Raw genomic sequence first — 72,089 nt, forward strand, 5'->3', positions numbered from 1 at the left:
GAATAATCTTTCACTTATCATTCATACTTACCTTGAAAACTAGTTTTTTCCTTTGTTTTGTTTTTTTTTTTTTTTTTTCTTTTTACAAATTCATGTGTCTTGCACACAAGTATACCAACAAATAAAATCCAATGACGATGAATGAAATAAACGACTGGACCCAACATGTCCACATACATTACAGAATCAAATGGTAGAGAACAGAAGTCAAGGATTTGTTTGTGTACTGTAAGTTTGACTGAACAACCACTAATTGGAAACCTATGCACTTTCTAAGCCCATCTTTCAACTGCCAGAAATAGTGAACGAAGTACCATGTTATCGATACTACCTGTAGAAACAGAATCTAGTCACGGGATTATGATCAAGAGCTTGAAACTCGTACAAGCAGTTAAGAGCTATCATAATTAATCAAGACAATACATGTTTTTTGAAAATCCTGTGCGATTAGGAGATAGCACTGCACGATCTAATGGTTAGATCTTAGTTGCTCACTTCCAATTCTTCCCGTCCTCAAAACCAGAATTTACGACGCGGACGGTTTCACATACCCATATTACAGCGAGCTGGCTAGAGTGTGCAACACCAAGGCACCAAATACCACGCCTCCATCCCCACAGCCTCAATTTTTACAGGTCAATGCCAAGAACTTTTTCACAAGATGAGAGAAAAAAAAATCAAATGCTGAAACTGAGCTGTTTTGGTGAAATCAAGATCCGTCTTAGTTCAGCTTGTGTACATGCGAGGGTTTTGGGAACATGTCATGTGTGCAAAATTTACACCGACATTTCATCTTCTTCATCACTATAATCATCTTGACGCCCTCTTCGCTTCGTGCTCACTGGAATGTCATCCTCTGGCGACCGTGATCTCTTTCGTCTGTACGTATCTCCTCCCTGATGAACACAACAGATCATTGTTATGAAACTAGGATTGATATAAGTGGTGGAGAATTACAAACGATTGGAGACCCTTCAATGAGCTCAGAAACAAATGCAGCAAATTGGTGCTGATCCCAAGATACAGGAACCACACCAACACAGTTTCTACCTCTAGCAACCAGCAGACCTAATAAAAGTTCGAATTTACCAAAAACACTCACCTCCATGAATTTTTCTCTAGCATCTTCTCTTATATCCTCTTCGTCCTGAGTGGGGTCTCTCCTAATAACAGTCACACTCGCAGGTACTGGGAAATCTCTATCTTCAGTGTCATATTTTGACTTTCCATCTTTTGCCTTTTTCTTTTGAAGCACCAACTTTGTGCCTAAGGGCTGCAAGAGGAAACAGAAAGTGGTTCAGAATCATCATACGCTACCTCTCTAAATTATCATTTCATTTAAAAGAATAGATCAATGAAACGGCATCCATCCAACAATAAACTGCCAATGTCATTTGAGTGCAATCAGTAATGAAAAAACAGGCTTTCATTGTGTTACTATAAAATTTAGAATAAAATAGCGAAAAATGGATGAGATAATTCACCAAATAATGAACAGCGTCTTCACTGAAACAAAAAACGAAGTTCTTCGAATCATCGGGTCGGATCTGTAAGATGATTGTAATGCAAACATAACCGATTAGACCTTTACTCATGGACACAAATTGCCTGCTATTCCCGAAAAAATCAACATGATCATAAAGAAGGCTATAAAATTGAAACATTATGTGGATTATCGTCTTACATCCCAATGATACTCTCGCACCCATGTGTATTGAATTTCTTCTTCGTCGTCGTAAAAATTCCTATCCAACTGCAAAGTAAAACCAAGAAAAAAAGGGGAGTTTCTGAGATAAGAAAACCATCACAAAACAAGTGTAACAGCTAAAGTTGCCTACACTAACACACCAAGCATTTCTCGCATTCACAGGTCTTTGAAAGAAATAACATGGAATGCTGCAAGAACTATAGTTTGAATCTGAAAAAGCAGAAATTAAACAACAGATTAACTATACCTCATCTGGTTTCGGAACCATATACCCAATAAATTTTTCGGGCTTCGATTCGTCTGAAGTAGCAATTGTGAAGCTCTTCACGATTGCCTACCAAAAGCAAGATCAACAAGAATAAGTATCTAATAACAGTACAGGGACAAACCCAGATAAATTCAATCAAGTAAAATAAGAATGCATGCGTTGTAAACTCTAATATTATTTCAGCAATTGAACTGTGAGGTGTGCAACAAAGGCTAACTGAGACATGCTAGGACCAAGTACCCGTGATTCGATTTCCAGGCGTGCGTCTTGGTCCAAGTCCGTTAATCCGGGGGCATCCGTCAGAGGATCAGTATCAAAAACCATATGCACATACTGGTCGCCCATCCTGCATCTCACAATCCACAAAATCAACTTCAGAGTGTGCGCATGACATGTTTCAATCTCTGGTCCACAAGAGTAAGTTTAAAGAATATACTTGTCTCCTGTAGAAAAACTGTCAATGGAGAGCACTGAAACTTATGGTCTAAAAAACTCCGCCTCCAGAAATACAGTGCTCATAGAGAATTAATAATCATTCTCATATCTCTACCATGTTGCAGTGAATTGCAGAGAAGTGATTGTACCTCTCGAAATCAGGAAGCAACGGCAGAATTTCGACAGGCTCGAGTTCAGGTTTGGTAAGATGTTTAGGAAGTTGTTTTGCAGCTCTGAAGGACTCTTCAATTGCTTCAATTTGCTGTTGCCTGGAACATGACGATATTCGTAGGCATACGCTATCAGCATGAGGGTATTTAAGAATGTGAGAGAAAACAATACCAGAAGCGTGGGAATAGGACCAGATTTTGAACCAAGCTCAGCAGCTGAAAATTAGTGCAGTACGGGAACCAGCAAACGAACTCCAATCGGAACTGTGAAAGGGATAGCCACACATAGCATAAGTGAAAACACACCTATCATTTCCTGCCTCAACATCGATACGCCGACCCTCACGTTGCTCTCTCAAATCCTTGGCTTGCTTTTCGGTCATAGCCTGCCAATATGACACCACCAATTCTTAGAATGATTCATTAACATCAAAAAACGACTTTAGAAAAGTGATACGCGTGGATCGAATTATCATGAGGGTAAAAGGAAACCATGATAAGAGGACTACGGCCAGAGAAACGAAAACAAACCTGCTTGGCAGGATCGAGATTGATGGGAGAGACGTATTGTGTCTTCACGAGCCATGCCACACCCTTGTCAGTTGGCCTATCTTTCTTCCGTATGCCTGAGGAATCTTTCTTCACCTTTACTTCATCATCCAACAGGAGTGCGGCATCTTCTGGATCTAAAGGCACTGAAGCATCGATCTTCCTGCAACCAAGAAAATTCATGCTAAGGAATATAATATACTATTCAGTTACGTAATGACCTGCACCATTGAAAGATAATTTCTACTGATGCAATCTTAAGGTTGTGAATGCGAAAAGTAACGACAGATGCCCTCAAAGATACTGCCATATTCAGTCAAAGATAGATGGGAGCAAATAAATTAAGAAGGGAATGAATAGCCTACTTATAGTTGCTGATATCCAGTAGATCCAATGGGATACCAAGATCAGGCTCCACATGTAATTTGTGCTTCCAGTTCTTCTCCAATGAAGTAAATTGATACCTGGTGTACCTGCAAGCAATCCAATTTGCACATTTTCAGCTACAGAAGAGCGCGGAGGCTTTCTCACCAAGGATTGGGACCATCTGAGCAGGACGCATACATGACAAAGAATTTCTCGTTGAACTAAACAATTTATTTGAAGAACATTTAAGGAAGCGGAAAGCCGACACACCTGTCTTTATCAGTATTTATGTGCATCAGCTTGGGTTGAGCCGTGCTATCAGGCAAATCGTTTCTAAACCTGAAGCCAGATAACAGATTCAGAATAATAGGTCAGAATAAGAAATTGCCAACCCCGTTTTCAGCAGAAGAACTCTGCAAGCTCCATCAGAGCCCACTACTGAACCTACATGTGACTAATACAACGAACTCTTTGCGGGAAAACTCAGATAGAAGAAAAGGACAGAAGGGTAGATACATTTTAGGTTCTGCAAGGAAATAAAATATAGTAGTCAGTGCTCAACAGTGCCATGAGTGGGGAAGCATGCACCCTGTGTCACAATCATTACGCCACATGCCCACTCACTTTATTTTACACAAGAATGTTGACGGGCGCTTGAGCCTATTCTCAATTTTATCCCCAACACTCGAGGCTACCTTCTTGTCTGCATACGCATCCCTCGAACCGTTATTAGCAGGCTTCGAACTCCCAGCCCCAGGCCTCATCGGCTGCCCTTTCCCTCGCTGCCGCTTCTCCTCCTGCCTCTTCTTCTCATAATACTCTCTCTTTTTCCTCTCATTCCTCTCCTCCTTCGTCTCCTCCCTACGCCCCGGCACAGAATCCACCTGCGAGGTTCCCCCTTGCTGCGGCACCCTGTTCCCAAACCCCCCCTGTCCTTGAACCACTCCCTGCTGCGGCCCTCCGGGTCCAGCCGAAATCTTCTGCACTCCAGCACCGGGAGGCGGTGGAGGCTGAGCTCCATAGTGAGGGACGCCAGGGTAGGCACCACCAGGCGGCAAATGCCCCGGCAGGAGGGGTCCTCCGGGATACCCTCCGTGATGAGGCGGGAGAGGTAGAGGCATCGGCAATTGCCCGTTAGGGTTAAACCCCATCGGCACGGGGTAATGCCCAGGCGGGCCATAATGCATCGGAGGCCCGTAGTGATTCCCCCAAGCGCCAGGCGGGGGTGGCACTGGTGGCCTCCCCGGTGGCGGATTGCCCGGATACATCGACGACGCCATCACCAACGCACTCTCTCTCTCTCTCTCTCTCTCTCTCTCTCTCAAGGCCCTACTCCTCCCCAAAACCCTCACTCCTCCTCGCCCGCTCCCCACACACAATTCGACGCCAAATCCAACCCTCCTCCTCCTCCTCACTTTCTCAGCTTAATCAGCTCATCATCATCCTCCTTCTCCTTCCTGTGACCGCATTCTCGATCCCTGTCCCCCCGCAATCCCTCGCTCGCTTGCTCGCACGCACCCTGTTCTCGCAGTGTCCCTCCCAACCTCCTCCGCCTCGTCTGGCTATGTCCGAGTGAGCGAGGAGGAGGAAGAGTAAGTCTAGTCTAGTCTAGGTCTTGGAGTCCTCGCCCAAGGACCGGGCGGGGAAGGGCGGGGGTCTTGAGAGTCCTCGTTCCCTGGCCTTCCAAAGTCTTCTTCTTCTTCGTTCAAAGGCAGCTCCCCTGCGCGGGTTTAAGAGCCCTTCCTTTTCCGTAATTCCCTTCTTTCTTCTGTCATTGTTTTCCAATGCCGAGTTGCGTGTTCACACGTGATGGAATTGCCACGTCAACAGTGCGAGCGGTTCTTGTGGTGGGCCCGCTCTTGGTCCAACTTTTGGGGCTGGATGAGTTTTCGCCAGAGGGATGAATGATAGCTAGAGGTCCCTGTGCAGTTTTTTCTTTTTTCTTTTTATTACTTGCTACACGATTGTTGTATTTTATTAATTTTTACACATACATATACTATGATCTTTTGAAGATTGATATGTTGATATGTAATATCACAAATTTTGAATTGTATTGAGGAAAGTCATGTATTGAGGAATTGTATTAAAGATCAATGTTAATATTATATTAAAAACATATCTAATGTTATAAATAATTAAATAATTAAATAAAACTTGATTTTTGGTAATTGGATATATCTTACTTGCATCATCACTATTTGATTCTATTTATGTTTGCACAATTTTTTATTTAAAAAAAAACAAATTAATGCATGAAATCTTTAATATAGATTACATTCAATTATAGGCATTTGTACATAATTTGATCAAGGATGCTTGTTACAAGTGAAAATTATAAAATGTTACATTTATTTTTATTTTCTTCTTCAAAACTTTGCATTTGATAAAAATGAATCATCTAAAAGTAATTAAAATATTTATAAATCTGAAAAAAATTGATGCTTTTAAATTTTGTTCTGATTGGAACCCAAATTGTCATAAATAAAACAAGTATAATAAAGTATAGTAGTTAAGAATCGCATTGACAAAATAATAAGATTTTACAAGAATGTAATGAAATATTTGGCTTACATAAAACGTGTAAGTGTATACTTTTATAGTTGTGATACAAAAAAAATCTCAACTTAGAAACAACAAATTGAACATATTGTGTTTTCAATAACCTTGATAATAGGTTTTTATAGCCTCTAGATAAACAATTTAATGAAAATTTTCTTTAAGATTATAAATTAAATAAAGTAATATCAATTCATGATATGTAGATGAAATGATTATTGCTTCTTCTTTTTATTTATTTTTATCAATTAAATTAAATAAAATACTATGTATATACTATTTATTGAAAGAAATTCAATTAAATATTTTAGATTAAGTTTTAAAATATTTTTTTAGATAATTTGCATAAATATATAAAATTTAATGGCTTTTTATACCTAAAAATTTACTTTAAAAGACCAAGAATAAAAAAAATTATTACAATTTTTTTACTCGGTGATAAATAACCTTCAATTAAAAATCTTGTTCTTTAGATGTAATATAAAATGTGAAGAAGCCATGAAATAGATCAAATCATTTTTAAAAAATTAAATGTAAATATGTTAGCTCATATCTTGATTCAAAAAAAAATATGAGAAGTATAAAAATAATCAATATTTTATTTTTTTTAATAATCATTTTGAATGTTTTTTAATATGGTTTTTTAATTTTTTTAAAACTATTTCTTTTAAAGATAATATTATTCAAGACAACATTATTTAAGCTATAAAGAAAAAAATATCCATTTCACCTTATCTTTTGTATAATTACTAATGAGCATATTATCAAGGATATGATTTTTAAAATCATTAAAAGTTCAATAAATTCTTATGATACTAAAACAAACTAGAAAATCATTCAAAGATGATATAATATTAAATTAGAATGGATATAGCCAAAGATAAGAAGATTAGAAAGTCTTGAAATAAGACTAAATATTAGAAAGACATTGATAAGAGTGAAGAAGGTTTCATTCTTGCTTTTATATATACTATCTAACTAAGAGCTATGAGGCAATATTCTACAAGTCTTCTAATGCATGTCCAATTTGTAAAATACATGTCTTAATTTATAAGATGAGTTTTTTATATGTGTACCACATCATTAACTTATATCACAAGCTATCTACATGTGCAACACATGACTAACTTGTTGGATAAGTTTCTAACCTATCAATCATCTATAAATTTGTATAAAGTCAAATATACATCTATAAAGCTTTTAAAACATATTTTCTAAAAAAACTTTCTAGATGCTTCATAGATGTTGCTTTGACTTTATATGTTTTTGTAGTTGATTAATAGGCTACAAACTTAGTCAACGAGTTAACCACATGTTGGTAGCTTACGGAAAAAATTAACTATGTGGCATACTATCATGGACATATACCTTTACTTCAATAGTTACTTATATGATTAAGTAGAAGTTGGTAAATATAGAATAATTTCATAAAGTCTTCTAGAAAAGCTTCCTAGAAGCGGTTTTGACTTTAGATGTGTTTGTAGGTTAGAAACTTGGCCAAAAAGCTAACCATGTGTTGATAGCTTGTAGAACAAGCCAACTACGTGGCACATACATAGATAACTTGCCTTGCAAGATAAGACATGTGGCTAGCAAAGTCAATACATGTTGGAGGCCCTATAAGACATCGCCACATAGCTTTTAGTTAGATAGTATATATTGAAGCAAGAGTGAAGCCTTCTTCACTTCTGTCAATGCCTTTCTAGTCTTACTCTTGTTTCAAGACTTTCTAGTCTTAGTCTTGTTTCAAGACTTTCTAGTCTTCTTGTTTTTGGCAATAGCCATTCTAGTTAATATTACATCACCTTTTGAGTGACTTTCTAATTTTCTTTAGTAATAGAAGAGTGTATTGAGGATTCTCTTTTTTTGAAATTCATGTCTTTGACAATTTGACAAGAGTTCTAACATATTGTTTCTGTCTTGTTTTAGAAGTGAGTGAATTATTCCACTGATATTGTTGTATTTTGAAGGTTGCAGACTACCTAGCTTTAAACAAAAAATCTTGTTTTCTAACACTGATCTTTTCCTTAAAGAGATAGGATTATCCTTCTTTATGGGATTTATTTTTAGAGGTTGTGGATTACCTTCCTCTAATTTAACTTTTGAATTTATTTGAGTTCTCTATGGAAGGAAAGATTACGGATGCTACTCTCAACGGAAGTGAGAATAGATTTGCAACTATGGCAGATCTTTATGAACTTGTCAATACTCTAAGAGGAGAAATGTTACGTATTTCTAACGTGAATCATGGAAGTACTATGCCTATGCCTATGGAAGAAGTTCAGAGTCTGCGACAAGAAGTTGTGCAGTTGAAAGAAGTAAGTAAATCAACATCACAACCAAATCCATGGAGTTTTGCTTCTACAAGTATGATAGGGATAAGGATTAGTATGCCTGAGAATTTTGATGGAACAAGATGAAAATTTCGAGGATTTTTGCAACAAGTCAAGCTCTATCTAAGGTTGGATCTTTTCCAATATCCTGATGGATTTGCCCAAGTCGGATTCATAGATATACTACTATCAAAAAGTGCTCTCTCTTGATATGCATCTTTAATGAAAAAAGATTCATGACTCTTTTATGATTTGAATCCATTCCTAAAAATATTTACGGCCACATTTGGAGAAAGTGATCAAGAATAAGTAGTAGAGACTAAGCTTTTATTCTTACGACAAGAATCACAATTAGCCACTATATATGCTATCTAATTCCAAAACCTTACTTGTGTCGTGGACTAGAAAGACAAAGCACTTATCAACCAATTTCCATATGGATTTGAAGGATAGCATCAAAGATTTGTTATTAATAATATCAAAAGTAAAATCTTTGGAATAATTTATTACTCAAGCCATTGCATGTGACAATTGTTTATTTGAAAGGCATCAAGAACAAAGATTTGGTTGGAGAGGAATAAGTCAAGTAATAGTGGCAACTCTCAAGTTTTCTGAAACATATCCGTCAAAGCCAGAACCAATGCAAATTGATATGATATGTTTTAAACTCCTCATGAAGCAAGAAAAGACTCAACGTCGCTAAGAGGGATTATATTTATATTGTGGAGAAGCTAAGCACACTGCTCAACATTGTCCAAAGAAGCAACGCAATTATAAAATGAGGAGTACAATTACCAAAGAAGATAATGTGTTGAAAAATGAATTTCTTCAGCTACAATAGAGACTGTGCGGCTGGAATCATGTACAACACCTAGTAAAGGTTTTATCCTCTCCTCAGATTCTTCACCTTGTTTTATAATAGAAGTATATTTAGGACCTAATAATCACAAAGTCTTTGCCTTGTTAGATTTAGGAGCCTCTGCATGTTTTATAGATAAAGATTTTGCCAAAAATCAAAAAATACCTTTAGTGAAGAAAGTTAAATTTGTACATGTAGAAGTCATAGATGTCAAGGACAAGAACTCAATAAAAAATAATTCAGACAAGTGAGCCTTCACTCAAAGAGAGGTAAATAAACAAATATATATATTGAAAGAGAAACTGGAATGGCTATTGCCAAAGGACAAGAAAACTAGAGACCCTTGAAACTAGACTAGAAGCAAGAAAGGAGTTGACAAGAGTGAAGAGAGCTTCACTCTTGCCTCTATATATACTATCTAACTAGAAGCCACGTGGCGATATTCTATAAGACCTCTAATATGTGTTGACTTTCTAGACCACATGACTTTGCTTGCAAGGCAAGTTTTCTATGAGTGGACTACGTAGTTAGCTTGTCCTTCAAGCTACCAACATGTGTGGCACATGGCTAACTTGTTGACCAAGTTTCTAACCTAAAAGTCAACTATGGACTCCTATAAGATCAAAGCAGCATCTATAAAGCTTCTAGGAAGCTTCTCTAGAAGATATTGCATAATTAACCTACTTTTATTTACTTTTACATACTTTTATCGACTCTTGTAGGTAATTATATGTATATCCGTGACATTACCCCCCCTTCTAGGGACAAGTTCCACGAGGAGCGGTGATTATATGTTGAGAAAGTCTAATATGCGGCGAATTATATTTGCTACATACTCTGATCTCTGTTCTCTTCGAAGGTAGTTGATGGGTCCTCTTAGCCATCGATAGTGTCCCATTCCAGGGCGAGAAGACCACCCTATTATTTGATCATTATTGAGACCTTCATAACTTCCTTCAAATAATACATTTGAAACACCATCAGCAGTCGTTCCTATGTCCAGTAATATCACCAAACATCGAGAATCTCTTCCAAGGTCGTGATACCAAACGCGTTGTATCTCACCATCTATTCGAGGAAGAACATGTCGTTCTTGAGGGTCTTTATCTCGGTTGCGTCGTCTTGAAGGTTGTGACAATCGCAATGTCTCATCCGGTAAGTCAGCAAATGAAGGTTCTTGAGTTGAATCCGCTGGTTGTTGGCTCTCCATCTAATTAGCGTCACAAATGCAAAGAAGTTACAAACAAGGATAGAAAATTGAATGTTATCTTGCCTCAATCTTGTCTCTTTTATAAGAGAGATTTTTATCTTGATTTTGATGGATGTCGTTGATGAAAAACTTTGACTTTAGCTGATGCATTTGCTAGATTCCTGGATGGCTCCCATGTGCGTTCACTAATATCATATCTGCGCCAATGAACAAGATATTCTAGCTTATTTTGGCGCCGCCTCGAGTCTAATATCTCTTCCACCTCAAATTCTTCATTATTATCTACTTCTATAGGAGGCGGTGGTATTTGTCTTCTTCCTTGTATATCCACTGTCTTATATGGTTCAAGAAGAGACACGTGGAATACAAGATGGATCTTCATTGACTCCGGTAGATGTAACCGATATGCAACTGGGTTGATCTGTTCAGAAACAGAAAAGGGGCCAAGCCTACGATAGTCCAATTTATCACAAGGTCGAGTAGTCTTGATATTGCGATGAAGTAGCTATACCTTATCACCCACGTTGAGTTGTGGTTGCTCCTTACGATATAGATCTGCGTTTATCTTTTGTCGTTCTTGAGCTTCCTTCAATTGCGTCTTCATTATTGCATGTAACTCTGACAACCGATTTGCCATATCTTCTACTGCAGGATTATCAACTTTTGAAAAATCAAAAGTATCAAGTCGTGGATGATAGCCATAATTAGCAAAGAAAGGTGTTTGTTGCGTGGAAGAATGTACCGTATTATTATAAGCAAACTCTGCCAATGGCAAAAGGTTTGTCCAATCATCTTGTTGATAGTTGATAGTACACCTTAAATATTGCTTCAAGACTTGGTTTATGCGCTCTGTTTGTCCATCAGTTTGAGGATGGAAAGCCGAAGATAGCTTTATGTCCACTTTTAAAAACTTGAAAAGAGTCCTCCAGAATCTTGACACAAATTGAGTTCCCCTATTCGATATGATATCTTTAGGTAATCCATGATAGCGATAGATATTATCAATGAAAAGCTTAGTTGTTTCTTCACCTGTGATAGATTTTGTACATGGCACAAAATGTGCCATCTTGGTGAAACGATCTACTATCACAAATATAGAATCATAAGATCTTGAGCTTGGAAGATCTATGATGAAATCCATAGAAACAGAAGACCATGGTTGTTCTGGTATAGGTAATGGCTGAAGAAGTCCGTAAGGTCGATGACGAGGAATTTTTGATCTTGAACAAATATCACATGATTGTACAAAGTCTTTGACTGACTTCCACATTTGTGGCCACCAAAAATCTCTTGATATGAGTTCCAAAGTCTTATTATATCCAAAGTGCCCTGCTGCTGGAAAGTCATGACGTGCTTGAAGAACACGTAAACGTGCTTCTCCTTCTGGAACATATAGGCATCCTTCAAAATATAATAGATTATTCTTGAACTCGAACTTAGAAGGATCATGAGACTTGGAAGAATTATTCTCGATATCATGAACAAGAGGGTCTGAGGACATACTGGACTGGATTTGCTTGAGAAAAGTTGAATCAACAGTCAATGTTGATTTCATTGCTCGGAGATGAAATTGCTCCGATTTCAAGAAGACCGTTCTTTGTTGCTCAAAAGCTGCATCTCTTTCTTTTGGTGCAAAATAAGAACGTCTAGATAGGGCATCGGATAAACCTTGTTATTTTCCTGGCCGATAAGTGATAATGAACTCGAATCTTGACAAAGACATACTCCAACGAGCTTGACGACGATTCAACACGTGTGCTGACATGAAATACTCGAGGTTCTTGTGATATGTATACACAGTGACTGGACTAGAAGTGCCTTCTAGATAATGACGCCATTCTTGAAAGGAATCCACGATCGGAAGAAGTTCTTTATCGTGGATCTCATAATTGATCTCTGCTGCTGAGAATTTTCTTGAATGAAAAGCTATCGGATGAAGTTTGTCATCTGTTCCCATTTGTGATAAAATTGCACCTAAGACAAAATCTGATGCATTTGTTTCCATAAAAAATGCCTTGAAAAAGTCAACACGATATAAGACTGGTGCAGAGACAAACGATGTCTTCAAGGCTTCAAATGCTACTTCCGCTTCTTGATTCCATTGGAATTTATCTCTACTAGTCAAGCATGTAAGTAGAGCTGCAACTCGTGAGAAATCTTTGATGAAGATCCGATAGTAATTGGCAAATCCCAAGAAACATTGGACATCTCTTACTATCCTTGGAATCTTCCAATCCATGATTGTTTGGACTTTCTTAGAATCCATCATGAGACCATCATTTGAAATGATGTATCCTAAAAAGTCAACTTGAGTAGTGTGAAATACACACTTTTCTATCTTGGCGTACAATCCTGCATCTCTAAGTTTTTGTAATACTTGACGAACATGTATTTCATGTTCTTCGACATTCTTAGAATAGATCAGGATATCGTCTAGATAGCAAACGACAAAATTGTCTAAGAATTCACGAAATACATCATTCATGAGATGTTGAAAAGCAGCTGGTGCATTTGTGAGTCCAAAGGGCATGACATTATATTCGAAATATCCATACCTGGTTCGAAATGCAGTCTTCCATTCATCTCCTTCTTTGATCCGTACTAGATTATATGCTTCTCTTAGATCTATTTTTGTATAGATCTTAGCTTGATTCAACTGATCAAGGAGTCCTGATATCAAAGGTAATGGATACCTGTTCTTGATTGTGATCTTGTTGAGTCCTCGATAATCAACACACATTCGTAAAGATCCATCTTTTTTCTTTACGAATAGAATTGGAGCTCCTGCTGGAGATTTTGAATGGCATATGAAATTCTTCGCTAAATTCTCGTCAATACATGTCTTGAGTTCAGCCATCTCATCTTGCGATAAACTGTAAATTGGTCCAAATGGTGGCTGAGTTCCTTCCTTGAGGTCGATTGAACAATCATATGGACGATGCTCAGGAAAAATATCTACATTCTTTTTCTCAAAAACGTCTTGATACTCCTGATATTGACTTGGAATGCCACTTGAAGTCTTTACGTTTTCAAAAATAGGTGTAGCATAAATAGCAAAAGTTGATCCTTCTTTTGCTGCATGTATAAATGCTTTTGCACCTATCAGTATGGGTTTTACTATACTAGACTTATAATTTTTTACTTGGTTGGTAGAAATATTAATAACGCTCTGAGAAAAATCAAGTTTACGCGAATTCCAATCTATTCGAGGGTTATATTTTTCTAGCCAGGATAAACCTAAAATAACTGGATTGGACGGGGATTTAATTATGTTAAAAGCTATGTAGCTATCATGACTGTCTATTGTTACTTTTATAGGATGAGTTTCATGAGTGACATCTCCAGAAGACAAGGGACGACCATCTATGACTTCTACATGTACTGGTTTAGGTTTCTGTACAAAAGATATTTTACGACTTTTAACAAATTGTTCATCTAAAAAACATGCTGAGGCTCCCGAATCTAATAAAGCAGAGGCTTTGTAATTGTTAGGTCCTAAATATAAGTCTATTATAAAACAAGGAGAGGGTTCTGAGGAGAGGATAGGACCTTCATTAGGAATTGTACAAGGTTCCAGCTACATGGTCCCTATTGTAGCTAGACGAATCCATTTTCCGACATGTTGTCTTCTTTGACCGTCGTACCCCTCATTTTATAATTGCGTCGTTTCTTTGGACAATGTTGAATAGTGTGTTTAGGTTCTCTGCAATATAAACATAATCCTTCTTGACGACGACGAATCTTTTCTTGCTCAGTTAGGGGTTTAAAACGTACCGCGTCAATTTGCATGTCTTCTACTTCCGAATGTACGTTTGGCAAAGATGTTGATGTTGCCATTGAGTAATAACGTTGAGGTTCCCGTGAATGATTCTCGGATCGAAATTCGAAAAGTCGATTATCACATTTTACCGCAAAATCGATTGCTTGACTCAAAGTTTGAGGATCAGGTAAGTTGAGCATTAATTTCTTTACTTCGTATTGTAATCCATAAAGAAATTGACTGATGAGTGCAGCATCATCCCACTTGATGTCAATTGCAAGTTGTCGAAATTGTGAAGCATACACTGTTACTGAGAGATTTCCTTGTTGCAGAATTTGGATCTTATTTGTTGCAACACGAGTTGCATCGTGTTCACCATACATAGATCGAAACTCCGCCAAAAAAGCTTTCAAATTATCCAATATTAGATTTCGTTGTTCAAGAAAAGACGAAAACCATGATAATGCAGAATCAGAAAGTAGAGTGCCAATAAACCTGACTTGTGATCCTGGAGTTAGATAGCTTTGCGGTTGAAGTTCAATTGCCAATTGTACTTGATTGATGAACCCTCGAAACTTTGATCTCGTACCATTAAATTTCTCGGGTAAGGCAATTCTTGGTTCTCTAGTGCTTACAGGGTGTTGTACAATTGGAGAAGGAATGTGATTTGTTGCAGATGTTGAAGCAGCTCCGATCATCTCTATATTCCCACTTTCTGCTATTCTTGTTCTTTCCTGTGTTGGTGAATTTAGTTGATGCATCGCAAGCATTAACTCTTTCATTTGCTCTTGCATTTGTGCCATTGCACTCTTCATTTCAACAAGCTCTGCCATAATAACACTAAGAAGAAAAATTTGTTTGATACTGCTCAAGACAAAAGAAAAGAAAGACTTGATAACAAAGAAGATACTAAGAACAATATCAGTTTAGAAGTGGGTAATCTGCAAACTTCTAATACGCTTATGTCTTGTCAAGAGAAAGGGGTAATCCACTCTTACTCAAGAAAAACAAAGCTTTGATATTGTAAGTGTACTCTTGTCAATCTGTCAAGGACAAGAACTCGATGAAAAATAATTCAGACAAGTGAGCCTTTACTCAAAGAGAGGTAAATAAACAAATATATATATTGAAAGAGAAACTGGAATGGCTATTGCCAAAGGACAAGAAAACTAGAGACCCTTGAAACTAGACTAGAAGCAAGAAAGAAGTTAACAAGAGTGAAGAGAGCTTCACTCTTGCTTCTATATATACTATCTAACTAGAAGCCACGTGGCAATATTCTATAAGACTTCTAATATGTGTTGACTTTCTAGACCACATGTTTTTGCTTGCAAGGCAAGTTTTCTATGAGTGGACTACGTAGTTAGCTTGTCCTTCAAGCTACCAACATGTGTGGCACATGGCTAACTTGTTCACCAAGTTTCTAACCTAAAAGTCAACTATGGACTCCTATAAGATCAAAGCAGCATCTATGAAGCTTCTAGGAAGCTTCTCTAGAAGATATTGTATAATTAACCTACTTTTATCTACTTTTACATACTTTTATCGACTCTTGTAGGTAATTATATGTATATCCGTGACAATAGATAGTCCTTCGTTGTCTTCTGAAAATGTTATCCATGAAACTATTCCTTTAGATGTAGCAATTAAAGTTCATAACAGCATAATAGTATTTAATGTAATAAAAACTCCCTCTAATCTGATTATTTTAGGAATATCATGACTAGAAAAATAAAACCCTCAAATAGATTGGATTTCTCATAACCTTAACTTTTCTAATAGTATAATCTAAGATCACATTAGTAAAGTAGAAGTACATAAGTCCAATATGTCCAAAACATTACTAGAAAGTGCAAAAGCTTTCATGCATGCTGTAAGAAAAGGATCATCTTTTGCTATATATGCTACACCCATTTCTAATGGTGAAACGACATCGAGTGGTATTCCTAATCAATATCAAGAATTCCAAGACGTTTTTGAAAAAAAAAATATAAATATTCTCTCTGAGTATCGATCCTATGATTATTCAATTGATTTGCAAGAAGGAGTTCAACTACCATTTGGACTAATCTATAGCTTATCACATAATGAGTTGGCTGCATTAAAGGAGTACATTGATGAGAATTTGGCAAAGAACTTCATATGCCATTCTAAATCTCCAGCTAGAGCTCCTATCTTATTTGTGAAGAAGAAAGACGGATCTCTGCGAATGTATGTGGATTATCGAGGATTCAACAAGATCACCATTAAAAATAGGTATCCTTTGTCTTTGATTTCAGGACTTCTTGACCAATTCAATCAAGCAAAGATTTATACCAAAATAGATCTATGAGGAGTATACAACTTAGTTCGTATCAAAGAAGGAGATGAATGGAAGACTACTTTTCAAACTAGGTTTGGACATTTTAAATATAATGTCATGCCTTTTAAACTCACGAATGCATTGGCTGCTTTTCAATATCTTATGAATGATGTTTTTTATGAGTTTTTAGATGATTTCATTGTTTGATATTTAGACGACATTCTAATCTATTCTAAAAATAAAAAAGAACATGAGCTTCATATTTGTTATGTGTTACAGAAAACTTAGAGATGGAAGATTATATGCCAAGTTGGAAAAGTATGTATTCCACACTACTGAAGTTGATTTTTTAGGATACATCATTTCTAACGAAGGCCTTATGATAGATCTCAAGAAGGTCCAAACTATCATAGATTGAAAGATTCCAAAAATAGTATGAGATGTGTAATGCTTTTTGAGCTTTGTCAATTATTATCAAATCTTTATTAAGAATTTTTTTCAAGTTGTAGCTCCACTTATACGTTTGACTTGTAAAGACAAACTTGAGTGAAATAAAGAAGTAGAAGCATCATTTGATGCTTTAAAGAAGGAGTTTATTTTTGCACCAATCTTATATTGTATTGACTTCTCTAAGGCATTTTTTATGGAAACAAACACGTCAGATTTTGCTATATATGCCATATTGTTACAAATAGGAACACATGACAAACTCCATCCAATAGCTTTCTATTCAAGGAAATTTTCAACAATCGAGATTAATTATAAAATCCATGATAAAGAGCTCCTTACAATCATGGATTCATTTCAAGAATGACATCATTATTAAGAATGCACCTCAAATCTAGTTATTGTATATATAGACCATAAGAACCTTGAATACTTCATGTTAACATGTATCTTGAATCGTTGTCAAGTCCATTTGAGCATGTCTTTATCTAGATTTAATTTCAAGATCACTTATCCAGCCAAAAAATAACAAGGTCTATCGGATGCTCTTTCTAGATGTTCTTATCTTGTACCAAAAGAAAGAAATGTACCTTTTAATCAACAAATATCAATTCTCTTGAAGTCCAAATATTTTCATCATCGAGCTATAAAATCAACATTGACTATTGATTCAATATTTGTGAAGCAAATTCAATCAAGCATGTCTTCTGATCCTCTTATTCAAGATATCAAGGGTACTTCCTCTAAGTTCCATAATACTTCCAAGTTTGAATTCAAGAATAATCTATTATATTTTTAAGGATGCCTATATGTTTCAGAAGGTGAAGCTCGATTACGTATTTTTCAAGCTTATCATGACTTTCCAGCAACATGACATTTTGGATACAATAAAATTTTGGAACTAATATCTAAGGATTTTTGGTGGTCACAAATGTGGAAGGCACTCAAAGATTTTGTATAATCTTGTGATGTTTGCTCAAGATCAAAAACTCCTTGTCATCAATCCTACGGACTTCTTCAGCAGTTATTCATCCCAGAACAACCATGGTCTTCTGTTTCTATGGATTTCATCACGGATCTTCCAATCTTAGGTTCTTATGACTCTATATTCGTGATAGTAGATCGTTATACTAAAATGGTACATTTTGTACCATGTATAAAATCTATCATAGGTGAAGAAACAACTAAGCTTTTCATTAATAATATCTATTGCTATTATGGATTGCCAAAGAATATTATATCGGATAGGGGGACTCAATTTGTATCAAGATTCTAAAGAATCCTATTCAAGATTCTAAGGATGGATATAAAACTTTCTTCAGCTTTTCATCTTCAAACTGATGGACAAACAGAACAAGTAAATTAAGTTTTGGAGCAGTATTTGAGATGTACCATCAACTATCATCAAGATGATTTGACAACTCTTTTACCATTAGCAGAGTTTGTATATAATAATTTGGTACATTCTTTCACTCAACAAATACCTTTCTTTACCAATTATGGTTATCATCCACGTCTTAATACTTTTGACTTTTCAAAAGTTGATAATCTTGCAACAGAAGATTTAGCAAATTGCTTGTCAGAGCTACATATAACCATGAAGATATAATTAAATGAAGCTCAAGAATGACAAAAGACTAACACGGATGCCTATCACAAGGAGCAACCACAATATAATATGGATGACAAGATATGGTTACTTTGTTGTAATATTAAGACTATTCGTCCTTGTGATAAATTAGATTATTATAAGTTGTCACATTTTCTTATTTGTGAACAAATCAATCATATTGCCTATTGATTACATCTATTGGAGTCTATGAAGATCCACCATGTATTTCACATATCTCTTCTAGAGTCGTATAAGATAGTGAATATCTTGAGAAGAAGATAAATGCCACTTCCTCCTATAGAAATGGATAATAACCAAGAGTTTGAAGTGGAAGAAGTCTTAGACTCAAGGTGGCGCCAAAATAGGTGGAAATATCTTGTTCATTGGCACGGATATGATATTAATAAATACACATGGGAGCCATCAAAGAATCTTGTAAATACAGTAAAGAAAGTTGAAGTCTTTCATCAACAACATCCATCAAAACCAAGATGAAGAATATCAAACCTTAGCAATAAAAGAAAAAAGATCAAAAGAAAATAACATCCTACCTTCTATCTTTCATTGTAGCTTCTGTATATTTGTAATGAGATGGAGCACCAACAACCAATAGATTCAATTCAAGAGCTTTCATTTGCGGACTAATGAGACGAGACATTTTAATTGTCAAAACCTTCAAGATGACAGAATCGAGATGAAGATCCTGAAGAACGACATGTCCTTCCTCGAATAGATGACAAGATACAACGTGTTTGGTATCACGACCTTGGAAGAGACTTCCGATGTTTAGTGATTTTATTAGATGTATGAACAATTCCTCACAGTGTTCTAAATATTTTATTTGAACGAAGTTACAAATGCCTCAACAATGACCAAATAACAAGGTAGTCTTTTTGCCCTGATATGAGATACTATAGATGGTTGAGAGGACATATTAACCATCTTTGAAAAGAGCAAAGATCGAAGTATGTAGCAAATACAATTTGCTACATTTTAGACTTCTTCAACATATGAAGACCGCTCCTAATGGAACTCGTCCCTAGAAGGGCGGATAATATCATGGACATATACATTTACCTCAATACTTACTTATATTATTAAGTAGAAGTAGATAAATATAGAATAATTTCATAAAGTCTTCTAGAAAAGCTTCCTAAAAGCTTCATAGACATAGTTTTGACTTTAGATGTGTTTGTAGGTTAGAAACTTGGCTAAAAAACTAACCATATATTAGTAGCTTGTGGAACAAGTTATTTCCGTGTAGTAGCTTGTAGAACAAGCTAACTACATGGCGCATACATAGATAAATTGCCTTGCAAGTTAAGACATGTGGCTAGCAAAGTCAACACATGTTGGAGGTCTTGTAGGACATCGCCATGTAGCTTTTAGTTAGATAGTATATATTGAAGCAAGAGTGAAGCCTTCTTCACTCTTGTCAATGCCTTTTTAGACTTAGTCTTGTTTCAAGACTTTTTAGTCTTCTTGTTTTTGGCAATAGCCATTCTAGTTAATATTATATCACCTTTTGAGTGACTTTTTAGTTCTCTTCAGTGATAGAAGAGTGTATTGAGGATTCTCTTTCTTCGAGATTCATGTTCTTGATACATACATATAAAAAACTTGCCTTATGAATTAAGATATGTCTCTTGCAAAATCAACATATTTTATAGGTTTTATAGGATATTGCCATGTAGGTCCTAATTAAGAATATATATAGAGGCAAGAATAAAGCCTTTTTTACTCTTATCAATGCCTTTATATTCCTTAGTCTTATTTTAAGACTTTTTATTTTTTTTTCTTTGGCAATAGCTATTCTAATTTAATAGTATATTATCTTTGAGTGATTTTTTAATTATTTGAGTGATATAAGAGTGTATTGAAGATTTTTTTTTTTGAAATTTTTATCCGTGATAATTTGATGAGAATTTTAACTCATTGTTCTTATCTTGTTTTAGAAGTGAGTAGATTATCTTATTTCTATGGTTGTATTTTGAAGGTTGGAGATTTTCTACCTTTAAAAAAACTTGTTTAATTTTCTAACATTAATTTTTTTCCTTAAAAAAAGTAAACTATCCCTCTTTTGATATTAGAGGTTGTAAATTATTTTTATCTAATTTGACTTGTAGATTTGTTAAGTTGCTTAAAATGAAAGGAAAAATTATCAATGCTTCACTTAGTGAAAGTGAGAGTAGATTTGTAACTATTATAAATCTTTACAAACTTATCAATACTTTTAGGGTAGAAATTTCACTCATCACTAGTGCCAATAATAAAAATACTAATTCTATACTTATAGAAAAAGTTTACATTTTGTATCAAAAAATTGTGAAATTGAAAGAAGCAAGTAGATTGATCTTACAAGCAAATCTAGGAAGTTTTCCTTCTATAAGTTTTATGAGAATAAGGATTAGTATGCTTGAAAAGTTTGATGGAACAAGATCAAAATTTTGAGGATTTTGTAACAAATCAAGCTCTATCTAAGATTGCATCCCTTCCAACATTTTAATGGATTTACTCAAGTTAGATTCATAGGTGCACTTCTATTTGAAATTACTTTTTCTTTATTTGTACATTTGATAGAAAAAAAAAATTATGACTTTGTTATGATTTAAATTCATTCTTAGAAGTATTACAATTATATTTAAAAAAAATAATTAAAAAATAAAAAAATTAAGATCTTCTCTTTACATCAAGAATCATCGTCAACTACCATATATGCTGCTAAATTTTCAAATCTTGCTTGCGACATAGATTAAAATGACAAAGTCTTTATCAATTAATTTTGATATGGATTGAATGACAATGTCAATTTTTTTTATTGACAATGCCAACAACAGAATCTTTAAAATGATTTATTACTTATGCCATTGCATGCGATAATTGATTGTTTAAAAGGCATCAAGAATAAAGATTTAGCTAGAGAAAAAGAAGTCAAGTAATGATGGCAACTCTGAAGTTTTCAAAAACTTATTCATCAAGGCAAAAACCAATGCAAATTAATATGATACGTTTTAAATCTCTTATTAGATTAAAAAAAGACTAATCATTATAAAGAAGGTTTGTATTTATATTGTGGAGAATCCAAGCACACTACTCAATATTTTCTAAAGAAATAATGTAATTACAAAATAAAGAACATAGTTACTAAAGAAGATAATGTGTCAAAAAATAAGTTTCTTCAGCTCCAATAACAATTGATTGGATAAAATCTTATATCACGTCTAATAAAGATCTTATTCTCTCTTCAAATCTTTCATCTTATTTTATAATTGAAGTATTTTTTAGGATTGAAAAATTACAATATCTTAACTTTGTTGGATTCAAGAGCCTCAGCCTATTTTATAGATAAAGTCTTTGTCAAAAAGAAAGATATATTTTTAGTTAAAAAAATCAAACTTGTACATGTAGAAATAATAAATGATTGTTTATTATCTTTTAGAGATGTTACACATAAAATTGTTCTTGTAGAAAAAGTAACTAGTAGTCATAATAATTTAATAATATTTAATATGATTAGATTTCTTTTTAATCCAATTATTTTAGGATTATTATGGTTAAAAAGGTATAATCTTCAAATAGACTATATTTCTTGCAATCTTAATTTTTTCTATACTTTAGTCTAAAATTCTGCTAGGCAAATAGAAATCCGTAAGATTGATACATCCAAATTATTATTGATAGATATGAAAGCTTTTATGCATGCTACAAAAGAAGGATCAACTTTTGTTATATACTCTACATCTATTATTGATAGAAAAAAAGATTTCAAGTGGCATTCTAAGCCAATATCAAGATTATCAAGATATTTTTGAAAAAAAAAAATATAAATATTCTTCTATAGCTTCATCTTTATGATTGTTCCATTGATCTTCAAGAATGAGCTCAACCACCATTTGGACCAATCTATAGCCTATCAAAAAATTATTTGGTTATATTCAATAAATACATTTATGAGAATTTAGCTAAGAATTTTATATACCATTCTAAATCTCTAATTGAAGCTTCTATCTTATTTGTGAAGAAAAAAGACGGATCTTTGCGGATGTTCATGGACCATCAAGGACTCAACAAGATCACCATCAAGAATAAGTACCCTCTATCCTTGATTTCACGACTTCTTAATCATCTAAATCAAACAAAGATATATACAAAAATTGATCTACAAAGAATATATAATTTGATACATATTAAAGAAGGAGATAAATAAAAAATTACATTTCTAACCAAGTATGGGTATTTTGAATATAATGTCATGTCTTTTAGATTTTCAAGTATACTAGTTGCTTTTCAATATCAAACGAATGATGTCTTTTGTGAGTTTCTTGACAATTTTTTCATCTATTATATAGACAACATCTTGATCTATTCTAAAAACATGAAAAATTATGGACTTCATGTTTGTTATGTATTACAAAAACTAAAAGATGCAAGATTATATGCCAAGATGGAAAAGTGTGTATTTTACATTACTCAAGTTGGCTTTTTAGAGTACATCATTTCAAAAAATGATCTTATGATAGATCTTAAGAAGGTCCAAACTATCATAGATTAAAAGATCCCAAAAATAGTTAAAGATGTGTAATAATTTTTAGAATTTGTTATTACTTTTTTGATCTTCATTAAGAACTTTTTTCAAGTTGTGGCTCTTCTTACACACCTAATATATAAAGACAAACTTAAGTGGAGCAAAGAAGCTTAAACATCTTTTGAAGTCTTGAAAATAACATTTATTTCTATACTAATCTTATTTTGCATTGACTTTTCAAAGACATTTTTTATGGAAATAGATGCATCAAACTTTTCTATAGATGTTTTTTTGTCATAAATAAAAGCATATGATAAGCTCCACATAGTAGCTTTTCATTCCACGTAATTTTTAGTAGTCAAGATTAACTATAAGTTCTACAACAAAGAACTTCTCACAATTGTGAATTCATTTTAAGAAAAGTATTATTAATTAAAAAACACTTATAGTCTAGTTATCATATATATTGATTATAAGAACCTAGAGTATTTTATCTTGGCATATATTTTGAATCGTTGCTAAGCTTGTTGAAGCATGTCTTTATGAAGATTTGATTTTAAGATTACATATCAATTCAAAAAATAATAAGATTTATTAAACGTCATTTTAAGACATTCTTATCTTATACCAAAAGAAGGAGATGTAGATTTTTTTATTAATAAAGAATAATTTTTTTGAAGCCAAAGCATTTTCACTTTTGAGTAATAAAATACTATATCAAATAGGGGGGGCTCAATTTGTATTAATATTTTAAAAAATCCTTTTAAAGATTCTAAAGATAGAAATAAAGCTCTTTTTGACTTTACATCCTTAAATTGATAAGCAAAAAAAATGAGTGAATCAAATTTTAGAGCTGTATTTGAGATATACTATCAACTATTATCAAAATGATTGAATAATTTTTTTGATATTATTAGAATTTACATACAAAAATTTGATATATTTTTCTCCTCAACAAACACCTTTCTTTTTCAATTATAGTTATCATCTAAAACTTGATACTTTTGACTTTTTAAAAATTAATAATCTTACACTAGAAGATTTGGCAAATGATTTGTTAGATTTATATGTGATAATGAAGGAAAAATTAAAAGGAGCTTAAGAATGACAAAAAATCAATATAGATGCCTATTGCTAGGAATCAATGTAGATGATAAATTATAGCTATTTTTTTGCAATATCAAGACTACTCGTCCTTGTGAAAAATTAGACTATTATAGGCTTAGACTTTTTTCTATTTGTAAATAAATCAATCCTATTGCTTATTAATTATGTCTATAAAAATCCATGCAATTTTTTATATGTCTCTTTTTAAGCCATATAAGACAATGAATATTTTGAGAAGAAGACAAATACCATTTTTTTCTATAGAAATACATAATAACCAAGAATTCAAGATAGAAGAAGTCTTACATTCAATGTCTTATTCATTGATACAGATATGATATTAGTGAACTCACATTAGGAGTAAAAAAGAATCTTGTAAATATAATAAAGAGGATTAAGGCTTTTCATCAATAACATCCATCAAAACTAAGAAGAAGAATTGTAAGATCTATAAAAGTTGATGATTGTTCTTTATGAAACTTGTACCTAAAAGAAAAGATAATATATGGACATATATATTTATTTTAATATTTATCTATATATTTAAATATAAATAAATAAAATTAAATTTATTTCATAATATTTTTTAGAAAAGCTTCGAAGAAGCTTCATAGATGCTGCTTTGATTTCACATATGTTTATAATTAATTGATAGGCTAAAAACTTAATAAAAAAATTAATCATATATTAATAGCTTGAGGAATAAGCTAACTATATTGCACACATATAGAAAACTTATCTTACAAGTTAAGATAAGTGTCTTACAAAGTCAACACATTTTGGAGGTCATACAAGACATTAGTATGTAGCTCCTAATTAAGAATATATATAGATACAAGAGTGAAGCCTTCTTCACTCTTGTCAACACCTTTCTAGTCTTTAGTCTTATTTTAAGACTTTTTAGTTTTCTTATCTTTGGCAATAGCCATTCTAATTTAATATTATATTATTTTTTAATGATTTTTTAGTTCTTTTGAGTATGACGAGAGTATATTAAGGATTTTTTTTTAAAAGATTTATGTCTTTGATAAGCAAAAAGTTAACCTTGTTATTTGATTATTGTTGAGGCTTTTATTATTCTTTTTAAATAAAATATTTGAAACATTGTCATGAGTCGTGTCTACTTCCAATAAAACATCAAACATTTGAAATGTCTTTTAAGATTGTGATATCAAATATATTATATCTTGATTTCTATTTGAACAAGAATGTATGGTTCTTGAAGATCTGTATTACTATTATATCATCTTAAAGGATATAAAAATTATAGTATCTTATTCAAGAAGTCAGCAAATAATAGCTCTTGATTTGAATCTAATAATTGTTAGTTCTCCATTTCTTTAGCACCATAAATATACAAAAATTACAAACAATGATAAAAGATAAAATTTTATTTTTTTTATATCTTTTTTTTATATAGTTGTGATTGCTCGTTTTACTTATTCCAAATTAATCTAATGGAAATAAATCCATATAGGGAGGGATTCAAATACGGGGAATGACTAGTTGCTTAAGCATTCACATTAGGGTCACACAATCAATTACCTCCTGAATGTATGGTCTCTATTTTTAATATCTGAACACACAAGGAAATTATAATCTCCTCCTTCACCTTATTGGTCTCTTCTTTACAGCAATTCAGTCATACCAATAACTGCTATTTCTACCAATATATTCACCCTCATAATCTCCAACTGTAATACTACGCCCTCACAACTTTCAGCACACAATTACCCTCATTTCAATCACTGCAATTCTTCACATAGAACTGCCATTCACATTATGGTGTTTCACACAAACACAGATTCATTCTCTTTGCTGAACTACAATCAGATTTCAGCATTCAATCTTTCTTCTTTTTAAATAATACCAATTACATTTCCATTCCATAATTCACTTCACAATATTTAGAAACTCTCAATCCTCTTATTCAAAGAAAATAACAAACAAAAGAAAAGAGGTAGCACCAAGCTTATCCCGGCTCACAACTATCACAGCGATGGCACCTTAATTAACTTCTACAACTCCTATATATTTTTCCCTGATTCTCCAAATTCTAACCGTAATTCTGTAATTAATCACTTTTTATAACTAAATCACTCATTTGTCCTCTTGAATTTTCTATTATGTAGACTATTAATATATTTTACTAATATCTTTCAAAAACAAATTAATATCTATTCTACAATAGTAAAGATTTTCTATTATTCATCTTGGTTGTGATAGATGTCATATCATGGACATACATATTTATTATAATATTTATCTATATGATTAAGTAGAAGTAGGTAAAAATAGATTTATTTTATAATATTTTTTAAAAAAGCTTTTTAAAAGCTTTATAGATGTTGTTTTGACTTTACATGTATTTATAATTGATTGATAGGCTAGAAATTTGATTAATATATTAATTACGTGTTGATAGCTTGTTGAATAAGTTAATTATGTGGTGTACATATAGAAAACTTGTCTTGTAAGTTAAGATACATGTTTTACAAAGTCAATACATTTTAGAGGTCCTATAGGATATTTCTATATAGCTCTTATTTAAGAATATATATATAAGTAAGAAAGAAGCCTTTTTCACTCTTGTCAATGCCTTTCTAATCTTTTGTTTTGTTTTAAGACTTTTTAATTTTCTTATTTTTGGCAATAGCCATTCTTGTTTAATACTATATCATTATTGAGTGACTATCTAGTCTTTTTGAGTGACATAAGAATGTATTGAGGATTTCTTTTTTGAGCTTTAAGTCCTTGATAGTTTTACAAGAATACTAATTTTTTTGTTCTTGTCTTGTTTTAGAAGTGAGTGAATTATTCCACTTCTATTGTTGTATTTTGAAGGTTTTAGATTACCTACCTTTAAACAAACTATTTAGTTTTCTAGTATTAATTTTTTTTTTCTTAAAGAAAAGAAATTATCTCTCTTTGTAGAAATTTTCATCCAATATTAGAGATTGTGGACTACCTTCCTCTAATTTGACTTATGAATTTGTTAAATTGTTTGAAATCAAAGGAAAAATCATGGATGCTACATTTGGTAGAAGTAAGAATAGATTTGTAATTATTGCAAATCTTTACAAACTTATCAATACTCTTAGAATAGAAATTTTACTTATCATCAATATCAACTATGGAAAACCTACAATAAGAAGTTTAAAACCTACGATAAGAAGTTGTTTAATTAAAAGAAGTACGAAAATCAATATCACAACTAAATCTAAGAAGTTTTATTTCTATAAGTACAACAGAGACACGGATTAGTATGCTAGATAGGTTTGATGGAATGAGATCAAAATTTCAAAGATTCTTGTAATAAATTTAAGATTACATCCCTTTCAATATTATGAAGTAAAATAAACCTTCTCTAGTTAGAGTTTATTCTAATTCACAATAAATAAATCAATTATGTAAATCTTAAAAATTTCCACCTTTATTTGAATCTTAATTGAATCACCTTTAATTTTCTTTAATACCTAAATAGTCAAGTAAACAACTCCACCATCAATTCAATCTTGCAATAAAATAATATTTCAAAATTTATGTAATTAAGAATTACCTATTTATCTAATTTTTATTTATTTAATTAATTTTTATTTTATTTTATTTATTATTTAATTAAAATTTATTCATCCAAAAAAACATCTAAATAAAAATAATTTATCCAAAAATGAATTATCATCTACACTTCAATTCATCCAAGCACAATCATCTATTATTATTTTTCTATAAAAAATTCATCTTTAATTGAATTATTTATTTTATTTTTTAATTATATATATATTTTTAATTTAAACCTTAATTTCCTACTTCTACATTAATTGAGTGAGAGCTTAAATTCACCAGGTGCTGTTTAGTTGAAATAGATGATGAATAAGGATTCTTGCTCTAGGTACTTTTTTGCCAATAAAACCTTTAAGTGTGGAAGCTCTGCACTTCATCCAAGTCATAACGATAGATTTTTCCACCTGGTGGTGAAGTACAATTTTACTTCCTAGAGCATGTCAAATTTGCTTTGGAGAAGAAAAAATATTAAGACTGTGTAGTCTTGTGAATACAATCTATTAATTAAGACAATTCTTTTAGCAATGCAACTTAATTTGCTTGAACTTGAATTAACAACCTTGAATTAGATTATAATGATCTGATGCTGATACCTTCAATAGCGGAAAGGAAGATGAGATATTGCATGGTTGTTCTATTGTTATTCTTGATTTGTAGAATCTTGCCTAGCAAAATCTGAAATTGCCTCGTATTTTTGGTGTTCAATGCAATATTGGTGATTCATGTTATTTATCGAGACCCAATCACAATGTCTATACATCAAAATTTGGTAATGCCACAAGTCTTGATAAGGCAATTTCAAATCAATTAATCAAAAATAATTCTATTTAACAACCTCTGCTTATTATCAATTGTCAGCCATTCTTTATGAAATTCAATACCAAATTGGTAATTAGCAAATTATCTAATTCTTATTGTACTATAGCAAAAATGTAGTAATTCCATTTTTAGTACCACCAACACTTCTGCACAATACAACCAACATTGCCATTACTATAAGCCTTTTTTGAGCCGATCAATGCCAAGTCCAAATCATGACAAAAGTGAATTACTTGGTCCAATTGTAACTCTCTACACTAAAATAGAAGTCTTATATATAGATCTTAGGGGCAATAACGTTCAAGTAGTGCCTAGTTGCTAATCAAAATTAATATTGCCACTTATATTGCAAGAAGATAATATTAGTTTTCTTTGAAGGTAGTATTAGAAAAAAAAAAATTAGATTCTAACCTCACCTTCAGAGTTTTATATAATATAAAAAAAAAATTATGCAATAAATACAAAATTCTTTATTATTAATGAGGAAGGCTAAATATCAACAATACATTGTCATTACTCTAACTTTAGTAATATTTGCCAGTACATCTCATTGAGAGTAGGTAGCACAAGTTGAAGAAAAGAAAAAGAAGAAGATAAAAAAAACAATGTTGAATAGCTTCATGTTGCAAGAACAACATTTAGCATGTCAATACAATGATAGAATTGCTTTTATTACTATACAATTAAATAGTTGTAGCAATGTTATTCTCCAAAAAATATACACAAACAAGAAAAAACTAAAAATGCCTAAGCATACTTCTTTGAATTTGAGGGCTCCATGCCAAACACATTAGCAAAATGAAATAGCCACAAACTACCACAACTTAAACTTCTTAGAATACAAAAAGAACTTGATTACTAAGATCAATTTCATTGAAGGCCATAAAATCTATAATAAGCTAGGAAGAATTAGGATGTTGTATTGCAACACCTAGATTGCACCAAAACTTAGCAACATAAATTGCATGTTGGAGGAATAAGAAAAAAAACCCAAAAAAATGTTTTTTCTTCAGCTAGTCGCCATTTAGTAATACAAGAAGGCAAAAAAAATTATAAGATAGAAGAATTCAAGCAGCCAGACTTATTAACAAAGAAGCTACTACTATTCATGAACAACTTCTAACCTTCTTGATTATCTTTTATATTTATATTCATTATTTATTATTTATTTTATTTTATTTTATTTTTCTTTTCATTTCTTTTCTTTTTCTTCTGTCTTTTTTTTCTTTTTTTTCTTTTATCTTGATTTCTTTTCCTTCTCTTCTTTCTTTTTCTTTTTTTCTTCTCTATTCTTCTTTCTATTCTCTATTTTTTTATTCTTTCTGATATTTTTTATTTTTTTTATTTTTTATTTTTATATAACATGTTTATATATATATATATTAAAAAATATTAATAAAATAATTTTTTAATTTTTTTTTATATCAAGACTACTTTTTTTGGTCTTTCATTTGATAATAGCTAACTAAAAACATATATTTTTTGTAGAATTTTTCTTATTACATTTTGTCTTAAATTATGTATTGACTATTGATAATCTATTTTCTATTTTTTTCTAAAATTCTACTACTAACTCACAAAATCTATGATTTTAAGTATAATAAGTACATTTTTTATACTAATTACCTAAATGAATCAATTTAATGACTCATAAATATCCTAATGGATTATTGAAGTTGGATTCATAGACGCATTTCTATCTAAAAGTGCTCTCTTTTGATTTGTATCTTTAATGGAAATGGATTCACAACTCCTTTATGATTTGAATTCATTCTTAGAAATATTTACGACTACATTTGAAAAAAATGAACTATAAAGAATAGTAGACACTAAGCTCTAATTTTTATGGCAAGGATCTCGGTTAGCCACCATATTTGCTAGTGAATTCCAAAATATTGATTGCAACATAAATTAGAATAACAAAGCTCTTATCAATCAATTTCAATATGGATTGAAAGATAATATCAAAGATTTGTTATTAACAATTGTGAACATCAAATCTTTGGAATAATTTATTATTCAAGCTATTGCACTTAAAAATCATAAAATCTTTGTATTATTAGATTCAAGAACCTCAACCTATTATATAGATAAAGACTTTGTCAAAAAATAAGAAATATCTTTAGTGAAAAAAACTACATCCGTACATGCACAAGTCATAAATGGCTATTTGTTATCTTTTGGAGATGTTACCAATGAAACTTCTCTTTTAGATGTAGCAATTAAAGATTATATTAGTATAATAATATTTAATATAATAAGTTCTTTTTTCAATCTAATTATTTTTGGATTATCATGGTTAATAAAATATAATCCTAAAATAGATTAGATTTCTTATAATCTTAATTTTTCTTGTAGTTTAATCCAAAATTCTAATAGTGAAGTAAAAATAAATAAGCCTAGTATATCCAAATTCTTATTGGTAGATGTCAAAGCTTTTATGCATGTGGCAAAAGAAGGCCATCTTTTACTACATATGCAACATCCATTTCTAATGGTGGAAAGATATTAAGTGGTATTTCTAGTTAATATCAAGATTTTAAAGATATTTTAAAAAAGATGAATGTAGATATTCTTTTAGAATATTAATCCTATGATTATACAATTATTCTATAAGAAAGAACTCAACCACCATTTTGACCAATTTATAACTTATTGCAAAATAAGTTGGTTGCACTAAAAGAATACATTGATAAGAACTTGACTAAGAACTTCATACATCATTCAAAATCTCCAATAAGAGCTCCTATCTTATTTATGAAGAAAAAAGTCGGATCTAAGTAGATGTGCGTAGACTATCGAGGACTTAACAAGATCACCATCAAAAATAGGTATTTCCTACCTTTAATTTCAAGACTTCTTGATCAATTCAATCAAAGACAGATCTGTATAAAAATAGATCTACAATGAGCATACAACTTAGTCTACATTAAAGAAGTAGATGAATATAAAATTACTTTTTGAATTAGATATGGATATGTTGAATATAATGTTATGCCTTTTAGACTCACAAATACATTAATTACTTTTTAACATCTCATAAATGATGTCTTCTGTGAGTTTCTTGATGATTTTATTATTTGTTATTTATACAACATTCTAATCTATTCTACATTATAAAAAAACATATATTTTATATTTGTTGTATATTACAAAAACTTAAAATTGTAAGATTATATGCTAAGTTAAAAAAGTGTGTATTCTATACTACTCAGGTTGATTTTTTAGAATACATTATTTTCAACAAATGATAAATGATGGATCCTAAGAAAGTCTAGACTATTGTGGATTAGAACGTCCCAAAAACAGTTAAAGATGTACAATGTATTTTAAAATTTTCCAATTATTATTGAATCTTTATCAAGATTTTTTTTTTAAGTTGTGACTCCTCTTATATGTCTGACCTATAAAGACAAACTTGAGTGAAGCAAAGAAGCAAAAACATCTTTTGAAGCTTTTAAGATAGTATTTATTTTTACACCAATTTTATATTGCATCAATGAGCTTCTTGTAATTATAGATTCATTCAAGAATGACATCATTATCTAAAAAGTGCTTATAGTCTAGTTATTATATATACAAATCATAAGAATCTTGAGTACTTCATGTCAACACATGTTTTGAATTGTCTCTAAGTCCATTGGAATATGCCTTTATCAAGATTTGATTTCAAGATCACCTATATATCTAGACACAATAAGATCTATCAAATGCCCTTTCTAGATGTTTTTATCTTGTATCAAAAGAAAAAGATATAGCTTTTGATTAACAAAGAATGATTTTCTTATAGCCAAAGTATTTTCATCTTTGAGCAATAAAATCAATATTAACTATTGATTAAACCTTTGTCAAGAAAATTCAATCAAATATGTCTTTTGATTTTCTTATGATTTTAAGTCTCATAATACTTTCAAACTTGAGTTTAAAAATAATCTACTCTAATTTGAAGGACTACTATATATTCTAGAAGATAAAGCTTAATTATGTGTTCTTTAAGCTCGTCATGACTTTTCAATTATTAGACATTTTGAATACAATAATATTTTGGAGTTAATATCTTAAGTTTTTTGATGGCCTCAAATGTAGAAAATTATTAAAAACTTTATACAATCATATGATATTTGTTTAAGATTCAAAACTCCTCATCATTGACTATATGGACTTCTTCAACTATGGTCTTTTGTCTCTATAGATATTATCATGGATCTTCCAATCTTAGGTTCATATGATTCTATATTTATGATAGTAGTTCATTTAACCAAGATGGCATATTTTGTATTATATACAAAATCTATTATAAGTATAGAAATGACTTAGCTTTTTCTTGATAATATCTATCACTATTAAGGATTTTTCAAAGCTATAATATTAGATTGGGAGACTCATTTAATATTAATATTTTAGAAAACCATTATTGAAGAGCATGATTTATAATCTAGGAATACATAAGGTATCTAATTGTAGAGAATTTAGTTTTAATTTATTTTCTAAGCTCTAATAAGTGTTTTATTCTAATTTTAACTTTTATACAAATTCTTGGCTCTCAAAACCTCTTAACTTTATATAAAATTTCTAAATTGTAGCAAAACCTCTCAAAAAACAAATTTCTTTCCTGTAAAGGATTTCTTTTTCTTGAATTTTAGAAATTCATATCTCTTGATTCAATTATTTAATTTCTTTCAAATTTTTACATAATGTAGCTATTACCTTTAAACTTTAATATAAAAAAAATAAACCATAAAATCACTACCAATCTTCTAGCATCTTAGAAGCCCTAGTGAATGCTCCAAATCCTAATTTACAAGCACTCGAGCACTATTTTCTTCATATTTCAAAAATACAAAATTAAAGTACCACAAAATTTGTGCACAAAGTTTACTAACATGAATATATACATTTTAAAAATTTATGACCCAAAATCTCTTCAAATTACTCAAAATATAGCTCAAAATACAACCACTAATGAATTAAGTTACCTATTGCCCTTAGATTTGCAAGCACTAGCTTCAACCTCCAATATCTTCTTTATTTCAACTTAGAATCCATCAAAAAATATACCAAAAATATAGCCAAAAAAGTAATCTCTCTAATCTTAATTATCAATCCTAATTATCAATCCTTTATTGCTTTCTATACGTACACGTTATGTCGAAGAAAGTAATAGTAAATACAAAATCAACACCTTAACTTTGAGTGTCCATATTTCTTTTATATAAACTTGAAATCACATAATTTTGTATCAATACAATAGCCAAAAATCTAAACTTCTATTTTTTAGCCTCTTAAGTTCAAATTACCTCAAAAAAATAATCTTAATTCCTAATAAGGCCTCAAACAACCTCCTTGAAGCCTATTGGGCATGATTTTTGGCAAATGGGAATGAAGATTTTCATCATCTATCTCCATTTATCTCTATGGATTTCTTAACTTTTTTTTTTGCTATCAAAACCTATGTCCAATCTTTTTCTTTTAATAAGATTTATACAATATATATCCTAAACATCAAATAAAAGAAACAAAATAAGACTTTAAAGGTCACTAATGTCTAACAAAAGTAACTTTAAATATGTAAAAGTTACTATCAACCAAAATTAATCTTAAAAGCCACTATCAAAAGAAAATAAAGTTATATAAATTCTAATAGTAGTTCTTTTAAACAACGTCTTTTTAAAGTAGTAATCTAATTATATTCTATAATCAATTAAAATCCACCAAAATGGCTCTAATCATGTTACTTAGTAAATTATATATCAAACATATGAACACAATATTTTCACATGATAGACAAACTACAATACAATAGCATTTTTGAAATATTAAATGTAGATATAAAGCTCTCTTCAACTTTTCATCCTCAAATTGATGAGGAAACAAAATAAATGAATCAAATTTTAGAGTAATATTTGAGATGTACCATCAATTATTATCAAGATGATTGAACAAAACTTTTACCATTAGTAGAGTTTGTATACAATAATTTGAAACTTTCTTCCATCTAACAAACGCCTTTCTTTGTCATTTATGGTTATCATCTATGACTTGATATTTTTGACTTTTTAAAAGTTCATAAACTTGTGGCATAAGATTTGGCAAATTGTTTGTCAAAATTTCATGTAACAATGAAGGCACAATTAAAGGAAGCTTAAGAATAACAAAAAATCAATGCGGATTTGTATTGCAAGGAATAACTACAATTCAATGTGACTAACAAGATATAAATACTTTGTGGCAATATCAAGATAACTTGTCCTTCTAATAAGTTGGACTATTATAGGCTTAGATCTTTTCTTATTAATGAACAAGTCAATCTTGTTGCTTATCAATTATATCTATTAGAATCTATGAAGATCCATCTTGTATTTTATGTATTTCTTTTTGAGCCATGTAAAATAATGAATATCTTGGAAAGAAGACAAATGCCACCTCTTCTTATAGAAATAGATAATTATCAAAAATTTAAGGTAGAAGAATTTTTAGATTCAAGGCAGTGCCAAAATTAGTTAGAATATCTTGCTTATTGGCACAAATATGATATTAGTGAACTCACATGGGAGCCAATGAAGAATCTTATAAATACAACAAAGAAGGTTGAGGTTTTCCATCAACAACAACAAAACTAAGATGAAGAATAGCAAATCTTTGCTATAAAAGAAATAAGATCCAAAGAATATATCATTTTACCTTCTACTTTGTTTGATAGTTTTTTGTATTTGTGATGCTAAAGAGATGGAAGACTAACAATGAAAAAATTTAATTTAAGAGCTATCACTTACTGACTTATTAGATGAAACATTGTGATTGTTACAACCTTCAAAATGATATAATGAAGATAAAGATCCTCAAGAACAACACGTATTTTCTCGAATAGATGGTAAAATAGAACATGTTTAGTATCATAATATTGGAAGAGATTTTTGATGTTTGGTGATTTTATTAGAGGTTGAGATGACTTTTGACAATATTTCAAATATTTTATTTAAAAGAAGTTATGAAAGCCTCAATAATGATCAAATAATAGGATAGTCTTTCTCTCCTATTATGAGACATTATTAATGGCTGAGAAGATCTATCAACCATCTTCAAAAAAGACAAAGATTAAAATATTTTGCAAATATAATTTGCTGTATCTTGGATTTCTTGAACATATAATAATTATTCTTTATAGAACTTGTTCTTAGAAGAGAGGATAATGTCATGGACATACATATTTATTATAATATTTACCTATATAATTAAGTAGAAGCCAATAAAAGTAGATTAATTTATTAATATTTTCTAAAAAAGCTTCTTAGAAGCTTTATAAATGTTGCTTTCATTTTATATGTATTTGTAGTTGATTTATAGGATAGAAACTTGGTAAATAAATTAATCATATATTTATAGCTTATAAATCAAGTTAATTATGTGGCATACATATAAAAAAATTGTCTTGCAAGTTAGGATATGTATCTTACAAAATCAACACGTTTTAGAAGTCATATAGGATATTGCCATGTAGCTCTTAATTAAGAATATATATAGAAGCAAGAGTGAAGTCTTTTTCATTCTTATTAATACCTTTTTAGTCCTTTGTCTTGTTTTAAAACTTTTTTATTTTATTATTTTTGGCAATTGCTATTCTAGTTTAATACTATATCATCACTGAGTAATTATCTAGTCTTTTTGAGTGATACAAGAATGTATTGAAGATTTCTTTTTTAGAGCTCCATGTCTTTGACATATCATTAATGAAAGCACCAACCTTCTTTGTTGTATTTGTAAGATTCTTTATTGGCTTCTATTTACTTTATTAATATTATATTTGTGCTAATAAATAAGATATTTCAATTTATTTTGGTGCCGCCTTGAGTTTAAGCTTCTTCTACCTCAAACTTTTGAATATTATCTGCTTTTATAAAAGAATGTGGTATTTACCTTCTTCTTGAGATATTTTCTATCTTATATGATTCAAGAAGAGACACATGTAATATAAGATGGATCTTTATAGACTTTAATAGATATAATCAATAAGCAATTAAATTGATTTTTTTACAAATAAGAAATGATTCAAGCTTATAATAATCTAACTTATCACAAGGATGGCTAATCTTGATATTATAACAAAATAACAATACCTTGTGTCAAGGCCAACAACTTGATGAAAGCAAATAATCAAGTGAGACTTTTTTTTTTAAAGAAATATGATAAAATAGAAATAAAAAAATATGTATATTAAAAAAAAACTAAAATGACTATTACTAAAAGACAAGAAAATTAAAGACTCTTGAATCTAAATTAAAGATTCTTAAATCTAAATTAAATATTCTTAAATCTAAATTAAAGCAAAAAAGGAATTGATAAGAATAAAGAAGGCTTCACTCTTTTTTTACATATATTATCTACATAGGAGCTATATAGCAAAGTTCCTTAGGACTTCTAATATGTATTGACTTTGTAAGCCATATGTCTTAATTTGCAAGATAAGTTTTCTATGTATGCGCCACATAATTAACTTAATCCACAAATTATCTACATGAGTGACATGTGATTAATTTATTGATTAAGCTTCTAACCTAAAAATCAACTATAAACACATGTAAAGTCAAAATCATGTCCATATAGCTTCAAAAAAGCTTCTCTAGAAGATATTATGAAATTAATTTATTTTTATTTATTTTTATCTATTTCTATCTAATCATATAGGTAATTACTAGAATAAGTTTGTATGTCGGGGATATTATTTCTTTTTCTAGAGACAAGTTCCACAAGGCATAGTCATCATATATTGAAGAAATCTAAGATGCATCAAATTATATTTGTCACATCTTATGGTATTTTTTTCTTTGAAGATGGTTGATAGGTCCTCTTGGCCATCAATAAAATCTCATGTCAATGCAAAAATACTACTTTGTTATTTGATTGTTATTGAGGCCTTTATTATTTCTTTCAAATAAAATATTTGAAACACCGTCAAGAGTTGTTCCTACTTTTAATAAAATCATCAAACATTGAAAGTCTCTTTTAAGGTCATAATATCAAGCATGTTATATCTTTCTATCTATTTGAGAAAGAATATGTCATTCTTGAGGATCTTCATCTTGATTATGTCATCTTAAAAGTTGAAACAATTGCAATGTCTTATTTGACAAGTTAGCAAATGATAATACTTAAGTTGAATTTGTTGATTATTAGTTCTCCATCTCTTTGATACCATAATATATACAAAAGCTACAATCAAAGATATAAAGTAAAATATTATCTTTTCTTGATCTTATTTCTTTTATAGCAAAGATTTACTATTCTTTATTTAAGCTTTGATGGATTTTATTGAATGAAAGCTTCTACCTTCTTTGTTATATTTATAAGATTTTTTATTGGCTCCTATATATATTTACTAATATTATATCTTTACTAATAAATAAGATATTTCAACCTATTTTACTACTGCTTTAAATCTAAAATTCATTTTATCTCAAATTCTTCATTATTGTCAACTTCTATAAAAAAAAAAAAGTGGGATATATTTTTTTGTTGGTATGATAATTGTCTTATATGGTTCAAGAAGAAATACATAGAATATATGATAGCTCTTCATTAAATCTTGTAGGTACAATCAATAAACAATTGGATTGATTTATTCACAAATAAAAAAAGTCCTAAGCTTGTGATAGTGCAACTTATTATAAAAGCAAGTAGTCTTGATATTATGACAAAGTAACCATACCTTGTGACTTACATTAAATTGTAGTTGTTTTTTTATAATAATCATCTATATTTATGTTTTATCATTCTTGAACTTCTTTTAATTGTACCTTTATTGTTGTATGTAGCTTTGACAAACAATTTGCCAAATCTTCCGTAGTGGGATTATCAATCTTTGAAAAATCAAAAGCATCAAATCATCGATAATAACCATAATTAGTAAAAAAGAGATGTTTGGTAAGTAGAAGAGTGTAGCATGTTATTATAGATAAATTCTATCAATGGCAAAAAAATCATTCAATCATCTTCTTGGTAGTTGATGGTATACCTCAAATACTATTCCAAAACTTGATTAACATGCTCTATCTGTCCATCAATTTGAAGATGAAAGATGAAATATAACTTTATATCTATTTTTAAAATCTTAAAATTTATTCTCTAAAATCTTAATATAAATTGAATCTTCTTATTCAATATAATATTCTTGGATTATCTATAATAACAATAGATATTTTTAAAAAATAACTTAGCTATTTTTTTTTACTTGTGATAGAATTTGTACATAATATAAAATGTGCCATCTTAATAAAATGATCTACTATTACAAATATAGAATCGTATAAACTTAGGACTAGAAGATTTGTGATAAAATTCATAGAAATAGAAGACTATGGTTGTTTGAATATGGATAATGGTTGAAAAAGTCCATAGAATCAATGAGAAAGAGTTTTTTAATCTTGAATAAATATCACATGACTAGACAAAGTCTTTTACTACCTTCTATGTTAATGGCCACCAAATTTTTTTAGATATAAGTTCCAAAGTCTTATTGTAATTAAAATGTCCAACCACTAGAAAGTCATGATGTACTTAAAGAACACATAATCGTATTTTACCTTTAAAAATATATAATTGTTCTTCAAAATAGAATAGATTATTCTTAAACTCAAACTTAGAAGTATCATGAGACTTAATAGAATTATTCTTGATATTATAAACAAAAAAATCAAAAGATATATTTGATTGAATTTGCTTAATAAAAGTTTAATCAACAATTATTGCTTAATTTTTAATTTTATTGCTTAAAGATGAAAATGCTTTTGGCTTTAAAGAAATTATTCTTTATTAATCAAAAGATGTATTTTTTTCCTTTTTTGTAAGATAAAAACAACTAGAAAGAGCATTAGATAAAGCTTTTTATATCCAGGTCTATACTAATCTTGAAATCAAATCTGAATAAAGACATATTTTAACAAGCTTGGCAAAAATTCAAGATATATGATGACTTAAAATATTTAAAATCCTTATAGTTCATATAAACAATGATTGGATTAGAAGTGCCTTCTAAATAATAGAGCCATTCTTAAAATAAATCCATAATTGCAAGAAGTTCTTTATTATGAACCTTATAGTTGATATTGACAATTAAAAATTTTCTTAAATAAAAAGCTACTAGCTAAACTTTATGAATTTTTTCTATTTATGATAATATGGTATATAAAACAAAACTCAATGCATTTATTTTCATAAAGGATGGATTAAAAAAGTTGATATAATATAAGATTGGTGCAAAAATAAAAGTTGTTTTCAAAGCTTCAAATATTTCTTCTACTTTTTAATTCTATTGAAGTTTGTCTTTACAAGTCAAATGTGTAAATAGAGCTACAACTTAAAAGAAGTTCTCCATGAAGATCCAATAGTAGTTGATAAATTTCAAAAAATATTGGACATCTCTTATTGTTTTGAGATCTTCCAATTTATAATAGTTTAAACTTTTTTAAGATCCATCATAAGACTATCATTTGAAATGATGTATCCTAAAAAGTTGACTTGAGTAGTGTAAAATATACTTTTTTTTTATTTTGGCATAGAGTCTTGTATCTCTTAGTTTTTATAATATACAAAAAATATAAAGTTAATGTTCTTTTGTATTCTTAGAATAGATTAGGATGTTGTCTAAGTAATAGATGACAAAGTCATTTAAAAACTCTCGAAAGATATTATTCATTAAATGTTGGAAAGCTGTTAGTACATTTGTATGTCCAAAAGGTATGACATTTTATTCAAAACATCCATATCTAGTTTGAAATGCAATCTTCCATTCATCTCTTTCTTTAATGCATACCAGATTATATGTTCTTTGTAGATCTATTTTTGTATAAATCTTAGCTTGATTTAGCTAATCAAAAAATCTACATATCAAAGATAGCTAGTATCTATTTTAGATGGTGATTTTTTTGAGTCCTCAATAATTGATACTTATTTATAATAATCCATTTATTTTCTTCACAAATTAAATTAAAATTCATGTTAGAGATTTGGAATGGCATATGAAGATTTTAGCCAAATTTTCTTCAATATATTCCTTGGGTTCAGCTAATTCATTTTATAATAAAATGTAGATCGGTCTAAATTGTGATTTAGCTTGTTCTTGAAGGTCCATTGAGCAATTATAAAGATAATGTTCTAGAGGAGTATCTTCATTTTTTTCTCAATTTTATCTTTAAAATCTTAATATTGGCTCAAAATACTACTTGAAGTTTTTTTATTATTAGAAACAAATAGAATAAAAATAACACAAGATAATCTTTCTTTTGTAATATGTAAAAAAATTCTTGCACCTAAAAATATAAGTTTAGTTGCACTAAACTTATGACTTTTTACTTAATTAATTATACTCTTAATTATACTTTCAAAAAATTCAAGATTATAAGAAATCCAATTTATTTTAGGATTATATTTTTTTAGCAATGATAAATTTAAAATGACTAGATTAAAAGAGATCTAATGATATTAAATATTAAAAAACTACTATAACCATTAGTTTTTACTTTTATAGGAAGGATTTCATGGATAACATCTCTTAAAGATAATGGACGACCTTCTATGACTTCTACATGAAGAGGTTTAATTTTCTTTACTAAAAGTATGCTATGTCTTTTAGCAAATTCTTCATCTAAAAAACACGTTGAAGCTTTTAAATCTAACAAGGTAAAGGCTTTGTGATCTTTAGGTCCTAAAAAAATATTTATTATAAAAAAAATAAAAGGTTTTGAAGAAAGAATAAGACTTTTATTTAATATTGTACAAGGTTCCAATTACATGATCTCTATTGAAGCTAGATAAACTTATTTTTTTAATATATTATCTTCTTTGACAGTGATACTCTTCATTTTATAATTGTGTTGCTTCTTTGGATAATATTGAATAGTGTGCTTAAGTCCTTTACAATATAAGTACAATCCTTCTTGACAACAACAAAGTTTTTCTAGCTCAGTAAGAAATTTAAAATGTATTGCATTAAATTACATATCATCTACTTTTGAATATATATAATGAGAAGATATTGATATTACTATTGAATTATAATAATTTTTAGGCATACTTGTCTGACTCTCAAATCAAAATTCAAAAAGTTGATTGTTATACTTTATAGTAAAATTAATTATTTGACTCAATGTTTCAAGATTAAATAAGTTGAGCATCAATTTTTTTACCTCATATTGTAATCCATAGAAAAATTTACTAACAAGTGCAGTATCACCTCACTTGATATTAGTTAGAAGTTGTTGAAATTATAAAAAATATTACATTATTGATCAATTTTTTGTTGTAAAATATGGATCTTGTTGGTTGAAACACTAATTGCATCATATTCTCCATGCATGGATTGAAATTCCGCCAAAAAAGCCTTTAGATTATCCAATATTCGATATTGTTATTCAATAAAAGATAAAAACCATGATAATATTAAACTTGAAAGAAGCTTACTAATGAATCTAACTTGCAATTTTGGAGTTGGATAGCTTTGAAATTGAAGTTCAATAAGAAGTTGTATTTGATTGATAAATCCTTAAAACTTGGATCTTGTACCATCAAACTTCTCAAGCAATGCAATCCTTGATTTTCTAATATTAAAAAGATATTCTATTATAAAAATAAAAATAAAACATGATTTGGTACAAATATTGAAACAACTCTAATCATTTCTATATCTTCACTCTTTGTCATTCTTATTGCTCCTTGTAGTAGTAAATTAAGTTGATGCACCACAAGCATTAGCTCTCTCAATTTCTCTTATATTTATGCCATTGTACTTTTTATTTCAAGAATCTCTGCCATGATAACACTTACAAAAGAAAAGATGTCTAATATCACTCAAGAGTAATAGAAGACAAGACTTAAAATATATATATATATATATATATATATATATATATATATATATATATATTAAAAATAATATCAGTTTAAAAGAGGATAATCTGCAATTTCTAATATGTTTATATCTTATCAAAAGAAAAGAATATTCTACTCTCAATCAAGAAAAGACAAAGCTCTAATATTATAAGTGTATTCTTGTCAATATATCAAGGATAAGAACTTGATGAAAGAAAATAATCAAGTGAGATTTTTTTCAAAGAAGTATGATAAAATAGAAATAAAAAAATATATATATTAAAAAGAAACTGAAATGGCTATTGTCAAAAGAAAAGAAAATTAAAGACTCTTGAATCTAAAATAAAATAAAATAAAATAAAAAATTGACAAGAGTGAAAAAAGCTATGCTCTTGCCTCTGTATATACTATCTACTTAAGAGCTACGTGGCAATGTTCTATAGGACTTCCAACATGTATTGACTTTACAAGCCATATGTCTTAACTTGCAAGACAATTTTTTTATGTATATGTGATATAATTAGCTTATTTCATAAGCTACCAACACATGCAATATGTGGCTAATTTGTTGATCAAGTTTATAATCTAAAAATCAACTATAAACTCATGTAAAGTCAAAATTATATCTATTAAGCTTCTAAGAAGCTATTCTAGAAGATATTATGAAATTAATCTACTTTTATTTACTCTTATCTACTTCTACTTAATCATATAGATAATTATTAGAGTAAGTATGTATGTTCGTGACACCTTATTATCAATATAGAATTGAGATTGCTCCTTGCAATAGGCATCTACATTGGTCTTTTTTCATTTTAATTATGCCTTAATTATCATATGTAGCTTAGATAAACAATTCGCCAAAACTTTTGTAGTAAGTTTATCAATTTTTACAAAGTCAAAAATATCAAGTCATGGATGATAATCATAATTAACAAAGAAAGATATTTATTTTGTAGATGAATGTATCATATTATTATAAGCAAACTTTGCAAATGATAAAAGAGCTATTAAATCATCTTATTGGTAGTTAATAGTATACTTTAAATATTGCTCTAAAACTTGATTTATTTGCTCCATTTGTTGATGGGTTTGAAGATAAAATGTCAAAGATAATCTTATGTCTATCTTTAAAATCTTATAAAAAATTCTAAAATCTTGATATAAATTGAATCTTCTATTTGATATAATATCCTTATATAATCTATGATAGCAATAAATATTGTTAAAGAAAAGGTTAGATTTTTTTCACTTAAGATAGATTTTGTATATAATATAAAATATGCCAACTTTATAAAATGATCTACTATCACAAATATAGAATCATAAAAATCTGAGATTAAAAGATCTATAATAAAATCTATAAAAATAAAAGTCTATTGTTGTGTTGTAACACAACTATATGGTAAAAATATAATTAAAAATAAATTTATAATTAATATTTAATCATCTTGATTCAATAATATTACAAGATATTTAAACATGGCTTTTATAAAAGCCTCTTATTTTATTTTCTTATCCCAATAGCTAGTAGATTAAAAGTTAGTTGATAATTTTATCTTTTGGGTTGTAAAAATTCTTTTACTGCTTTAGAAAGGCAATAAATTGATAAAATTAAGTTAAAAGAGATAAATAATTAGAATGATTGATACTAAGATTGAGTTGAAGATAGGATTGGACTAAAAACTTCCAAAGATAGATTTGATTGATATCTGAGGATTGACCATTTGTGGAATAGGATCAAAATCAGACCACTAGCTACTAAAACAACCACAAAGGACAAAAAAAAGAGGGCATTCAAAGATCAGAAATTAGAGTTGATGAGCTAGCTTTAGATTGATTCTAAAGATGTAAGGTTTATTTTCAAAAGATTTGGAATGACTTTGCAATTGTTGTTCAAAATCAAAGTTTGTATTGATGATTTGGGATTTATGTAATATAATTAGGGTTAGCATTCTTAGCTAGTTTGTATAATTAATATCACATTTATAATTCAAAATTTGATAGTGCCTTGCTTCATTGAGTGTGCTAAGTGTGTATAAAAAAATTTGTTAATCTAAAAGTACAATTGGGAGATATTTGGGTTTTGATATAAGAAAGTATTAGAAATTAGCATTTTGGAGTTAAATAGGATTTCTATGATATCTAAAGATCTACTAGTCAGATCAAAGTGAAATTTGGCATTGTAGTAGAAGAATTTATAATTAAGCTATATACCAATTTTCAATTGAAGTTAACAATTAAAGAAGGAGAAATTACTTCAAAACATCTTCATCAACTTTCAAGTTGACAACCAAGTGACATCAATGTGGTTTTTTGGCTTTTTCTCACAATCTATAAGTTGGATTGAGTTGAAATTTTTTTGAACATATAGAAGACTTATTTTAAAAAAGAAAAAATATGGAAGAAAAAGAAAAAAGAAAATCTTTTGTTTATTTTGGTAGTAAATTTCATGTCATTGTTCAACTCTGCCTTTGGAGTTACTGTTCATATTGCCTTTGATTTTGACTATTCTGAATCTTATGTTATGTCGTTCTTCTTCTAGAGTACTGATTGTGATTTTCCGTTGTTAATTGTGCCTTTCTCTGGCTCATGGTCATACAATCGGATTGTCTCTTGTTGCGGATCTTGTCGTGGTTCTTGAATTCTTTGTTCTTCCCTGTGTTTTTTTTTATGATTTCTACCATTGTCATGAATTCCTTGTCATTCTCGTCGTTACCAACCCCTCCAACTTAGTGACCCATGCATTTTTTTTTCCGACTGACTGCGCAAAATTTTGTATATTGGGTGTCGTTGCGGATGTCTCGTACCTTTCCTTCTGTTGAACCTAAGACGGCCTAACATGGTGGAGTAAGATGTACATAATAGTAGTTTTTGTGACTCTACTGCAGTGCCGAGGAATTCGGCGGTTCTTATCATTCATCTGGAGATTGCTGCTCAGGCGGCGGATCTGTGCAAGAATCCTGTGCAGCTCTGCTTCACGCGGCTGTTCCCTCTTAGTTGTCCTACGGAAGGCTAATCTTAGAGCACATGAGCTTTGGATCAAGGCAGTGATTTTAAAAAGGGAGCTCGATTACTGGTGGTGGTATGGACATTTCTAGTGAAGGCCGAACCATCTGTAGAGTGTTAGATTCTTTTGGATGTGAACTTGGATGCGAACTTCCAAGTGTCGGAGGTGAAAGCGTGGACATCTTCAAGCAGACTCAATTGAATCATCATAGGGCTCATTCATAGCGAATTCAACGTTCCTACTTATGAAGTGTCGTTTATGCTTAAGCAAAGAGCGAGGGAGCGTCGAGTGGTTCAATTCCAAGGTTTTAGAGATGGATTGTGATCAAACCTCCATCATTGGCAAGGTTTGGATTGTGAGATTAGGATACTAGGAAAAAATCGAGGCTGTCAACTCGGTGTTCAAGCAAGTCGAGCTACACGACTAGAGAGGTGTCCCTGCTTGGTGGGAGGTAATCCAGGATGAAGGAGTATGTTAATCTACGATTCAGCTCTTAGCTTCCACTCAGAACGTGGATCGTCTATCATCCTCTCCAAAGTCATCACACTTGTAAGGTGACGAAAATTAGACGGTTGAATTAGGTTTAGAAGGAGGAAGTTAGGATTTTTAAAAATGTATATAAATAAAAAAAGTTAACAAATAAATGTTTAGATGAACATTTAATTACGGATGAATTATTAAACATAGATGAATTTAAGGATGAATTATTATTTAAGGATGAAATTTTGTTAATGGATGAATTATTATTTAAGGATGAAATTTTGTTAATGGATGAATTTTAATTAAATAAATTAAGATAAATAATAATAATTAATAAATAAATAAAATATCATATTATTAAGTTTTTTAATTGCATGGAATTGTTGAATGACTTATTTTTATAAGTATGAATTGGTACTAGAGATTTTGCTTCATTCTATGGATGATTTAAGGAGTTTTAAGTATGCATTGATTAAGTTTTAAATAAGACTAAAATTTTTGAGGTTTCTATAATTAATTCACTTGTTGTGAATTAGAATTAACTTTCAACTAGTGGAGGTTTATTTTAGCTCATAGTAAAGAAGGCTTCATTCTTTCTTTTATATATATTATCTAACTAAGAGTTATGTGGCAATATTCTACAAGACCTCTAACACGTGTCTAATTTATAAGATACATGTCTTAACTTACAAAGAAAGTTTCCTATATGTATGCCACATCATTAGCTTGTACCACAAGCTATCTACATGTAAAACATATGGCTAACTTGTTTGCCAACTTTCTAACCTACCAATCAATTATAAATATGTATAAAGTCAAATACATTTCTATGCAGCTTCTAAGAAGCTTTGCCAAAAGATAATATCAAATCTACTTACATTTATTTTCTATCTAAGACTTCTTATCTAGGTAAAAATGTATGTCCATGATACATATTTCGATAAGTATTAAGTTTACTTAAAAGAATTTTTTATTTTAATCAATCAAAACATATAAAAGTTAAAATCTCTCACCTTGTCTTCTAAATCTAAAGTCTCTATTAGAATTAAAAAAAAAAGAAAAAAAAAGAAGAAAAGATTCTTACTTTTTATAAAGAAAATTATTCAAAAATATTGAAATATTGATTAAAGTATCATATCTATATGTATAATAATAATAATAATAATAATAATAAATTTAAAGATCTATTATTATAATTTTAAAATAAAATATCTGAATATAAATATCATTAAGAAATATAATTTTATTTAATATTTTAATATAAAAAGTATGATAAGAATTAAATTCTTTTTTTTTGTCTTTATAATGTAGTAATATAATTATAAAATGATTTATATATATATATATATATATATATATATATAAGATAATTTTATATAGATCCAATATTTTACTAAATTTATCTATTCATCTTAACCATCATAAAAAATAAAAATAAAAGATAAAAATAAAACTTCTAAATTCATTTCTCCACTATTAGATCTAATACTAATAAAAACCAATCACATTTATCATGATTACCATATTCTAAATCATGGGTAGGTTTATTTATTAAAAATTTGGATCTATTTAATATTTTCTTTTATATATTTATATATATATATATATATATATATATAGATGAATTAAATAAATAATGTTATATGTTAGAAAAAACCAAACATTACATGATGGCATGTAAAAATTATTTAAAAACTAAAATATTGAATGAATATTTATTTATTTATAATTATCACCTTGAATAGAATTTTGTTTTTAAAACTTATTTTCTATTATTATAAAAAATCTATAAAAAATAATTTATTTTTTATAGTTTATATAAATTATTATACATACTTCATATCATATAATGTATTTGTTAAAATTTTGTACTTATTGCAAACTTACATTTTATTTATTTATTTATTTATTTTCATCTTTAAAAGTCCACAATCAAACATCAAAAAATCACTATTAGTGTATTAACTTTAGTTAGGCAACATTAGCTACTAGAATTTGATCTGCCAACTTCTATAATAAAAATTTGGACTTGTAACAATTTTAAAATGAATATTTTTTTTTCATATCCAATAAAAAATACGATCCAATTATTAGATATATCAACATCACATAAATGTTTTCTAAATAAATGACAATGATCATCTTTTATGTCTAATATCAAATATTTAATGAAAATGCCCAAATTAACATAGAAGATATTCTGAAAAATTGAACAATACCTTCTTCAAAAAATGATACTCAACACATAATTTGGCTCATCACCACCCAAGTAAAGTAAAATAAGAAAAAAGAAAAAAGAAAAAAGAAATTCAATTAAACACAAGTTTCAATTTTAGTCTTGAATCTTATTCACCTTCCAAACTTGCAAGCATTCTTTCACCCAGAAATAACCATCTTAAAAATATCATATTTATATCACTATAAAAATTCAAATTCATAATTCTCTCTTTAAATTGCAAGCAACCATTACCTTATACACCCAAATTGTTTGTTTGGCAGCACAGGCGAGTTCCACTCAGGGGAACACCATAAGGCACGTCGGTTGTTTACGCCACGGAATGCACGATCCCCGTAAGGGAACGAAGAGAACAAAGGGAATAGAGGGCCAAGCTGGTAATGAGAAGCAGCGACGAAGGGAAAAGAGAGTTGGACAGAGCCCGTTCGGCTGAAGCTGGGGCTTGACCTCGACGTCGACCTTCATATTTTTCCCCTAGAATTCGAAGTAGTGACACCCTGCGCAGGAGGGTTGTGAATTCTTGACCTCGAATTGCGAGCATTACTGCGGCGATGGCGCTCCGAATGGCAGCGCGCACCCTCGCGCGACGAGGAGCGATTGCGCAGCAGCAGCTGCAGCTGGGACAAGGCACCCGAGGCTTTGCAACGTCGCATCCTCATGCGGAGTGGGATTACAAAGGACAGCGCCAGATTGTGCCCGTAGGGCATAGGGTGCCGATCGTGGCCGTGGATGCGTTTGTAGCGCCGAATGTGGTGCTCGCAGGAGCCGTGGACGTGCAGGATCGGGCGACGGTGTGGTACGGGTCAGTGCTGCGGGGGGACTTGAACCGTATCGTGGTAGGGTTTTCGTCGAGTATCGGGGACAAGTGCGTGCTGCACGCTGCGGGCACCGCCCCTACTGGGCTCTCGGCGGAGACTTTGATCGGTAAGTACTGCACCATTGGAGCGTTCAGCACCTTGAGGTCGTGCACCGTGGAGGACGAAGCTGTGGTTGGGATGCGGTGTGTGTTGTTGGAAGGGTCGCTCGTGGAGATGAATTCCATGTTGGGGTCGGGGTCTGTTCTGCCCCCCGGGCGGCGGGTGCCTGCGGGTGAGCTCTGGGCTGGGAATCCGGCGAGGTTTGTTAGGAGGCTGACGAATGACGAGATTATGTCCATTCCCAAGCTGGCTGACGGGTTGCGGGAGCTTGCGCAAGAGCATTCGCAGGAGTTTTTGCCCTATGGGACTGCCTATTTGGAAGTTGAGAAGCTGCGGGAGAAACACTTGTTGGCAATGTGAGGAGGTTGGTTTACTGCACGTCGGAGTTCTTGGGGGATTTTTTTAAGGAGTCAGGTTTTAGGGTTTGCGAATGCGCGTTTGAAGCATTTCCGGCATTCATGTATCAAGAAGGTAATGAGAGAGATTGCCTTTGGTTGACTAGGATCTCTCCCAATACAACAACTGATATGTGTCAAAACTACCTGCTTCTGTGACGGTGTTTTTTACAAGAGTCTCATGCCAAACATCACCTAGTACATGTGGAGGAAATGAAGCATTGAAGGCGAGTTAGTTATTTACAATTTGGAAAATAAAATAAAGCGGCGTGAACTTGGACTGTCGATCTGTTGTAGAGGACTTAATGGGAACTACGTGTCGCACTCACATCTAAATTGTTTCGATTGTGAACGAGTTAGTGTTTTAAGAAAGAAATCTCTCTTTTGCATTTAACGTATGCAACTATGTTTTGAACTTGTGCTGAAGCATACGAGTGCCATATGCTCAACAGGTCCTTTGAAGTGTGTCTCTATTCAGCGATCATGATGCTTGGGTCGAATGTAGACCAATTTGGAATGTCACTACTCCGCACGGTGTATTGACTTGATGTACAAAAACTGAATTTTAATCGTTCTGCGAAACACTCCACTCCTTGACCGTGTCTTCCTTTTCTTGCCCCAAACGAGGTCAGTGTCAGGGTTAATCACCAGGTTTTTTCTAGAAGCGGCTGCGTCAAAAGGTAAGTTTTCCTAATTGCAGTCGATACAGCCGAGTTTACATCCTCATTCTGCCATACCGTAGTCTAGTTATTAGTATAGAACTCTCGATCATTCCTCGCAAAGCTTTTGAACATTCTTCCGATTAGTCATCATAGCATTGTGCTGCACAATTTCTGCATTCAGCCCTAGCTACAGGATATTCCAAGCTGCCTAGTAACCATGATGTGAACCAAAGCCAACATGATATTGTAAGAGATTCTATAATACATCAACCACGGTTTTACCGAGAAAATGTGGCTAATCTTGAGAAAGTCAAAACTTGTGAATGAGCGTCAGAACTCATAGAAACGAGACTAAAACATCTCTCATTTTTGTACAATGTTACACTAAAACAGGATAAACAAACTCCTCATCGTTAAAAAAATTCCAATCTAGCTTCTACCCACTATCCTACTCGGGAATTTCTACTTCTCCATCGTCAATCCCTTCTTGGACTTCCTTGGGATCTTTGACGTCCACCGTGCAGCCTACTGAAACACATGTGCCAAGAATTTCCTTGACTGTTCCTGCAGCGTGCTTGGCCATCGACCACTGGATGATGATTTTCGCAATCTCAATCACATCATCCAGTGAGATATTTCCATTGTGCTTAATATTCTTCACTCTCTTCCTGTCCCGTTCTGGCTCCTTGAGAGCCTTGATAACTAGAGCAGCAGCACTAGGAACCACAGTTACCTTAGCCTGTTGTAGACACAAGAGGCAATTTTCGTCAGTTAACACATAGCAGGGCTTGCAAAGCTCAATCGTCACCATCAAGAATAGCTCCAAGTCGAGAGCATCTAAGAATCGGCTTCTACAGCACTACACTAACAATGCAGCCTAGTTGCTGTTCACCACAATTATAATTCAACCCTCTACGATCACAACGTTTGCTGTCACTAATTTCATTGGTGAGACTATGCAAACTGAACTGAACCAGGCTCCTGTTTGGATGCTACTAAATATATCATTAACTATAATCGTGATGGAGTGACAACAAACCTGTCTGTTTTGCACTGTCAACTTGACTGTAACACGTAGACCTTTCCAGTCTTTAGCTGTTTCCTTAGCGATGTCCTCACCAACCTTCTTGGGTGAAAGACCCAAAGGACCAATCTTCGGTGCAAGCGAGGAGGCTGCTCCTACCTCTCCACCTACACCACATCAAAAAAATTAGCACATTAATTGCAACACATCAGCAAAACCTCGTCGCACTAATAGCCCAGCTCGCAAACGCTCCAAACTCGTACAAAATCCAACTTCTCCAGAAACTACATCATGATGGATAAATCCGAAAATAGTTTCTCTCTCCGAGATAGAAGATACTAGACCCAGAACTAACCCTCAACCCTAAAAACCACACGGATTCACTCGATCTGTGGTCTATCACAACAAAAGCTCCACAACCAAGACAAAATCCTGGGCAACCATGAAACCAGATAATTCTCAAAAACAAGTGCCGATGTCAGAAGGCAGTGAATACCTGTGACGCGAACATACACTTCGACGATCTGGGAAGGGTCCAATTTGGGTGGCATGGTGGCAGGCTGCTAGTGCGCACTCTGAGCTGGTGAAGACGAGAGCATGGAGTGATCAGGAAAGCTGGGACACGGGCAGCGAGTGAGGAGGGGGTGGCTCTCTTCGTCAAGCGCGAGCGAGTTAGGGTTTAGGGTTATCTCCTGGAGAAGTCTCCCATTAGCATACATTGGAAGTTCACCTCTGAAAATGCAGCTCTGCCATGTTTTTGAATTACCTAAATACTCGTACATACTCAAATTTTAGTGTGTTTGTGTGCGAGACTTCGTCAATTTAGACCAAAAATTGTAATTATAAAATTGAATTGAGATGTATATGTATATGTATATATATATATATATATATATATATTATGTTTTTCCGTGTGAGCTGGCTAGAAATGTGTATATCCATTATATGAAACAACTTAGGTATAAGATAAAGATATAAAGAAACCTTCTCTAAGGTTGAACATGAAGGAATATATGGATGGCAGTTCCAGATTGCAATGCCCAACAGCAAAAGTTTCTGCTTGTATATATTAAATTACATATTTTTATGTACTTAGATTATATATCTCAAACATAGTGTTATTAACTATTTGAAAATTTTAACAAAAATAATATACCATCTTCTAAAAAATATTTATCAAGTCAAATTAGAACATGTGTAAAATGTAAAATGATTTACAACATACTATTGTTTTAGATATGACTTATTATATATAATTTATTCTAATGCTTTAAAATGGAGGCTAACAGACATTAGATTTAATACAAATAAAGTGCTTTATGGTATAATAAATACTTATAATTTTAATAATATGTGTATTAAGCCATGCAAAATACTCATTTGGTGTAGTCTACCACTCTATTATTGTCAATTTATAAATGACTAATGACAATAGAGTGCTAAATTTTGCATCAAGAGTATTAAATATAATCTACTTATTATTGTCTATTTACACAATTAAGAATTGTTGAAAAAGTAGTGTTTAACTATGTTCACATAAACCTATATCTTTGGCAAGGTGGAATATGTCAAGTTATGCACATTTGTAAAATTATTATTATTATTATTATTATTTTGTATTTTTTACAATAATCATATACTGTTTGAAAACAATGTGTTTGAATTATAATGACCACTAAGTGAAAGCAAAGTAAGCAAGGTGCTAGTCAAGGTAGGAAATTAAAAACTAGATACATCAAAGAGACTGATTGATAAGTAGCACATTAAAATTCAATCAAAATGTGTCTACCAAAAACATAACATGCACAAATTTAGAAAAATAGAAGGAAAATTCACAGATACCATGAACTGCCTTGAAGATACAAGTGGGTACTGGGTGCTCGCCACTTATTGAAGGGTCTTTATTTCTCGAGGTTTCTCCTCTTCGTCACCGAAGTGCACTGCAGCGTTGTGCTCACTGCACAGAACGTTGAGTTGCGTCGAGCTCAATTTCGTGGAGTCCGAAGTTGCATTTGCGTTTATGGTTGCTGTAAATGTAAAATTTGAATACTGGTGCTGGGCAATCGAGTGAGAGGTGTTACAGCACAAGGCTCTCGGTGTGTGTATGAGCGTGTAGCTCATTAGGTGAAGACCAGTAATATCTAGAACAGGAATTCATCTTCGCCTTTATGGAAATAATTATGTGTGTTGTGTCTGGATCAACAGTGAGGTTGATTCATTTCCAAACCCCTGAACTTACAAAGGTTGTCCCTCAACGACGCACCACAAGATTCCAACGTAGTTAAGGGTCTCACTTCTACCATAAAAAAGCTCGCACTTTTAGCAATAGGTCAAGGTTCGACCATGCCACCTGCATCATACTGTACAGTTTTCATTTCACACACGCAGCGGAAGTCCAAATATTACATTAAACGCTAACTTGACTCTGCACACCGACAGTCCCAGATGGTGAATTTGATCGTAGCAAGGGCTTTCATACATCCGATGTAGATTGCTCAATCGCCAATGAAAGCACAAGGTTGGTGTTGGATGATTGCCACAGGTACGCCTTGTTGCTGCACAGCTCGCACGAAAGACATGTTGGCGGTCACAGTGGGAGCTTGCAAGAAGTCACCGCAGCCGAAAACGAGCTTGTGGCGAGGCTTGATTTTGCCCGTCTCAGGGAGAGCATTCACTCGTGCAGATGGCAGGTTCGGCACCACCCTGCATAAAATAACTCAGAGAATAAACCCAAAGAGCAGTTTACAGTACAATTGACAAAGAAAGCCCTACACATGCACCAAGCAAAACTAGCTACTACTGTTATGCAGAGGAGGATTGATCCACTCACTTAAGTTGGCTAAACAATACATGTGCCCGGAGCTTTTCACGAGGTCCGGCATTCAAGAGGATTACAGACGTGAACTCGTCGTACACATACTCGCAGATCACGAGGAGCTTGTCGCTGAAGACTTCTTCAAATTGTGGCAGAAAGGGTTCATCGAGCTCAACTAATGCCTGTTACAGCAAGCATCAAATATTAGCTTGGTGCTACCCAGTGCTAAAATGTCAATGACATCAAGTGTTGAGCCGATCATGGAAGGATAGTTGAGACATAGTAAGAAATTGCACCTGCTCGTACACGAACTTCGCCATCATGGGATATCGCTTCTCCCTCTCCTCCGAAGATAGATTCACCAAGTGCTCCGCACCGCCATTGGTCAGCTCTGATACCATGGCAACGAGAGCGGTCGTGTCCAAGTTGAGGATTTTCCTTTCGTGTTGAAATTTGTCGAATTCTCCGTGCTTTGCTTTAAGACTCCTAATGGCTGACCAAAACGAGGATGATCCGGTGATGGAGGTGGCATCTTCGTCATCTTCGCCTCGGAAGCTATCTGCTGCAAATGCATGTTTCATAGTCGGATCATCTGTGCACTTGCTGCTAAGGGTTTGAGGTTGTGCTGGGTGTGTGATCCGAATCCAATAGCTTGTCCAACGCTTAGGTTTTACTACCGGCAGGTGAATATTCACCCAGTCTCCATCATCAACATCCTGGAACGTGAAGTTGGATACACCATTTGACATAACTTCCTCTGGATCGTTCTCGGACATTTTGGTAGCATGAAACTCTTCATGCAATTGCTGCTCCAACTTGCTCTCCAATCCATCTCGCACAAGAAGCACAATTGCAGAAGGCCGCGTCGCTTTGACCAGAGACGCAGCATGCAATAACGTCGACACGCGAGTATGAAGACCAATTCGCTTGTTCTTGTCAAACCATAGCCTGTTCCGCGCCTTACTATTTATCACGACCACCCAGACAGCTTCTCCGAGGAGAGTGCAGATTAAGTCTATGTGGACCACCGCCCCTACAGCATCGTCACCTTCTCCAGAGAAACAGCTGAGGGGGGATACCTCGCCCTTCCCATCTTCTGCTCTACACTCCTCCCCATCAGACGTCACAAGCGAATCGGACGACAATACCTGGAAAGATTTCAGAGCAGCAGTAGCACCAGCAACTCGCCAACCCTGATTTTGGAGAACGAAAACGATTCCTTCCAGATGCCCAAAATTTGAGCTGCATTAAAAAAATACACACACATCCAAACGAACCTGTCCAATTAGTGGCTAACTAAACCCTAAATACTTCACTTACAACATCCCAGCGCAACTTCCACCCAGAGTGTTACGAAATTTCATGAAATTCAAACTCAGATTCCATCATTCACAGCAATCACAACCACATGTAAGACAGAAAATTCCTATTCACTGCTTGTTTTTGAAACCTTCCAAACTTCATCGCCACATCTTAACACTCGCACTCACCCAACAAACAACCATTGAACAAGAGCGAGCGAGCGAGCGAGAGAGAGAGCTTTGTTCACAGAATTGGGCAGCGCAATCACCTGCTAAGATGAGCGTCAGCAACGGCAGTCCTGTCCTGAGCCGCCAAACGGGCCACAAAATTGCGCTCAGCCTGCACAACCTTGAGCAGCCGCGCCCGGCAATCGGCCGTGAGTACGTGCGAAGGCAGCCTGCTAACGGTGGTCCACAACGCATCCCCGGTGCGCAAGAGCTCCCGAAGCTTCTTCCCCACATCGGCATCCGCCATAGCCATAGCTATCTCTGCAAATTCATGGAACCCACAACTGAAACCAGTCGAGTAGCAAATTCTTCGGGTGGCGTGCCAACCCAACTCCTTGGCACCCTCCTCAAAATTGCTGCCCACGGCATCGCAAGCGTCCGAACACTTCCCCGCCTACGATGCGGATCTTTTTTGCGGCGTTCCACGTCGGCGCCTTCTGCAGCACCGCTGCTGCCCACTAATCCCTCAAAAGGCTCCTTTTTTGCACCTGCTTCTGTGTGTCGGTGGCTGCGTCGTTAGGTCGGCATCTTTCGATCTTAGTTGGTGGGTTTGGTGCGGTGCTCACCGACACCATGTTGATGGGGGCCAAATTCAGCGTCGGTAGGCACCCACTTGCACATTTTAACATCTTTTGGGCATCAGCTCATTGGTGGATATTTTACTTGTTTTGCATAGAAAATTGGTGCTTTTGTTTTGTTTTTTATTTTTATTTTTATTGGAGCTTAGGAAAAGGGGAGTTGAATAAGATGTTGAATAGAATGTGGGCATGTTAGTGAGACATTGTGAATGAATTCACAAAGATGTTGATGATCCAGGAGTTGATGTTTTTAGGAGTATAATATTTTCAAAGATGTATTATTTTGGTAATATTTGTTGAGATAATCATTTTGGGATGCTTACAAATATGTAAATATACATTTTTACAAAGTTGTTACAAATATAGTAAAATTTATAGTGACAATGATAACCAAGAAACTAAAGTAATAATTTAGTTAATACCTAAGCTTTACTACTCTTGTACAATAAGATATATAAGTAGAAAAACAAGAATAAGCTTGAAACTTAAATAAAACATAAAAAAATATTCTAATTAATATTTTTACTTTAATATTTGAATGATATCAATCAATTCACTTTTAGATCAATGAATCAAATAATCATTTAGTTATTTTTCAAAAAATATAATAAATCTATTATTCAAGTTAAAAAATGAAAATAAAACATCCCAATTCCTAATATCTTATAAAAAAAACCAAATATAAGAACATGGTATATCACAAAAAATTTAAAGGAAATTTACACCTAGCTTAGCTTTTATTTATATGGCATTTACTGTAAGTATATAAGTACTATAAGTATTAATCATTTTATGTACAATAAGGAAAGATAAATATTGAAAGAAAAAAAAATCATATTCTTTTAAAAAATAAAATTCTAAAAAAAATATTTTTATTTATGTTAAAATTAACATTTTTTAAAATTTTGATTTTTATGTTTAAGAAAAAACATATCATAACATCATATTTCTTAAGTTTTGAATATTTTTTTTTCTTGAATAAATCTATATAAGTAGGAAACTTAGGTATATGACAAATAAATAAAAAGACCTTCTTATTGGCCAAAATCAATGAAATTTGTATTAAAACTACCAACAAAAAATCTTACATAATTTACAAAAAGACCTTTAATTTATTATTTTTAAACAAGTTTTTTGTGCCTAATGGCATATGTTTTTGCTAATTTAATATAAACTATAAAAAAAAATTGATTCAATTTTTTTTAAAAAATCTTTGTACCTAATGACTTGAGTTAAAATAATATTGTCACAAGCTTTATTACCAAAGATTTTTCGTTTTGATCCATTTTCTTACATACTAGTTTATAATTGTATTATAGAGATGAAGTTGGATTGATAGTGTACATGGATAAAACTTATCTTGCAAGTTAGACATGTGTTAAAGGTTCTATAGAATGTCACCATAAAGCTCATAATTAGATAATATATATGGAAGCAAGAGTGAAACCTTCTTTACTCTTGTCAATGCCTTTCTTGTTCTTAGTTTTATTTTAAGAGTCTCTTGTCATCCTATCTTTGGCAACAACCATTTAAGTTTTAATAATATACCATCTTTAAATGAATATCTATTTTTTTTTAAAGTGATAGAAGAATATATTGGCATTTTGATTCTATGTGATTTATATCCTTCACATCAACTAAATCAAACAAAGATCTATATAAAAATAGATCTATGAGGAGGATACAACCTAGTACGTATTAAAGAAGGATATTAATAGGAGACTATGTTTTGAACCAAGGATGGATATTTCAAATATAATGTCATGCCTTTTGGACTTACAAATGTACCATGTGCTTTTCAAAATCTAATAATTGATGTTTTTTAAGAATTTTTAGATAATTTTGTTGTTTGTTATTTAAACAATATTTTAATCTATTTAAAAAATAGAAATGAATATGAACTTTATGTTCATCTTATGTTACAAAAATTTAGATTTAAAGGATTATATGCTAAGATGATGAAGTGTATATTTTATACAACTTAACTTCTCAAGATATATTATTTCAAATGATAATCTTATGATGGATCCTAAAAAAGTTCAGACTATCATAGATTGGAAGGTTTTAAGAAGAATAAATTTTTTTCAATATTTTGTAGGATTTATCAATTGCTATTGGATATTCATAAAGAAATTTTTTCAAGTTACAACTCCATTTATACATTTTATTTGTAAAGACAAATTAGAATGGAATAAAAAAGCTAAAGTATTATTTAAAGTTTAAGATTTAAGACGTAATATTTTAGACAACTTTTACAACAATATTAATTTTATATTCCATTGATTTTTTCAAGACATTTTTTTTTTATAGAAATTCATACATCAAACTTTGTCTTATGTATGATATTATAATAAATGGGAGCAAATAACAAACTTCACCTTGTAGCTTTTTATTGAAAAAAACCTTTATTAGCCACAATCAACTTCAAAATCTACAACAGATATTTTCTTGCAATCATGAATTCATTTAAGAATGGTGCAATTATTTAGAAGGTGCTTCAAGTCTAGTCATTATCTATATAGATCACAAGAACCTTTCAGTATTTTATATCAACATGTATTTTAAATCATCTCAAAGTTCATTAAAACATGTCTTTTTCAAGATTTGAACTCAAGATCACTTAGAAACCATGAAAATAATTAGGTTGATCAAACATTTGTTCTAAATGTTCTTATCTTCTACAAAAAAATAAGATGTAATTTTTGATCAACAACAAATTTTTTTTTTGAAGCTAAAGCAATTTCATCTTTAAATAATGAAATCAACATAAATTATTGATTTATCATTTTTAAAGCAATTTCAAATAAATATATCTTTAAATATTTTTATTTATATTATTAAAAATAATCTATTTAAACCTCATGATATTTTTAATTTGAATTTAAAAACAATCTACTCTATTTTGATGATATTTTTATATTTTAGAAGGTGAAGCATGATTATGTACTCTTTAAGCTTATGACAAATTATCAATTGTATGATATTTTGGATACAACAAGACCTTGGAATTAATATCTAGAGACTTTTCATGGCATCAAATGTAGAAAGAAGTTAAAAGCTTTGTATAATTATGTGATGTTTGTTCAAGATAAAAAATTCTTTATTATCAACCTTATGGACTTTTTGAGCCATTATCTATAATAGAACAATTACAATCTTTTGTTTCTATGGATTTTATTATGGATCTTTTAATCCAAAGTTCATATGATTCTATATTTTTAATAGTAGATTGTTTCATCAAGATAATATATTTTACATTATATACAAAATCAATCACAAGTGAAGAAATAGCTTAACTTTACATTGATAATATTTATTACTATTATAAATTACCAAAGGCTATTGTATTAAATAGAAGGATTCAATTTATATTAAGGCTTAAAAAATCTTTTTAATGCTATTAAATAAAATTATAAAATATCTTTGACTTTCTATCTTTAAGTTGATGGACAAACAAAATGAGTGAATCATGTTTTGAAATAATATTGGAGATGTATGATCGGTTAAGATTAAGATGATTGGACAATCCTTTTGCTATTGGCAAAGTTTGCTTACAATAATATATCTTTTTTTATTTAATAAATATATTTTTATACTATTTATTAATATTATCTATTATTTAATAAGTTTGACTTCTCAAATATCAATAATCTTATGACAAAGATTTGGCAAATTATTTGTCAAAACTACATGCAACAATAAAGTTACAATTTAAGCAACTTAAGAATGAAAAAATATCAATATAAATGCCTACTATATAGAATACTTTCAATTCCATGTTGGCAACAAGGTATGATTATTCTATTGTAATATCAAGACTAGTTATGCTTGTAACAAGTTAGATTATAACAGACTTGCATCATTTTCTATTTGTTGATAAATCAATCTAGTTACTTAGAAGTTACAAGTATCAGTGTTATATTCTATGAATTTTGCTTGAGAATGTATCAATTACTTGGCTATAAAAGGTAAAATAGAATTTCCAATAAGAAAGTTCTAAAAATTCTAATAAAATCTTAAATAAATTTAATTAAAACTTAATAATATTAATCAATCTTTAATCAAATTTAAAAGAAATCTTAAAAAAATATAAAAGAAGCATAAAAAAATTATGAATTAATCTTAATATATATATATATATATATATATATAATAAAATAAAATCCTAAGAAAATATCAAAAAAATATTTTAAAAGTATTTAAAGTAACAATAATAAATGTATCATAACTAAATATTAATATAATTTTAAACAAATACTAATCAAATCTTAAATAAATCATAATGAAATCCTAAATCAATTCTAATATAATTTTAATCAAATCCTAAATAAATCCTAATCAAATAATAATTAAATTCTAATCAAATTTTAAATAAATTTTAATAAAATCTCAAATAAATTCTAATCAAAATTTAATAAAATTCTAAATCAATTATAATCAAATCATAATCAAATTTTAATAAAATTCTAATCAAATTCTTATAAAATCCTAAATTAAATCCTTAAGAGATCTTAAAAAAATCCTAAAAAAATCCAAAAAAATTCAAAGTAAATCCTAACCAATTCCTATAATTATTTTAAAATTTCAATAAATATTAATTAAACTCTTGATCTCAATTCGAATTTTATCCATATTTCAATCTATAAGCAATTAATAAGCATATAAAATTTGATAAAAATCTAGATCACAAATCAAAAGAAAAAACTCCTAAATCTCTTACATGTTAGCTACTTTCTTTTTCCAACTAGATGTTGATCTTTTAGCAGTAATTTCTCCTTGGTGAATCATTCAATTACTTCAAAAATTAGCTAATATTTCATTTCTAATTTTAAATTATTCTTACTAATTTTTTCTTTAATAAATTTGGCAAGATTTTTAAGATTGCAAAAATCATCACTAATTCTAAATTTCAAATATCTAAGACCCTAATCTAATAAAACTATCATATCTTTTAATCCAACCATTTCATTGACATCAAAATTTTAAATAGATTAATAAAAATATAATTAAAAATTAAAAAATATTATTTGTAAATATGCTATGATACTCATAAAATCTTCAAATTTGTAAACTTCTTTTTATTTTTCAAAATCTAAAATCCTTGAGTACATCTCTTAATTTAAAAAGCACTCAAAAATTCAATATGCATTCAAATAAAATGAAACCAACTCTCTAAAAACTCTTCACAACTTTCTTTCTATATCTTACTCTTTGATAAACTAAAAAAATTCTAAAATTTCTATAGGTATGTGATTTTGTGCCTCATGGTCTGATTTCAACCTTGATTCACAACCGGTCTTCTTCAGATATCAATTAATGGTATTTTGGAATAATTTTTGCTATAACCTAATCTTGATTTTTTCCTAAAGATTCTTATATGATTTATTTTCTTAATCTATTGTGTTTTTTTCTTATTTATGGCCTTAAAAAGTAAATCAAAGTTGTATAAGAAGGCAACATTAATACTTGTTAATTTTTATTACTTCTTTTTTTATTATTTTTATTTCTAAGATAATTTTCTAAAATATTTTTATTTAAGCTCTTTTATAATATAATCTTTTATTTCTTCTTTTATCTATTGATTTTATTATAACACAATACTCAGGTATATAAATATCTATTTTGTATTCTATAAGTTTTTTTCTCCATCTATATAAGATAATAGATATATCATGAGGAAGAAAATGATACCTCTTTCTTTAAAAATAGATAATAATCAAAATTTTGAGGTCAAAGAAGTCTAAGCCTCAAAGTAGTGCCAAAATACGTTGAAATATTTTGTACATTGGCATGGATATGATATTAATGAATGCACATAAAAGCCAACAAAGAATTTTTCAAATACAACAAAGAAGGTTGATGTTTTTTTTTATTGCATCTATCAAAATTAAGATAAAGAATCAAATACTTCCTTCTTATAAAAAACTAAGGTTCAATACAGATTTAATATTATTTTTAGTTATTATATATGGTTTAATATAGTTATAGTATTAAAAAAAATTAACAACCAATAAATTTAGCTTAAGAGCTATCATTTTTTGAGTTATAAAATGATATATTAAGATTATTATAACCTTTAAGATAATACAATAGAGATGAAGACTTTTAAGAATAATATATTCTATCTTGAATAAACTATAAAATATAATGTATATGATATTACGATCTTAGAAGAAACTCCAAATTTTTGATAATATTATTAAAAATAGGAATCATTTTTTAAGATCCTTCAAATTTTTTATTTAAAAAGGTTACAAAATCCTCAATAATGATCAAATATTAAAATGATATTTATATTTTAATATGAAGCACAATTTTTTTTTAAAAAAACCATAAATTATCTTTAAAAGAAATATTAATTAAAGTTTTTGGTAAATATAAATTATTACATCTTGGACTTTTTTAACATATAATTATTAGATAATCTTATGATATTTTCTCCTAAAAAGAAGAGAAGAATTAATGGCATGGATATATATATATATATATATTTATCTAGATTAAAAGAATTAATTAGAAATAAATAGAAGTAAGTAGATTTAATAATATCTTATTATAAAGCTTATTAGTAACTTCATAGATATAAAATTGATATTTTATATGTTTGTAGGTAATTAGTAAGTTAAAAACCTATCCAACAAATTGATCACATATTACACATATTAGTGATTTGGGATATAAATTAGTCATTTTTTGTACATATAATAAGTGTATCTTATAAGTTAGACACATATGGGACGTCCTATAGAATGTTGCCAAATAACTCTTAGTTAAATAATATATAACTACATACATATATTTGAATGATTGCCTATTCTTTTTCTTTGAAATAAGACTGTATAGACTCTTTGATTCTTTGTGATTCATGTCCTTAATATAGATTCATCAACCTTAGATATTTCTAAAGAAATCTAATAATTATAAAAGAATATCATTAATACTATGTCTTGTGTATTGTTTGGCTCTAAATAATATTGTTGTAAGCACATAAGATAAAGCAAAGTTGATCAATATTTAATAAGGTTATTTGCCACAAGAATTCAAGTTTGCAACATCTATAAAGATTAGAGAACTAAGAAATTGATGAATATAATATCTAGCTTGCAAAATCTTTATTTAAGTCTTGAATCATAAAATTTTAATTTAAAAAATACACCTAAGTCATGTAATTTGATGTATGAACTACTATTGCATAATTTGCATGAAGTTTATAAATAAATTAGATGAAAGATCATCTAAATTTAGATATTTTAAAGTACATTAACGACTTTAATAAGGCTATTTGGTAATGAATAAATCAATGTAGCTTAATCTCTTCAAATCTTTATCAATGAAGGTGACATTTAGAAAAAATAGCTAAAATACTTGTAATTGAGAATAAAAGTAATTATTCAAAGTATATAGCTAATCGTCTTTAAAGACTATATTGAAATGTTCAATTATATATAACTTTGGCATAATTTATGATATTAATTTTGAACTTATAAAAAATCTATTTTTATTGACATATATATAAATTCCAATAATTATCTTTATGACTAAATAGAAGTATATAAAAATAGATTAATTTCATAATATCTTCTAAAAAAGCTTCTTAAAAGCTTTATAGGTGTTGCTTTGATTTTACACATATTTATAATTAATTGGTAGGCTAGAAACTTGGTCAATAAGTTAGACATGCATCACACATGTTAGTAGCTTGTTTGACAAGCTAACTATGTGGACCACATATAGATAACTTGCCTTACAAGTTATGATATGTATCTAGTACAGTTAATACATGTTGGAAGTCTTATAGAATATTGTCACACATCTCTTAGTTAAAGAGTATATATGGACATAAGAGTAAAGCCTTCTTCACTCTTATTCATACTTTTTTAGTCCTTAGTCTTATTTCAAGACTTTCTAGTGATCTTGTCTTTGACAATAGCCATTCTAATTCAAAATATTATCATTTTTGAGTGATTTTTAAGTCTTTTCAAGTGATACAAGAGTGTATTGAGGATTTTTTTTTTTGAGATTCATATCCTTAACACCTATTATAGAAAAAAAAGAGTGTAAAATTTATTTTTTGAATAATACTACAACTATTAATGGCCTTATTAAGAATAAATACTAATTCCTTCTAAGCCATGTTATAATCTTTAATATTTTGGTGTAAATTTTTGATATTTGTCTTCTCGTTTAATAACATTACATCAACCATTTACTTACTTTGAAATTAGGGAATAATGTCCATAGAATAGTGGAGCATAAATTCACTCAATTTAATAAATTTAAGTTATTTTTTTATTTAAAATGGTAGAAAATTGATGAGCTACAAATTCAACCTATTTTTATTACTTTGGCCAAAGAATTTTAAAAAATAAATGTACAAGAGATATTTTTTTAGATGTATTTGTAAGATATTTCATATCTTGGTGGCATTGTCAACTCACACATGGATTGTAATCATGAAATCTCCTATATAGCTGCAAATAAAGATATTTGTAGCATGGAAATTGTCCCTTCTATAAATTAGTATTTAAATATTGTATTGCCATGTAGTGGTGTTCCATTGGTAAAAAAGAAGATTATAAAGTTTGATGATTGGCCATTAGAATTAGGATCACATCTTATTGCTACCAAAATATAAAATATATAAGCTTTTATTTGCTTCTATTATTATTCTTTTTTCTTTAGTCTCAAAGAACTTATTTGAAAAAAAGATGGCATCTAAATTTATTGTCAAGAATTTTTGATTGTAGCCTTTATTATACTTTCTAATGATTAATATGTTGGTAATATAATTTTACCTTCTAAAAAGAATATTTTTGGAAATTGGACTAAAAATCAAATATATAGAGATTATCAATCAATTAATTATAAGATCAAATAAAACTAATATCCAATGCCAATGCCAAAAGAATTATTGGATGAAAGAAGATTTTCTTGTATATTTAATACTTTGGACTTACAATCTAATTATTACTTCTTTTTATTATTTATTAAATTTTTAATTAAAAAAATTATAAAAAATTAATCAAGATGGCAAGAATCAACTTTATTATTAGAAGTTTCTTCTATTTGGCCTAAAAAATGTACTAGTTGAATTTTTAAGGATGATGGATTCAATATTAATTACCTTAATATTTTCTAGATGCTTAGCTTATGATGTAATTATTTTTAATAATATCCCAAAAGATTATGTGAAGTATTTATAAACACTCTTTGAGCAATTATAACAATAGAGATTGTATTTGAATCATAAAAAATATAAATTCTTTTACCAACAGTAATCATATTTAGGTTACATGATTATTTGAAGAAGTCACTTTTGAAAGTATATTATATCACGTGATATGGCATTGGATGCCAAATTGCATTGAATGCATGTAATTTAATTTGATTAGTAATTTTTCATCCATTAATAGTTTTTTTGTTAGTTGGTTTTGTTTGTGTCAATTACAATTTGAGTACTTAAATAGAAAAAAAATTCTTGACTTGACATTCTTCTCAAGTCAAGTCTTATGAGTGATTTTAAGAGTAAGAGAATTTTTTGTAAGGATTTGTTTAGCTATGGTGTTTTAGCTATTATAGTAAAACTTTAGGATTTCTTTCATTTTCATACTTGCATTCTTCAATTCTTTTTTTGTGATATGAGAGAAAGCTTGACTTAGTACTGTGTAGACTTCTAATCTTTTACTTAGTAAAAATGTAACTTTCTTCTTTAAATTGTGGTATAGCAAATTGAAATGGAGTAGAATTAAAAAAAAAATCAGTTTTTAGTTTGTTCTTGTTGTTGGATTTTAGATTATTAGAGGCTTTCTAGCCATTGAGATGGCATGTTTTATTGTATGTTGGAACTTAGCCAAGCTATATATTACATTATTAGAGTAATATTGCAATAGAGTATGAAGGCAATACATAATAGCAGGATAGGAGCAGAATATAATAATGGGTAGTACTAGAATTGCAAAGCAATATTTTGGCATAGGATTGGATCTTGGAATTGCGGCATTAGACAATCACAAGTCATAGCCAAGAAGTGCAAAATTACAAGGTAACACTATGTTATAGGGGTGCAACAATGAATTATTGACTCGGCTTGCATGATGATATTGGAAGATTGTAGTAGGAGGCTTAGCTGCAGGGACAAAAGAGCTAGAGTATGAATTATAATATAGGATTTTGGTTGCAACTAGGAGCAATACAAGAAAATAAGATAGGTGTAGCAATAGTACAAAATAAAAAAAAATTGTGATAGAGGGCCAATTTATAATATAGTCCATATTATTATATGATATTGAGCTTGTTGAATATCATGAGGATGTATAGGGAAGAGATGTATATTACAAGGACATTTAGGGAAGAGAAATATATTGCAAGAATGTATAGTGTTGTGATATAATATGACTAATGAGTAAAAGAGAGAAAAAAACATTATATTATAGAAGATCTTATTTTAAAATATTATGACAAATTATCTTAAAATTATAGATAATAGTAAAAAAAAATAGTAAACAAAAAGATGCTAATTCTGCTCTTTTATAAAATAGGCTTCTTTTTATTTTGTACGGCCTTAAATAATCCAAAATAAAGTAGATTGGAAAATAAAATAATGTAGACATATGTAAGAAGGAATTAAAAGTAGATTTTAGCAAAATTTACTTCAAGAAGCTAAGAATTGATATCCCAAGTTGACCAATTGTCAATTTGGATTGAAATCGGACCTTTAGGTACAAAACCATGAACCTACAATGATTCTAAGGTTCTTTGGTAGATTGAAGTAAGATTAGAGAAGAGATTAGAAGAAAGATTTTTAGACATATATTTCATGTTATTTGAATCAATATTGATTATCTCAAAATGATAAGTGTAATTCATTTTATTTTTTTTATGTTTATTTCTAATTAGGTTACTAAGAAGTATACAAACTTTAAGTTAATATTAATAATATAATCATTAATTATTGAGGTTCGAATTTGCTATAGGGTTTGATTTAGGATTTATATACGATTTGGTTAGGGCTTAAGAATTGATCTAAGATTTAATTAGGATTTGGATTTGATTAAGTTTTGGTTTAGAATTTGTTTAGGATTTAGGATTTTATTATAATTTTATTAGGATTTTGCCTAAGATTTAGTTAAAATTAAATTAAGCTTTCAATTAAAATTGACCTAAAGTTTGACCTAAGGTTTAATTAAAATTTAATTAGAATTTAAATTAAGATTATATTAAGATTTTTATTTTGAATATTTTTTTAAGATTCTTTATTATTTCTTTAAAGATTTTTATTTCTAGTATTTCTTTAAGATTATTGTTATTTTCTTTAAAGATTTATTTTTATTTTAAAATATTTTTTGTTATTTTTCTTTGAGATTTGTTTGGAACTTCTTTATATTTCTTTTATAATTTTTTTAAAATTTATTTTGAATTGATCAAAGTTTGATTACAATTAATAAATTCTACTTAAAGTTATTTAAGATTCTATTAGACTTGGTAGGATTATTCTTACATTTTATTCAACTTCCATAACTAGGTGTCTAGTGCATTTTCAAGCAAGATCACAAGTAATATGACAATAGAAAAAAGAAATACATTGTAAGGATGTACAAAGAAGAGAGATGCATCTCAACAATAGTTGATTACTAGCGGTAGCCAATAATAGCTTTCAATATTTTCTTACAACTTAATGTATCAAGCCACAATCTTAGGTGAGTCATGGTGATCAATTTGCATAGTTACAAGACTTTGCAGTCAAAGGTTTTCATAGTCATAGGACCACAATGATAGGGCACTAAGATCAAAGACTCTTTGCAGTCATAAGATTATGATGACAAAGGTCCACAGTCATAAGATTATGATGACAAAGGTCCACAGTCATAAATTCATTATTTAGCTATAGGATCTAATTCTATAGCTATATGAAAATATATAGCTATATGAAAATATATATATTATCATATGTTTTATAATTTGTAACTATCAACTACAAGCAAGTGTTAGTTTCTTTGGTTCAAATTTAATTTTTACTTATATATTATTGGAGACAAAAATCTAATATAGATTTTTAGATTTCATTTTTGGTACCATCTCTTAATTGTGGATATTGTTCATGGAGGTTTTCTGTAGTTATTCCATTTTATATTTGTATTAGTTTATATTGATAGGCATATTATAGGAATGAAGTCAAGTTGATGGCCAACAAGATCTTTTTGTCATGGATATATACATTTACTTCAATAATTACTTATATGATTAGGTAGAAATAGATAAATATAGATTAATTTCATAAAAGCTTTTAGTGAAGCTTCATAGATGCGGTTTTAACTTTAAATGTATTTGTAGGTCGAAAACTTGGCCAAAAAGTTAACCACGTGTTAATAGCTTGTGGAATAAGTTAACTCCCCATGATAGCTTGTGGAACAAGCTAACCATGTGGCACATATATAGATAACTTGCCTTGCAGGTTAAGACTTGTGGCTAGTAAATTCAACATGTTTTGGAGGTCCTCTAGAACATCACTACATAGCTCCTAGTTAAGAGTATATGTGGAAGCAAGAGTGAAGCCTTCTTCACTCTTATCAATGTTGTTCTAATCTTTAGTCTTTTTTCAAGACTTTTTAATCTTCTTATTTTTGGCAATAGCCATTCTACTGAATATTATATTACCTTTTGAATGACTTTCTAGTTCTCTTCAATAATACAAGAATGTATCTAAGATTCTCTTTTTTTGAGATTTATATCCTTGATAATTTGATAAGAATATTAATATACTATTTTTTATCTTATTTTAAAAGTGAGTGATTTATTCCACTTCTATTGTTGTATTTTGAAGGTTACGGACTACCTACCTTTTAAACAAAAAAAACTTATTTTCTAACATTGATCTTTCTATAAAAAAATTGGATTATCCCTCTTTTTGTGGAAATTTTTATTAGAGGTTTCGGATTATCTTCCTCTAATTTAACTTTTTGGATTTATTTGAATTACCTATGAAAAGAAAGTTTATGGATGCTACATCTAGCAGAAATGAGAATAGATTTGCAACTATTGCAGATCTTCATGAACTTGTCAACACTCCTAGAGTCAAAATTTTATGTATTTTTAACATGAATCATGGAGATATTATGCCTAAACCTATAGAAGAAGTTCACAATTTGCGATAAGAAGTTGTGTAATTAAAAAAAACAAATAAATCGACCTCACAACCAAATCTAGGGAGTTTTGCTTATACAAGTATGATGGGAACAAGGATTAGTATGCATGAGAAGTTTGATGGAACAAGATCAAAATTTTGAAGATTTTTTATATTAAGTGAAGCTCTATCTAAGGTTGCACCTTTTTCTTATATCCTGATAGATTTACTCAAGTTAGATTCATACGCTCACTTCTATCAGGAAGTGCTCTCTCTTGGTTTGTACCTTTAATGGAAAAAGATTTACAACTCTTTTATGATTTGAATTCATTTTTAAAAGTGTTTGTAGTGATATTCTGAGAAAGTGATCAAGAACAAGTAATAGATACCAAATTCTTATCTTTATGACAAGAATCACGATTAGCTACCATATATGCTGTTGAATTCCAAAATCTTACTTGCAATGTAGACTGGAATGATAAAACACTCATCAATCAATTTTGATAGGAATTAAAGGATAGTGTGAAAGATTTATTATTAATAATGCCAAAAATAGAATCTTTGAAATAATTTATTACTCAAGCCATTACATATGACAATCAATTATTTGAAAGACATCAAGAATGAAAACTTGGCTAGAGAAGAATAAGACAAGTAATGGCAGTAGCTTCTAAGTTTTCTGAACCATATTCATCAAAGCCAGAACCAATGCAAATTGATATGATACATTTTAAAATTCTTACAGAGTAGAAAAAGACTCAATGTCGCTAAGAAGATTTATATTTATACTGCGGAGAAGCTAAACACACTGTTCAACATTATCCAAAGAAGCAACAAAATTATAAAATGAGGAGCACAATTACCAAAGAAGATAATGTTTCAGAAAACAAGTTTTTCCAACTACAATAGGGACCATGCAGGTGGAATCATATACAACACCTAGTAAGGGTCATATTCTCTCATCAGATCCCTCACCTTGTTTTATAATAGATGTGAATTTAGGACCTAAAAATCACAAAGTCCTTGCCTTATTAGATTCAAGAGCCTCAGCCTGTTTTATAGATGAAGATTTTGTCAAAAATCAAAAAATACCTTTATTCAAAAAAACTAAATTTGTACATATAGAAGTCATAAATGGTCATTTGTTGTCTTTTGGAAATATTATTCATGAGACTATTTCTTTAGATATAGCAATTAAAGATCATAAAAGCATAGTAGTATTTAATGTAATAAGATCTCTCTCTAATCCGATTATTTTAGATTATCATGGCTAGAAAAATATAACCCTCAAATAGATTGGATTTCTTGTAATCTTAACTTTTTTGGAAGTATAATCCAAGATCAAGATAGCAAAGTTGAAGTACAAAAGTCTAGTACTTCCAAACCTTTACTGATAGATGTAAGAACTTTCATGCATGCTACAAAAGAAGGATCATCTTTTGCTATATATGCTATGCCCATTTCTAATGGTAAAAAAACATCAAGTGATATTCTTAGCTAATATGAAGAATTTTAAGACGTTTTTGAGAAGAAGAATGTAGATATTCTTTCAGAGCATCAATCTAATGATTCTTCAATTAATTTACAAGAAAGAGTTCAACCACCATTTGGACCAATCTATAGCTTATCGTAAAATGAGTTGGTTGCATTAAAGAAGTACATTGATGAAAACTTAGCAAAGAACTTCATATGTCATTCTAATTTTCCAGTCAAAGCTCTTATCTTATTTGTGAAGAAGAAAGATAGATCTTTACGAATGTGTATGAATTATCGAAGATTCAATAAGATCACCATCAAGAATAGATATCCTTTGTATTTGATTTTAGGACTTCTTGACCAACTCAATCAAGCAAATATCTATACCAAAATAGATCTATGATGAGCATACAACTTAGTTCGTATCAAAGAAGGAGATGAATAGAAGATTGCTTTTTAAACTAGGTATGGACATTTTGAATATAATGTCAAGCCTTTTGGATTCACAAATACATTGGCCACTTTTTAATATCTTATGAATGATATTTTTCATGAATTTTTAGATGATTTTATCATTTGCTACTTAGACGACATTCTATTCTATTCTAAGAACACAAAAGAACATGAACTTCATGTTTGTCATGTGTTACAAAAATTTAGAGATGCAGGATTATATGCCAAGTTAAAAAAGTATATATTCTATACTATTCAAGTTGATTTTTTAGGATACATCATTTCTAACGAAGGCCTTATAATGGATTCCAAGAAGGTCCAAACTATCATAAATTAGAAGATTCTAAGAATAGTATAAGATGTGTAATACTTTTTTGGCTTTGCTAATTACTACCAAATCTTCATGAAGAACTTTTTTTAAATTACAGCTCCACTTACATATTTGACTTGTAAAAACAAACTTGAGTGGAATAAAGTAGTAGAAGCATTATTTGATGCTTTAAAGAAGGAATTTACTTTTGCACCAATCTTGTATCCTGTCGACTTTTCTAAGGCATTTTTTTATTAAAATAGACATGTCAGACTTTGCTATAGGTGCCGTATTGTCACAAATGAGAAAAAATGATAAATTCTATCTAATAGCTTTTCATTCTAAGAAATTTTCAGCAGCCAAAATTAATTATGAAATCCATGACAAAGATCTCCTTGCAATCATGGATTCAATTCAAGAATGGAGTCATTATCTAGAAGGCGCTTCAAGTCCATTTACCGTTGTCATATTGTAACACGACTATATGGTGAAAGATGATAATATGGATCTTATTATAAAAGAGCCAAGTTAAAAGATAAAATAGAAAAATATGGATAAAAGATAAGGAGGTAGTAAAACCTTTAGTAGTAATGCTACCTTTTTAGAAAAGTAACTTCTACTTACTTTGTAG

The 72,089-nt window shown here is 30.3% G+C and overlaps 4 protein-coding genes across 4 annotated transcripts; 1 reads left to right on the forward strand and 3 right to left on the reverse strand.

Moving 5' to 3' along the window:
- Positions 1-142: 142 nt before the first annotated feature.
- Positions 143-5,037, reverse strand: LOC112291222 (protein PAF1 homolog). Its single transcript, XM_024538363.3, has 12 exons — positions 4,121-5,037; positions 3,767-3,835; positions 3,496-3,603; positions 3,113-3,293; positions 2,888-2,967; positions 2,561-2,680; positions 2,217-2,322; positions 1,956-2,042; positions 1,685-1,753; positions 1,485-1,547; positions 1,103-1,273; positions 143-896 (listed from the first exon to the last, which is right to left on the reverse strand). The coding sequence occupies exons 1-12, from the start codon at positions 4,774-4,776 to the stop codon at positions 777-779; spliced, it is 1,830 nt and encodes a 609-aa protein (XP_024394131.1). The 5' UTR covers positions 4,777-5,037; the 3' UTR covers positions 143-776.
- A 43,546-nt stretch (positions 5,038-48,583) lies between these two features.
- On the forward strand, positions 48,584-49,776 carry LOC112282652 (gamma carbonic anhydrase-like 2, mitochondrial). Its single transcript, XM_024520564.3, has one exon. It carries the CDS (start codon positions 48,731-48,733, stop codon positions 49,454-49,456), a length of 726 nt encoding a protein of 241 aa, XP_024376332.1. The 5' UTR covers positions 48,584-48,730; the 3' UTR covers positions 49,457-49,776.
- A 600-nt stretch (positions 49,777-50,376) lies between these two features.
- Positions 50,377-51,796, reverse strand: LOC112282658 (large ribosomal subunit protein uL11z). Its single transcript, XM_024520575.3, has 3 exons — positions 51,674-51,796; positions 51,193-51,344; positions 50,377-50,892 (listed from the first exon to the last, which is right to left on the reverse strand). Exons 1-3 carry the CDS (start codon positions 51,726-51,728, stop codon positions 50,602-50,604), a joined length of 498 nt encoding a protein of 165 aa, XP_024376343.1. The 5' UTR covers positions 51,729-51,796; the 3' UTR covers positions 50,377-50,601.
- Positions 51,797-53,315: 1,519 nt separating this feature from the next.
- LOC112282641 (uncharacterized) lies at positions 53,316-56,104 on the reverse strand. The gene is made up of 4 exons (XM_024520552.3): positions 55,563-56,104; positions 54,289-55,234; positions 54,008-54,174; positions 53,316-53,880 (listed from the first exon to the last, which is right to left on the reverse strand). Exons 1-4 carry the CDS (start codon positions 55,772-55,774, stop codon positions 53,673-53,675), a joined length of 1,533 nt encoding a protein of 510 aa, XP_024376320.1. The 5' UTR covers positions 55,775-56,104; the 3' UTR covers positions 53,316-53,672.
- Positions 56,105-72,089: the final 15,985 nt, after the last annotated feature.

This window comes from Physcomitrium patens, chromosome 1 (assembly GCF_059467195.1).
Source record: "Physcomitrium patens ecotype Gransden chromosome 1, ASM5946719v1, whole genome shotgun sequence".
NCBI lineage: Eukaryota > Viridiplantae > Streptophyta > Bryopsida > Funariales > Funariaceae > Physcomitrium > Physcomitrium patens.

What these genes read in the sequence shown, in the direction of transcription:
- LOC112291222 (XM_024538363.3), bottom strand. Translation starts at nt 4,776, where the DNA reads ATGGCGTCGTCGATGTATCCGGGCAATCCGCCACCGGGGAGGCCACCA. An exon ending in GCCTGGAAATCGAATCACGG is followed by an intron (nt 2,043 to 2,216) that starts GTACTTGGTCCT and finishes TGCTTTTGGTAG; the next exon opens with GCAATCGTGAAGAGCTTCAC. An exon ending in AAGACGCTGTTCATTATTTG is followed by an intron (nt 1,274 to 1,484) that starts GTGAATTATCTC and finishes TTCCTCTTGCAG; the next exon opens with CCCTTAGGCACAAAGTTGGT.
- LOC112282652 (XM_024520564.3), top strand. Translation starts at nt 48,731, where the DNA reads ATGGCGCTCCGAATGGCAGCGCGCACCCTCGCGCGACGAGGAGCGATT.
- LOC112282658 (XM_024520575.3), bottom strand. Translation starts at nt 51,728, where the DNA reads ATGCCACCCAAATTGGACCCTTCCCAGATCGTCGAAGTGTATGTTCGC. An exon ending in AGTGTATGTTCGCGTCACAG is followed by an intron (nt 51,345 to 51,673) that starts GTATTCACTGCC and finishes GATGTGGTGTAG; the next exon opens with GTGGAGAGGTAGGAGCAGCC. An exon ending in TGACAGTGCAAAACAGACAG is followed by an intron (nt 50,893 to 51,192) that starts GTTTGTTGTCAC and finishes TGTCTACAACAG; the next exon opens with GCTAAGGTAACTGTGGTTCC.
- LOC112282641 (XM_024520552.3), bottom strand. Translation starts at nt 55,774, where the DNA reads ATGGCTATGGCGGATGCCGATGTGGGGAAGAAGCTTCGGGAGCTCTTG. An exon ending in GCTGACGCTCATCTTAGCAG is followed by an intron (nt 55,235 to 55,562) that starts GTGATTGCGCTG and finishes TTTTTAATGCAG; the next exon opens with CTCAAATTTTGGGCATCTGG. An exon ending in GTATTGTTTAGCCAACTTAA is followed by an intron (nt 53,881 to 54,007) that starts GTGAGTGGATCA and finishes TATTTTATGCAG; the next exon opens with GGTGGTGCCGAACCTGCCAT.